The following is a 71,395-nucleotide window of genomic DNA, read 5'->3' as shown; positions in this document are numbered from 1 at the left end:
CCTTGCACACTGGCCATTACAACTAGGTCGACCACTTGTCCAAGCTATGATCTAATATAGCAATGTCTATAGAGTTATAGTATTCACAACCCTTGTGTAATGTGTAATGTAACTTATACATCTTTTTTCAAAGAGAATTTATCTATAAATATGAAATTAACAAGGTGTTTCTTTTCAACTTACAGGATGGACTTTGAATCTACGGAGAAAGTGTATATGGTACTTGATAATGAAATTGTTGGCATTGGTTGTGTGTGTAGAACAGATCCTGATTCCACTTGTGGTGGTACAAAGATAAGGCAAGGAAATGTTGGAAGGATGTGGTCCTCCCTTTTTCTACTATGGATACTACATCTCTCCAAAGCTCATTATGGAGTGTTGTTCGATGGCCTAAGCTTCTTTTGCAGAAATCCATAATGAATGACAATGTAATTGACACAAATGAAAGCTACAGTGTTGATGAACAAGGGGATCATCTTGATCCTATACCTATTACAAGCATAGAGTTTGAAATGTCAATACGTGAATCTTGGAGAAATCAAAGGGTCCTTTTAAAGGACGACACAATGATGCACACTGTGAATGAAGGGACCATCTTGTATGTATTTCCACAAAATTATGTCAATTTTTAGGTACTTGGTGATGACTTTGTGGGCATAGGTATTGAAAGGGAGAATGCAATCAATGAGAATATGCCTGAAGTGGGAAGCATTACTTTGCTAAAGTGGCCCATCCAACAGACAACCATGTTGGATGGGAGCCCACTACAACGCTTTGTTCATGTTGATGGGATGCATACTAGACGTGAGAATGTATCCAATGATAACAATGCTGGGAAAAAACTTGATGGTAGTGTTGATGCCCCTTTGCTAAGGAAGAGACGATACAGTTTCATCAACAGGACTCAAAAAGTGCAAGCAGCACCAGCTTCTACTTTTTATCTTTCAGCTGAGTCAATTTAAAGGGTTTCATGCATTGATTGTTGTGGAAAAAAATGATGTCAGTTTGCAGATCGTGATTTGGTGACAAGATTACGGCAAGAATTTTGGGGAGAGTCTCAAAAAGCACGCACAAATTATGTATATGATGTTCTATCTATATGCTATCAGAAAGATGAGAAGATGCGATACCAATTCAAGATAAATGGCTCTATTGTTTGCTGTAGAGAATGGTATGAGCTACATGGAATACCAAAGACATCATTTTACCGCTACAAGGAAAATTTTGACAACGGTGCGTGCCAATATGTGCATGATAACACATGTACATTGAGAAGAGGACTTCAACATACTAGTTTAGCGAGAGCACTATTAAATGAATTAGTGAATAACAACTTTGAGAAGATGCCACATAGAAGCAGAATACTACTAGATGGCTCAAGAGAGACTCAATTAGTGATTCCATCAATGTACAAACAAGTTGACATTTTAAGCGAAATCAACACAACACTGGACCAAATGGGCTATGAGAAGAAGTTATCTCAATCTTCTTTCGGTAGAATTTGGAACAAAGAGTATCCACATGTCACTTTAACAAAGACAAGTGAGTTCTCTAAGTGCAATGTCTGTAGTTCAATCAAGGCAAGGCTAGAAGCTAAACCTTCTCTTGAAGAGAAGCTCTTCTCTTGAGAGAAAGAGAAGTTCACATGGCACAACAGAAGAGTTGTAGGAACTTATATTATGCATGGCGCACATATTCAGAAACTCAACCACAAAAGTATGTTTGTATAATCCATGATAAGATGGATCAAAAGAAGACTGCTATTCCTAGATTACGCATTGTTCCTAAGGGTGTGGATTTCAGGATACAATTTGCAGGTGGCTTTGATAGGTATGTGTTGGAATTAGGGTTGCACAGAAACGCACACAGCTTGGAGAAGACGAAGGAAGCTCAAGGCACACAATAGAGAGTGTGTTACCTAGTGTGCAATGGAAAGATGGATAGCCCTAGAGTGATGGGCGCATATACAATGCACGGGGGAAAAAACCTCTTAAACAGGGAAAAAATGCCCCGGCAGTCCTAGTGTGTTCACACAAATCACTACCACATGTATATGGTAACAAATCCCCCCTGGAGTGATGCGGTGAACAAGAGCTGCCACATGAGTAAAGGGAAGTGCCATCCTCTAAGGACATGATCAGTCCACAAAGGGAAGTAAGCCCAAAGCTTTGCGGAAAGCTTCAAGCTTCTCACGAGACAATGCCTTTGTGAAAAGATCTGCAAGGTTGTCCTGTGTTGGCACATAAGCCAAGCTGATTTCTCCTGCTGAGAGCCTCTCCCTGACATAGTCGTAATGCACCTCAATGTGCTTTGTGCGAGCATGAAAAACTGGGTTCCTCGCAACTGCCAATGCGCTCTGACTGTCAGTGTAGATAGTGTTGGCAGTGTCGTGTCCAACACCCAAATCAGCCATAAGGCATCTGAGCCATAAACACTCAACCGTAGCTGTGAAGACTGCCCTGTACTCAGCCTCACAACTCAAAGTGGCCACAGTAGGTTTCTTCTTACTCAACCATGATATACATGAACTGGCAAGCATGAAACAAAAACCACTTGTGGACACTCGCGTGTCAAAACAACCAGCCCGATCTGAGTCAGAAAAAGCATGTAAGTATGGCGGCAATGATCCCCCCTTGGGATAAAACAAGCCAAGATGTAAAGTGTCACTAAGGTAGCGGAAAATTCTCTTAACAGCCTGCCAATGCTTAGACCCTAGGCTATGCATAAATCTGCTGACCTGTGAGACTGCAAACTGAATATCCGACCTCGTGTTGCATACATAAATGAGGCAGTCAACAGCAGTTTGATAAAGAGTGACATCAGCAGGATCGCCAGCATCATGTAGACTCAAGTTCAAGCCTGTTTCCATGGGAGTGGCAATAGGTTTACAATCCTCAAGTCCAAACTTACATAGCAATGTCTCTATGTAACTTTTCTGACACAAGGCAATACCACCATCACACTGCTTAAACTGTATACCCAAGTAATGATGCAACAGCCCCAAATCTTTCATCTTAAAAGTAGTATTCAAATCAACCTTAAATTCAGCAATATGTCTCTCATTTGATCCAGTGATCAGCAAATCATCGACATAAAGAACCACAATGAGAAGTACATCACCCTCACGCTTTACATACAATGAGCTTTCTGTTGGACTGTTACGAAAGCCTTGTTTAACCAAATGAGTGTCAGCTTTCTCATACCAAGCACGAGGAGATTGCTTCAACCCATACAAAGCCTTCTTACATATGCACACTTTGTCCTCTTGTCCTTTTATGACAAAACCGCGAGGCTGCGTTACATAAACTTCCTCGAATAGGTCACCATTCAAGAAAGCACTAACAATGTCTGATTGATGTACATCCCAACCAAAAGGAGCTTCCAATGCACATAGAAAATGCACAGTAGTCATGCGACAAGTGGGAGAAAAAGTCTCTTCATAATCTATGCCTTTTTGCTGTGCATAACCCTTTGCAACAAGTCGAGCCTTATGGCGATCGATCTCACCATCCGGCTTGCGTTTCAACTTGTAAACCCACTTCGTACCAATGGCCTTTTTGCCAAGAGGCAAATCACATAAATTCCATGTGTCATTTTCTATAAGTGCATCGTATTCTAATTGCATGGCAACCATCCAAATTTTCTGAATTATGTGCTTCATCAAAAGACAGAGGCTCCTCAACATCATGTAAGCTAGACACAGCCAAAGCATAACAATTTGATGCATAAGATGCATGGCAAGATCGTGAACGAGTACGACTAGACAAAGGTGCATCCAATTTACTGTCACGCAAAGTGTGCACTAGCCATTTTGGCATACCTCTAGCCTGCTCATTTTCAACCCTTTCCTCATCAAGTACATCATGTACATCTGCATCAGTAATAGGTTGATCTATAACATTTTCAGAAACCTCCATAGGCTGTACATTTGCCTCATTGGAACTTACATTTGTATTTCCACCACTGAAAAGAGGCAACAAAGTGTCATAAATGTCTTGTGAGCTAACATTACTGCCTCTAGTACATGACAGCAAGGGCTGAACAGAATCTTCCACAAACACTACATCCCGTGAACCAAAATACGTTTTGTTTGCAGATGATACAACCTGTAACCTTTGCTTTCAGCACTATAACCAACAAAAATACATTTGACAGCCTTATCATCCAATTTTTTGCACTGTGTTTGTGGCACCAAAGCATATGCCAAACAGCCAAAAACACGCATGTGCTCAATAGAAGGCTTTCTATCATGCCATGCTTCATATGGAGTAATAGACTGCAAAGCTTTCGTAGGACACCTGTTTAGTACATAAGTGGCACACATGATGGCCTCAAGCCAAAAAGAATGCGACAAAGCTTGACTTTTGACCATACATTGTGCCATTTTCGTAAGTGACATGTTTTCCTCTCAGCAATACCATTTTGTTGAGGTGTATAAGGCACTGTACATTGGTGTTTTATCCCACGACTAGCCAGAAATGCATTGAATTCATGAGACATATACTCCCCCCCTCGATCGGAATGGAGAGTGCCCATAGTACATTTCAAGATATTTTCAGCCATAGCCAAAAATTGTTTGAAGCACATAAAAACTTCGGAATTTGTTTTAAGCGGAAATACCCATAAATGCCTGGAGTAATCATCAATGAAAGTCACGAAGTACAGGTAATTGCCCAAGGATGGAGTTTACATGGGCCCACAAACATCACTATGCACAAGCTGCAACCTGCACGTGGCCCGAACTGAACCATCCTTTGGAAACTTAGAACGCTGCATCTTACCCAAAATGCAGCCTTCATAAACATGTTTGATAGGTGCTTCAAGAGGTGGCAAAGAAGCAATCATATCAAATTTTTGCAAACGCAGCAAACTGGCAAAAATTCAGATGACAAAAACGGGCATGCCAAAGTTTTGCATCTGAAATAGCCCTTGAATCTGCAACAGCATTTGCAAAATTTTGTCCACACTTGTCATACAAAGTGAGCTTATATAGCCCATGGCACAAAAGGCCAGATGCAACAATTTCTGTTACCATATACATGTGGTAGTGATGTGTGTGAACACACTAGGACCGCCGGGGCATTTTTTCCCTCTTTAGGAGGTTTTTTCCCCCGTGCATTGTATATACGCCCATCACTCTAGGGCTATCTATCTATCTGCTCAGAATTTTGATTTGGGCTCATTTCGGCCTCCGTTTCCACTACAGGCAGTACTGCACAGGCTATTTCGTCATTTTGTGCAAAATTTCTGTCAGTGCCGTTTTCTGCATAACATGTGCCTTATAGTCTTCTATGGTTTGTGCTATATAGCAAAGGTTGTTCCCGCTCCGTTTCTCCTATTTTTGGGCAGTTTTCACATCAGGTACAGCATTTACCATGGCTGACAACAACAACACAGATGTGTTCAAGATGTTTGCTGCTGAGGACAGGTTGGATGGGGACAACTACCCTATGTGGGCTTATATGATGCAACATGTTCTTGTGTCAAAGGGTGTCTGGAACATTGTAGGGCATTGATGTACGTCCTGGTTCTGAGGATGTAGGCGATGTTCAGGATGTTGCAGGTCTTGCTGCAAGGATTGCAGCTGTTAGAGTTGTTTTGCCTACGGCAGAACTGTTAAGAAATAAGACGTAGCTAAATAGATAATTGAGTAGATTACTTAATGGAGAGAGACAGATTTATATACACGAGATTATAGAGTAGAGAGAGAGAGAGAGAGTACACACGATATACGTGGTTCACCCAATGTGGGCTACGTCCACGGGAAAGCAGCCACTCAATGGCTTTAGTACTTCAAAACAAGAAGTAGTTTACAAAGGGATTATACCCTTAATGGAGCTCCCGCCTTGCTTCACTCTCACCACCTCACACTCACCTTGTTGCATTAACTTCACACTATGAAATGTGTGTAGAAACGGCCTCCTTTTATAGGCCAAAAGGGTTGCCCTCTCTTATGAGAGACAGCCATGTGTAGCCGCCCTTGTGCGAATAAGTCCAAATCGGACCCTCCAATCCGCCCATGTGTGGCCGCCCTTGAGAAGACAAGTCCGCTTTTGAATTCGGCCACCGGCCATTGACTACCGGCCACCGGCCAACCGACCGGTTGTTTTCCGACCACTTTCCGGCCGCCGTCCGGCCATAATATTTCGGCCTTTAAAGTTGCCCCTGATTCTTGTCCGTGAAAATTTTGGTTTCCGGTGAGTGATTTTCCTTCACGCACGATGGCTTCTCCTCATAATGGGGGCCTTACAAATGTGCGCTTTTATCACAGAAAATTGCAAGGATAAATCAGGCTCCATACTTAACAATCTCCCACTTGGAGACTGATCTCCAAACCAAACCTATGACTGCTTTCCATTCTGGCTTCTTATCCTTAAATGCCGATTGAAGATGAACAAAAGCTCAACTTCTCCTTATTGACCACCTTTGTAAACATGTCTGCAGGATTTTCACTTGTATGCACCTTTCCTAGCTTTAGTTGTCCCTCTTCCAAAAGAGTGCGTATGAAGTGATATCTCACCTCAATGCGCTTTGTCCTTGCATGAAAGGCTGAGTTCTTCGCAAGATGGATAGCGCTTTGGCTATCACTATACAAGACACAATTGTCTTGTTTGAATCCAAGCTCTTCTAAGAATCTGTGAAGCCACAGAATTTCTTTGCTTGCCTCCGTCATTGCTACATACTCTGCTTCCGTGGTAGAAAGTGAAACCACTTTCTGTAGCTTTGAAGCCCAGCTTACTGCTGTGCCTCCAAGCGTGAACACATAGCCAGTAGTGCTCCTTCGAGTATCTTTGTCACCTGCCATATCTGCATCAGCATACCCTTCTAGAAAAATATCAGTTCCTCCAAAATACAAAGCATTTGTTGTTGTCCCTTTTAGATACCTAAGTATCCACTTCACAACTTGACAATGCTCTTTACCTGGGTTGTCCATGAACCTACTCACAACTCCCACTGCATGTGCAATGTCTGGCCTTGTCCAGACCATAGCATATATTAGAGAACCTACCGCTGCAGCATATGGAACTTTAGACATATAGGCTATCTCCTCTTGTGTCTTTGGACACATATCCTTCGTTAGTTTAAAATGACCAGCCAAAGGTGTAGAAACTGGTTTTGCATTTTGCATTGCAAACCTTTCTAGTACCTTCTTGATGTAATCTTCTTGAGATAGCTTTATTGTCTTCTTCGTCCTGTCCCTTGATATTTTCATACCAAGTATCCTCTTTGCAGCACCTAAATCTTTCATTAAAAAAGATTTGAACGGCTCCTCTTTTAGGTCTTTGATATCCTGCATGTTAGCACTTGCAATCAACATGTCATCAACATACAACATTAGGATGATGAATTTCCCATCTCCCAAATTCTCCGTGTAGACGCAGTGATCCGAGTTGCATCTTGTGAATCCATGATCCAACATCCATCGATCAAACTTCAAGTACCATTGTCTTGATGCTTGCTTTAAACCATACAAGCTCTTCTTTAATCTGCAAACCATTTTCTCCTTACCTTTTACTTCATACCCCTTTGGTTGAAGCATGTAGATTTCCTCCTCTAAGTCACCGTGAGGGAATGCCGTATTTACATCCATTTGCTCGAGATTTAGATCATGAGCAGCCACAAGGCTTAAGACAAGCTTAATTGAGTTCATTTTTACAACAGGAGAAAATATTTCATTGAAGTCAATACCTTTCTTTTGAGAAAAACCTTTTACCACAAGCTTAGACTTGTACCTTTTCTTCCCACCTTCTTCTTTCTTTAGCTTGTACACCCATTTGTTTTGAAGTGCCCGCTTACCTTTAGGCAACTCAACCAACTCCCATGTTTGGTTGCGATGTAGTGAGTCCATCTCCACTTGCATGCTCTTCGTCCATTCTTCTTTGGATTCATGTTGCATAGCTTCTTCATATGATTCCGGATCTCCAGAATCTGAGATCAAGAGATGGTTGAAGGAAGGAACAAACCTTTCTGGAGGTCTACTTGCTCTTGTAGATCTTCGGGCAAAAGTTTGAGGCTCCTCATTTGGTTGACGTTGTTGCACATTGTCACCGTTTGCAGTCCTTGAGTCTTCACCGTCCTCAAGCTCCATGTACTCATCACCTGTTTCTTTTGTTTGTTTTCTTTCCAAGTAATCTTTGTACATATTTTGTTCGTTAAAAATTACATCCCTACTCCTTAAGATTTTACCATCTTCAGGATTCCATAGGCGATACCCAAAGTCTCCTTCTCCATAGCCAATGAAAAAACACTTTTTGGACTTTGCATCTAGCTTTGATCTTAGGCTTCTATCTATGTGCATGAAAGCCTCACACCCAAACACTTTGAGAAATGCATAATTCACCGGTTTACCTGTCCATGCCTCTTCTGGAACTCCCCCATCCAATGCCGTTGAGGGTGACCGATTGATTAAGTACACAGACGTACTTACAGCTTCCGCCCAAAGCTCAAGCGGTAGGCCTGCATGTAGCCGCATGCTTCATGCTCGTTCCATGATTGTCTTGTTCATCCTTTCCGAAATCCCATTTTGTTGAGGTGTCCTTGGGGTTGTCCTTTGCCTCCGAATGCCATTGCTAGCACAAAAGCTTTCAAAAGCTTGGCTGCAATATTCGCCTCCATTGTCGGATCTAAGGCATTTAACCTTGGTACCTGTTTCATTCTCCACAAAGGCTTTCCACCTTTGAAATATGGAAAATACATCGGATTTATTCTTCATGACATAAACCCATGTTTTTCTAGTCGCATCGTCTATGAATGTTACATAGTACAATGAGCCACCAAGTGATGGTGTACTTACAGGACCCCAAACATCAGAATGAACCAACTCAAGTTTTTTATTTTTTCTTTCATTTCCTGATTTTTGAAATTTTACCCTCTTTTGTTTACCATAAACACAATCTTCACAGGATTCTAAGTCCACTTCTTTCAAACCTGGTAGAAGCTTCTTTGTTTGAAGGATTTGCATTCCTTTGGCACTCATATGCCCAAGTCGGTAGTGCCACACCGCATTGTCAACTTCTGTAGTTGCTGCACAAGCTGAAGGTTGCGTGCTAACAGTACACAAGTAAAGTGTACCGACTTTTTCACCCTTGGCAACCACCAAAGATCCCTTTGAGATCTTCCACCGTTTGTTTCCGAATGCAATGTTGTGACCTTCATCGTCCAATTGTCCTGTAGAGATCAATTTTTTGCGAAGAGAAGGAACATGCCTAACATCTTTAAGCTTCCATTCATTTCCGTTAGCAGTTTTGACAGAAACTGTACCTTTGCCGACAATCTCACAAGCTTCATCATCTCCCAAGTATACATACCCAAAATTACCTTTGGTGTAGTCTTGGAAATGTTGCTTGTGTGGTGTCGCATGGAATGAAGCCCCGAAATCTACTATCCAGGAATTAGACACATTGTCTAATGAGAGAATTAGAGCATCTTGCTCTACTTTACCTGCCACATTGGCCTCCGATGTTGGCTTGTTGTCTTGAAACTCTGTCTCCTTCTTCTTCTTAGACCAACAATCCTTCTTGACGTGGCCCTTCTTGCCGCAGTTCTAACATTCAAGAACTGACTTTGTGCGTGACTTGCTCTGCCTTGAGCGATCACGACCCTTTTGGTTTTTGAACCTCTCCTTAAGCCTTCCTCTTGTTTCCACTGATAGTGCAGCACTTGATGATTCTCCTATGCTTCTCCTTCGCATTTCCTCGCTTAGGAGAACACCCACAACATCATCAAACTTAAGAGTATTTGTGCCAGAGATAGAATTACTTACAGCCATCACAAGGCTATCCCAACTATCCGGTAGAGATGATAGTATAAGGAGAGCTCGCACTTCTTCATCAAAATTGATTTTCACTGATTGAAGTTGACTTATGTTTGTGTTAAAGTCATTTAGGTGTTCTGCAACTAAACCATTCTCTGACGTCTTTAGATTGAACAAGCGCTTCATAAGAAATACCTTATTGGATGTTGATGGTTTCTCGTAGAAGTCGTCAAGTAACTTCATCAAGTCCTCCGTGGTCTTCATCTCCAAAACATTGAAGGCCACCGTTGACGCCAAGCTTAACCGGATTGTTCCTGATGCCTTTCGATCAAGGACAATCCATGCTTCATCTGCCATTGTTGCGGGCTTCTTCGCAAGACCGCCTAGTGGCAAATAGAGGTCCTTCTGGTAGAGATATTCTTCAATCTGCATCTTCCAATGTTGGTAGTTTTTGCCATTGAACTTCTCAATCTTGAGCTTCCCTTCCTCCGCCATAACTCCCACTCAATTCAAGGAATCCTTTCCTTGAGATAATTTAGCTACGAGCAAACCTTGCTCTGATACCAGTTGTTAGGAAATAAGACGTAGCTAAATAGATAATTGAGTAGATTACTTAATGGAGAGAGACAGATTTATATACACGAGATTATAGAGTAGAGAGAGAGAGAGAGAGTACACACAATATACGTGGTTCACCCAATGTGGGCTACGTCCACGGGAAAGCAGCCACTCAATGGCTTTAGTACTTCAAAACAAGAAGTAGTTTACAAAGGGATTATACCCTTAATGGAGCTCCGCCTTGCTTCACTCTCACCACCTCACACTCACCTTGTTGCATCAACTTCACACTATGAAATGTGTGTAGAAACGGCCTCCTTTTATAAGCCAAAAGGGCTGCCCTCTCTTATGAGAGACAGCCATGTGTAGCCGCCCTTGTGCGAATAAGTCCAAATCGGACCCTCCAATCCGCCCATGTGTGGCCGCCCTTGAGAAGACAAGTTCGCTTTTGAATTCGACCACCGGCCAACCGACCGGTTGTTTTCCGACCACTTTCCGGCCGCCGTCCGGCCATAATATTCCGGCGAAAAAGAATATTCCAACGAAAAAAAGTCTCGGGGGCCTTTAAAGTTGCCCCTGATTCTTGTCCGTGAAAATTTTGGTTTCCGGTGAGTGATTTTCCTTCACGCACGATGGCTTCTCCTCATAATGGGGGCCTTACAAATGTGCGCTTTTATCATAGAAAATTACAAGGGTAAATCAGGCTCCATACTTAACAAGAACAAGCTCGTTGGGATGTTAAAGATGCGTAGGCTCATGCATTGATTGCGTTGTCTGTGAAGCGCACCATTGTTCCTCACATCCATTCAGCAAAATCTGCAAAACAGGCTTGGGATATTTTAGCAGGTCTTTATGCAAGCCGCAATGAGGCTAAAATTGCTTTGCTGCGTAAAGAGCTGGAGTCGAAGATTATGCATGAGGAAGATGATATGGACACTTTCCTTGCTAGTGTCAAGGATATCAATGAGCAGCTTATTTCTGCAGGTGAAGTCATTTCAGACAGTTCCCTTGTGCAGACTGTTCTTGATGCCTTACCAGATTCCTACTAGACTTTTGCTAGTACTTGGAGACTTATGACCCAAGGAAATCCTGAAGTTGTCAAGTTTGATGCATTCTGCACATAGAAGATGCGTTGCCATTATTGTAAAGCCAATGATCACTTGATCAAGTTGTGTCCTAAGTTGAAGGCCAAAGAGGCTAAGAAAAAAGAGGGTGGTTCCACTACAAATGCAGCCATTGTTGAGTCTTCTGTGGAAGGAGACTGTGTTTCTGATGTTGATGCAGAATGGGCATTTAGCGCAGAGTGCACTTACAATCCTGCTGTCCATGATGCATGCTTGTCAGTTGATGCAGATTCACATGTGTGGTATTTCGATAGTGGTGCTACAAAGCACATTACCTCACATCGTGAATTGTTTACCTCTCTTGAGTCTGTCCCTCATGGAAATTTAGTCACTTGTGCCAACAACGCCTCTTATCCAGTTCATGGAGTTGGAAAGATTGTGCTCACTGCTGCTAATGGCAGTTCCTTTACACTTGTTGATGCACTTTATGTACCTGGGATCAAGAAGAATCTCTTGTCTGTATCCGCACTTGCTAGACTTGGACTTGTAGTCAAATTTGTGGATGACAGATGTACAGTTCATGATCTCAGTTTTGGTGATGAAATTGTTGCATCTGGGCTTTTGTGTCGTGGGCTGTATAAGATCACTTTGTATGACAAGTGTGGACAAAATTTTGCAAATGCTATTGCAGATTCAAGGGCTATTTCAGATGCAAAACTTTGGCATGCATGTTTTGGTCATCTGAATTTTGCCAGTTATCTGCGTTTACAGAAATCTGATATGGTTGCTTCTTTGCAGCCTCTTGAAGCACCTGTCAAACATGTTTGTGAAGGCTATATTCTGGGTAAGATGCAGCGTTCTAAATTTCCAAAGGATGGTTCAGTTCGGGCCACATGCAGGTTGCAGTTTGTGCATAGTGATGTTTGTGGGCCCATGCAAACTCCGTCCTTGGAAAATTACCTGTACTTCGTGACTTTCATTGATGATTACTCCAAGCATGCATGGGTATTTCCGCTTAAAGCGAAGTCAGAAGTTTTTATGTGCTTCAAACAATTTCTAGCTATGGTTGAAAATGTCTCGAAATGTACTATGGGCACCCTCCGTTCTGATCGAGGGGAGGAGTATATGTCTCATGAATTTAATGCATTTCTGGCTAGTCGTGGGATAAAACACCAATGTACAGTGCCTTATACACCTCAACAAAATGGTGTTGCTGAGAGGAAAAACAGGTCACTGACGGAAATGGCACGATGTATGGTCAAAAGTCAAGCTTTGCCGCATTCTTTTTTGGCTTGAGGCCATTATGTGTGCCACTTATGTACTTAACAGGTGTCCTACGAAAGCTTTGCAGTCTATTACTCCATATGAAGCATGGCATGATAGAAAGCCTTCTATTGAGCACATGCGTGTTTTTGGCTGTTTGGCATATGCTTTGGTGCCACAAGTGCAGCGCAAAAAATTAGATGATAAGGCTATCAAATGTATTTTTGTTGGTTATAGTGCTGAAAGCAAAGGTTACAGGTTGTATCATCCGCAAACAAAACGTATTCTGGTTTCACGGGATGTAGTGTTTGTGGAAGATTCTGTTCAGCCCTTGCTGTCATGTACTGAGGCAGTAATGTAAGCTCACAGGACATTTATGACACTTTGTTGCCTCTTTTCAGTGGTGGAAATACGAATGTAAGTTCCAATGAGGTAAATGTACAACCTATGGGGGTTTCTGAAAATGTTCTAGATCAGCCTATTACTGATGCAGATATACATGATATACTTGATGAGGAAAGGGCTGAAAATGAGCAGGCTAGAGGTATGTCAAAATGGCTGGTGCACACTTTGCGTGACAGTAAATTGGATGCACCTTTGTCTAGTCGTACTCGTTCAGGATCTCGCCATGCATCTTATGCATCAGATTGTTATGCTTTGGCTGTGTCTAGCTTACATGATCTTGAGGAGCCTCTGACTTTTGATGAAGCACAAAATTCAGAAAATTGGATGGCTGCCATGCAATCAGAATATGATGCACTTATAGAGAATGACACATGGACTTTATGTGATTTGCCTCCTGGTAAAAAGGCCATTGGTACGAAGTGGGTTTACAAGTTGAAACGCAAGCCGGATGGTGAGATCGATCGCCATAAGGCTCGACTTGTTGCAAAGGGTTATGCATAGCAAAAAGGCATAGATTATGAAGAGACTTTTGCTCCCACTTGTCGTATGACTACTGTGTGTTTTCTATGTGCATTGGCAGCTCATTTTGGTTGGGATGTACATCAATCAGACATTGTTACTGCTTTCTTGAATGGTGACATATTTGAGGAAGTTTATGTAACGCAGCCTCGCGGTTTTGTCATATAAAAAGGACAAGAGGACAAAGTGTGCAAATGTAACAAAGCTTTGTATGGGTTGAAGCAATCTCCTCGTGCTTGGTATGAGAAAGCTGACACTCATTTGTTCAAACAAGGCTTTCGTAACAGTCCAACAGAAAGCACATTGTATGTAAAGCGTGAGGGTGATGTACTTCTCATTGTGGTTCTTTATGTTGATGATTTGTTGATCACTAGACCAAATGAGAGACATATTGCTGAATTTAAGGCTGATTTGAACGCTACTTTCAAGATGAAAGATTTGGGGCTGTTGCATCATTATTTGGGTATACAGTTTAAGCAATGTGATGGTGGTATTGCCTTGTGTCAGAAAAGTTACATAGAGACATTGCTATGTAAGTTTGGACATGAGGATTGCAAACCTATTGCCACTCCCATGGAAACAGGTTTGAAGTTGAGTCTACATGATGCTGGTGATCCTGCTGATGTCACTCTTTACCAAACTGTTGTTGGCTGCCTCATTTATGTATGCAACACGAGGTCGGATATTCAGTTTGCAGTCTCACAGGTCAGCAGATTCATGCATAGCCCAGGGTCTGAGCATTGGCAGGCTATCAAGAGGATTTTCCGCTACCTTAGTGGCACCTTACATCTTGGCTTGTTTTATCCCAAGGGAGGATCATTGTCGCCAGACTTACATGCTTTTTCGGACTCAGATTGGGCTGGTTTTTTTGACACGCGAGTGTCCACAAGTGGTTTTTGTTTCATGCTTGGCAGTTCATGTATATCATGGTTGAGCAAGAAGCAACCTACTGTGGCCACTTCGAGTTGTGAGGCTGAGTACAGGGCAGTCTTCACAGCTACGGTTGAGTGTGTATGGCTCAGACGCCTTATGGCTGATTTGGGTGTTGGACAGGACACTGCCAACACTATCTACACTGACAGTCAGAGCGCATTGGCAGTTGCGAGGAACCCAGTTTTTCATGCTCGCACAAAGCACATTGAGGTGCATTACCACTATGTCAGGGAGAGGCTCTCAGCAGGAGAGTTCAGCTTGGCTTATGTGCCAACACAGGACAACCTTGCACATCTTTTCACAAAGGCTTGTCTCGTGAGAAGCTTGAAGCTTTCCGCAAAGCTTTGGGCTTACTCCCCTTTGTGGACTGATCCTGTCCTCAGGGCATGGCACTTCCCTTTACTCATGTGCCAGCTCTCGTTCACCGCATCACTCCAGGGGGGATTTGTTACCATATACATGTGGTAGTGATGTGTGTGAACACACTAGGACCGCCGGGGCATTTTTTCCCTCTTTAGGAGGTTTTTTCCCCCGTGCATTGTATATACGCCCATCACTCTAGGGATATCTATCTTTCCATTGCACACTAAGTAACACACTCTCTATTGTGTGACTTGAGCTTCCTTCGTCTTCTCCAAGCTGTGTGTGTTTCTCTGCAACCCTAATTCCAACAATGATGTGTGTGAACACACTAGGACCGTCGGGGCATTTTTTCCCTCTTTAGGAGGTTTTTTCCCCCGTGCATTGTATATACGCCCATCACTCTAAGGCTATCTATCTTTCCATTGCACACTAAGTAACACACTCTCTATTGTGTGCCTTGAGCTTCCTTCGTCTTCTCCAAGCTGTGTGTGTTTCTCTGCAACCCTAATTCCAACAATTTCATCACCAAAACTGAGATCATGAACTGTACATCTGTCATCCACAAATTTGACTACAAGTCCAAGTCTAGCAAGTGCGGATACAGACAAGAGAATCTTCTTGATCCCAGGTACATAAAGTGCATCAACAAATGTGAAGGAACTGCCATTTGCAACAGTGAGCACAATCTTTCCTACTCCCTGAACTGGATAAGAGGCATTGTTGGCACAAGTGACTGAATTCCCATGAGGGACAGACTCGAGAGAGGTGAACAATTCACAATGTGAGGTAATGTGCTTTGTAGCACTACTGTCGAAATCCACACATGTGAATCTGCAACAACTGACAAGCATGCATCATGGACAGCAGGATTGTAAGTGCACTCTGCACTAAAAGCCCATTCTGCATCGACATCAACATCACAGTCTCCTTTCACAGAAGAATCAACAATGGCTGCATTTGTAGTGGAACCACCCTCTTTCTTCTTAGCCTCTTTGGCCTTCAACTTAGGACACTGCTTGATCAAGTGATCATTAGATTTACAATAATAACAACGCATCTTCTTTTTGCCAGAATTGCAAGACGAAGTGCTGCCAGCAGAAGCATTAGGAACATAAGTTTTGCCACTCGCAGCAGAACTATAAGAAGTGGTTGCATTGTTGTTACCACCCTTTCTTTGAGAAGCAATAAAAGCCTATTCAACTGCACGCTGTCTAGTCCTGTTTTTTCTGGAAAATGACTCTTGCAACAGCAATGTGCATAATGCATCAAACTTGACAACTTCTGGATTTCCTTGGGTCATAAGTCTCCAAGTACTAGCAAAAGTCTGGTAAGAATCTGGTAAGGCATCAAGAACAGTCTACACAAGGGAACTGTCTGAAATGACTTCACCTGCAGAAATAAGTTGCTCATTGATATCCTTGACGCTAGCAAGGAAAGTGTCCATATCATCTTCCTGATGCATAATCTTTGACTCTAGATCTTTACGCAGCAAAGCAATTTTAGCCTCATTGCGACTTGCATAAAGACCAGCCAATATATCCCAAGCCTGTTTTGCAGATTTTGCTGAACGGATGTGAGGAACAATGGTGCGCTTCACAGACAACACAATCAATGCATGAGCCTGCGCATCCTTTACGTCCCAACGAGATTGTTCTGCCGTAGGCAAAACAACTCTAATAGCAGCGAGACCTGCAACATCGTCAACGTCGCCTACATCCTCAGAACCAGGACGTACATCAATGCCCTACACAATATTCTAGACGCCCTTTGACACAAGAACGTGTTGCATCATATAAGCCCACATAGGGTAATTGTCCCCATCCAACTTGTCCTCAGCAGCAAACATCTTGAACACAGATCTGTGTTGTTGTTGTCAGCCATGGTAAATGCTGCACCTGATGTGAAAACTGCCCGAAAATAGGAGAAACGGAGCGGGAACAACACGTGCTATATAGCACAAACCGTAGAAGACTATAAGGCACCTGTTATGCAGAAAACGGCACTGACAAAAATTCTGCACAAAATGATGAAATTACTTGTGCAGACCTGCCTGTAGTGGAAACGGAGGCCGAAATGAGCCTGAATCAGAAATCTGAGCAAACTGAGCTCTACGAGTTCTCCCAAAATATTTGTCGACCTGCAAACGCTTGCCAAAGCTCAGTAAAATCGAAGAAAGTGAGCAGGCGTGTACTGGAGCTGTTGTGGCGACTGAGCCCTGGAGGACGCAACCTGCTCTGATACCAATTGTTGGAATTAGGGTTGCAGAGAAACGCACACAGCTTGGAGAAGATGAAGGAAGCTCAAGGCACACAATAGACAGTGTGTTACTTAGTGTGCAATGGAAAGATGGATAGCCCTAGAGTAATGGGCGTATATACAATGCATGGGGGGGAAAACCTCCTAAAGAGGGAAAAAATGCCTCAGTGGCTCTAGTGTGTTCACACACATCACTATCACATGTATATGGTAACACTATGATCACTCATGGCCATGGAGAAGGTCATTACGGTCACTTTGTCTTGAATGGTTTGTGGCTAGCTGATCAAAATCTTACAATTGGCTCAATTGCTAATTGTTTACATAACTTAGAGAGGATAGATAAGCATCCTCTTGGTGATCTAGCAACAAATGGACTACCAAAGAGTGGTATCTCTCTACTACATGCTTTGAAGTCAAGGGATGCTTTAGACCACCGCAACTTGAGTGATGGAAAAGAGCCCATCGTGCAACCATCGGAAGCTACAGAAGCAGAATCGAAGACAACATTTTGCAAGTTGCCAGAGAACTTGTTACTACAATCGGATAATTGTGCAGGGGAAAACAAAAATCGATACTTATTTGCCTATTTTTCAATGCTTGTTGCAAGGGGTGTTTTCAAAACCATCCAACTAGGATTTTCTATGGTTGGGCATACACATGAGGACATAGATGCCATGTTCAGTAAGTTTTCAAAAAAATTGAGAGTTACACAAACATATACTTTGCCACACTCGATTGATACATTATGAAATAGTTCATCTTCATCTCCGGCCTCATTTTTGCTTGAAAAGGTCCCCGATTTCAAGCAATATTGTGATGGTTATCTTTGTGATGGACAAGACATTCTTGTTGGACATTTCAAACCACTTCAATTCAGATTTTTTATGCAAGATGAGACACCAATGATGCAGTATAAGGCACATGTTGGTGTATCAAGTTGGAGTGGAAGCATTCGCCTTTGGAAAACTGACATAGAAGGCAATCCAATGTTGCCACATGGAGATCCACCTTTGATGCCAATGGCAGAATATGTCAAGACTCACGAAGAAGTGATTTTAGGGTTGAAGAATTATATTAAGTTTTGGCAAAATCTAGGGAATGGTTCAAATGTGCCACGATATTATAGACCTATGATAGATTACTGGAGTAAGGTGATTGGCGAGCTTGGAAAAGCAACCATATCAGAGAGAGGCTTGTATGAAAATTTTTGGCCAACAACTCAGGACTTTTGTCACCAAAGATCTACAATGAGCTTACAACAAGGAGCAGAAAGATTCCTAGGCCTTGAAGAGTTGAATGATCATTTTTGTGGTCCTCAACGAGATAGACCAAGGGAAGAGTTTGACCCTATGTCTAATGTGCACCAAGGTGACTTTGTTATGCTAGCTCCAAGTGACATGGAAATCTATCCAGTTTGGCTTGCAATGGCTTTATCAGACATTGATAATGAGCCTACATCACCAAACTACAAAAAAAAAATTGATTCAATATTGGGCATCTCGTGCAAGAAAGAGTGGGATGACGGATACTCGAGCTTACACTAATTGTTGGAAGGGTTTTAATTGGGCTATCAACTGCAAGGACCCACAAGTGTGAAAACGGTAGATGCAATTGTTTGGTCATGGAGACCCAGCAAAGAAGGACCATTTTCTAAAATTAAGATTCCAAAAAGACATGCTCTAAAAGCTAAAGCAAGTCTTGCTCATGCACATCAACCATGCTTGGATCAAAATTTGGATACAGCATCAAATTTTGAGTAGATTATGCGGAGCTTCTATTGTGACTATAAGAGTCAATTTTGTAAACAAGATCTCTAGTTGTATCAACCTTTTTTTCTTTTATTTAATTAAGAGATTTTCTTCAAATTCATGCTTTGTTCATCCTCTTGACTTTTGGTGTTTATCAACACCACAATCCAATAAGATTTTCACTCTATCTTATCAACAAGTTTGTCTCCTTTTTTCCCACTTTAAGTTGGAAATTCCCAAATTACATGAATTTGGTCAATTTGGAGATTCCCATAGTGCGGGATTTCTACCATAATACCTAATATGGTCTTTACTGCTAGTGTGTCATCCAAAATGGATTTAAAGTTCTCCCCTCCATCACCTCGTAGGAAGAAAATCACTCTGATGCTCCAAAAGCCAAAAGCTCACGTAATTCTACATAGGTTAACAAAAGCTTGTGCACATGTTGCAAAAGTCTGGATGTATTTTTATGGCGAGCATTCTCTAGCAAGCGCTTTCTTGGATTTGGATGAGCAAATTTCAAAAAAGATTCTTTCTCTCTTAAGGATGAGGATCTGCTCTCTTCTCTCTCTCTCTCTCTCTCTCTCTCTCTCTCTCTCTCTCTCTCACACACACACACACACACAAACAAGGATACACCCGAATCATTCACAACAAAAGAAATTTAAGGATTCTCAAACCAGAATAATCCAAAACCAACTTTGCCATAATAAATCAGTGGATTAACAACATTAAAATATTGGTAAACACATACCCATAAACTAATATTGAATAACTTGAAAGTAGACATCTTAATTGAAACAACAACTGTAAAAGGATAGATATGGAGTAAAACAAAATATTACAGTATTGTCAGATGGACTCACATCATACACAAGACGTGCGAGATATTTTTGTGTCAATGGATACCAAGGTTCCTCACCCTTAAAGTAATATTTTCTTACATCTGCTATCAATTTTTTTATCTTTCTCCGATGACATCACATTGTCCTCGAGCAAATCCTGCCTGGATCCCATTTTCGTGTCTGACACAGAGTTGGTTTGGTTTGTAGAATCATATGTTCCAATTGGCAAGGTATCAAGTACCCTCCTGCTCGAATGACCTCTCGATCCTAGACTACAACAATGACATAAGGACACAAAAGAGTTTAAAAAACCAACACTGACATAATTTTTAGTGAGCTCAAATAATAATAAAATTGGCCATGGTCTCGTTTGTATATAGGACAAAATTTCAAATAGTACAGAAGGATCTTCAGGATCCACCTCACTTGAGGATTTAAAACATTTAGAAAAGCTTGCAAGTATCAGGCACATAATGTCTTCAAGACCAGTAGTCATGCTCCAGTAAGTGCATATAACTATCTTACTTGCAGCTCAAAAGTAAGTCAAGTTCTTCAACTTCGTCAATTTTGCACTTGTTTTTTTGAATTTGGAACTTCTAGCCAGCACATATATAAGTTCTCAACTGACTCAAAATGGAGCCCTTGACCCAACATAGCAAGCAAACACTTAGCCACGATCAACAAAGGGCAAGTTGAGCAGAGAGCAATGCTGCACACAACTTCCTTATCTAGCAATAATTGATCCAACCAACTCTAAAAAAGGGAATGTCTCAACAAGAATATACATGTTAAGACAGCACTGTGAGAAGCATATTTTCAGGGTCAACTGTGCGAGGGCATTTGCATGGACGCAGATCCCCTGGAGACTCGGTTCTCTCTCTCGTGCACCCCACCCGAGCTGTGTTGGTTCTTTCTCTCGTGCGCCAACTTGTGTTGTTGCACTCGTTCTGTCCTCTTTTTTCACGACATGTTCATGGAGTCACAGGCTTTCAACCTACTCCATGGTTGCAATAATAAGCGTGCAGCTATTTCTGCTAGCGGTACTAGTCTGATGTCCGAATGGGGTCAGTAATCATGGCGCTGTGCAAGCAGCTACCGCTTAGCAGAGCATCAGGGCAGCCTCCTGCTTCCCATCGGATGGCCAAGCTCTCGCTTCCTTATTGCTCTAATTTCAAGTACTGCAGGTGAGGTGGCAGCAGCAGCATGTTGTATCTCAATGAGTCATGGAGCGGTGAGCGCGATTGCTGCACATGGGAGGGAGTCACCTACAGTACCACCTCCACCAGCATTGCCAATCACACTAACGTCATTGCAGCTAGCTGTGTCATCGAAGCTGGTGCCTATATTTCCCGTGTGACAGCCCTCTCTCTCTATTTTTACAAGCTGTCTATACTTTCATCAGCAGTTGCAACGTCATCTCTGGAGGCCCTGTTTAATCTGCCTCTCCTCTCCACCCTTCAGCTCCCGCCGATCAAGCTTTTCAAGTTCCTCCATGTTTCGGGGAGCAGCTGCCATTGCTGCACTCCCTCACCCTCCCCAGTCTTGTCCTCACTGGTCCCCTCATCCCAGCCTCTTTCTCTTGCCTCCAACTCCTTCAACACCTTCACCTCACCCCCCTCATTCATCAATAACCCGCCCTCCATCTCCTGCTCCCTCCTCCATGACATTGTAAAATGGCCTTGATTAAGGCTTAACGTTAAGCAACTTACACAGAACTAATCCGAAGGCTTAACATTAAAGCGCGCACACACACATGAATCTCTCTCTCTCTCTCTCTCTCTCTCTCTCTCTCTCTCTAAAACCGGACGGCCCGAGCTCATTAGTAGGGGTGGCGCTGCGAATCCAAGGGGGGAACCAAGCGAGAGAAAGGGTGAGGCTTCTTGCTTAGTAGCTTACACAGAAGCAATCCGAAGGGATCCGCGTCGACGCAAATCCCTTGGACTGTGTGTTTCTACCTGTCTGAGACTGCACTCAACACAAACACGATCTTGCAGTTCTTCATCAATCCACGCTAATGGGCTCAATTTGCCTCTCTGAGACGGGCGTGTACTTAAAGCCACTTACACAGAAGCAATCCGAAGGGATCTGCGTTGACGCGGATCCCTTGGACAATGTGCAAAGGAGCGCCATGAGAGGCATGGCTGTGAGCGGCAGTTACTTAAAGCAACTTACACAGAAGCAATCCGAAGGGATCCCTTGGACTGTGTGCTTCTGCCTGTCTGAGACTGCATTCAACACAAACACAATCCCGCAGTTCTTCATCAGTCCATGCTAACGGGCTCAATTCGCCTCTCTGAGACTGGCGTGTACTTAAATCCACTTACAGAGAAGCAATCCAAAGGGATCCGCGTCGACGTAGATCCCTTGAACTGTGTGCAAAGGAGCGCCATGATAGGCATGGCTGTGAGCGGCAGTTACTTAAAGCAACTTACATAGAAGTAATTTGAAAGGATCCGCGTCGACGTAGATCCCTTGAATTGTGTGCATAGGAGCGCCATGAGAGGCATGGCTATGAGCGGCGTACCTGCCATGTGAGCTCGATGAGATGAGGCCGAAAGATGGGGTGACGATCTGGAGGAGCTCGGGAGCGATCTGACATAGCTTCTCCACTTCTGCAACACTGTCTCTCTCTCCACTTCTACAACTCTCTCTCTCTCTCTCTCTCTCTCTCTCACTGCCATAGACAGTAACAGTAACAGTAACTGCCAGGTCCACCACCACATTATACGTCCACGTTTTTTTGCTTTAATTTGACACATACAAGTGGATGCAAGTAGAGGGGCTACTTTTGACACTGAGTGCAGCTGGTAAATTTCTCGTCAGATCTTTCATAAAAATGGCTGGGTCAAATATGGGCAAGAAGGTTCTCAGGCCGGTTCAAATTATGAAATTTTTAGTTATAATATGAAATTTCTAGTGTGTTTATCCCTCTCAAATTTAGAGTTAGCCAGCTCATATGCGTATGAAAAGGTTCCAAAGATGGGTCAACAAAAAAATGTTTCCCGAGCTGCATAGAAATGTATATTAGAATTTTTAAAATTTCAAGCTATAGTAGAAGATCTTATTTTGGCAATCCAAAAAGATAACATACTAAAACCTCAATAATAAGAGAATCCTCTTCGGAAGATATTTTGCTCTCAAAATTGAAACAAAAACGTTCTTTACTCATCATTTCGAGAAATTTGAGTCTTCAATGCGATACATTAATGAACCGAAAGTATAAATGTTTTTAAAATAATGTAAATTTGTAGTCTTCTTTGAAATATAGCAAAGCATTGGCCGAAGGACTATTATTTTAAGAAGAATATTCTTCACAATGTCTAGACATATTACTATTTTTGGCCCTTCTAAATCACAGAAGCTTGTCATTATATTTGATAAAAACATATTGAACTTTCTACTGCTAATATTATAAGTCATTTTGCATTGGATACATTAATGTTTAGCCTTCATGATCCATTGACCCTATCCGATGAGCAGGTGAAATTAGAGGCGATTGCGACTAGCACTGGAGAAGAAGGGTATTTGCTTGATCATGAGTATTGTCAATTCTACAAAGTTCTTGGTGCCGGTAGCTCTGAGGCTCCTATCCCCTTAGATTTAGATCTAGATGAACCCTCAAAACCTATCACAAGTGTAATAGAAATGATCCGAGCATTGCCTAGACAAAGTCGATTGTTTCACTCCATTAATCATATCATAGGGATTGAGTTGCCTACTTATTATGATGGATGTGTGGCATTTGAGCTTCCAGTTGTAGGTGACTCTTCTGTAATGATAGGGATGGAACAATGACACGATGGGTCATATGTGGACAGAGTATGTCACTTGTAGTTTGGATCGATTCATTTATGGGTGTTGTGCAATTCAGCAGATGTTTTGAACATCTAAGATGTGTTAATGTGGACTGCCCATACTACGCAGGATTCAAGATAAGTAATGAAGTTCATTGGAAAGGCCGATTATTAAAATCTCCACCATGTGGACTAGTATCCCGAGAATACGGCACTTTGAGTTGTATGCATTGCTCTCAGGTACTAGAGTGTGTTGCTATTTGTCCTTTCGGGATCTACTGCCGCTTGCCAAGAGATAAATTGAATTCCACAAGGTGTGTTCTTCATTTAGGAGAGCACAAACATCCTTGTAGAGAAGGGAAATGTAGACCTTCAGTGATTGAAATTGATGCACTAATGAAGAAACGTGCTACTATTGAACCATTCACAACTACAAAGCAATTAGAGCGCATGACAACACGTGACATTATTATGGATAAATTAGTTTTGGAAGGTGAACTTGTCTCAGATGCCATGGGTGATGGTGAGTTTGCTTCCTTCTTGGATACAATTACTCCAATATCGAATAAACAAAGGACGAAAAGGACATTGGAGATTGCAACAAAATCATAGAGAATTATTGCAAAAGGTTTGGAGGCTGTTCTTAAGCTTAAGAGTTAAAGCAAGTATCCTTACATTCAAAGTTTACTATTCCCGGGACAACTTGGGAAAGATCAACAGCCACATGTTTTCAAGATGTCAATGAAAGGTCCTAGAAGTGGGTTTGACTTGGTTAATCGAAGTAGACCAGGTGGCAACCTTGAAAATATGTGGGTCCATTTTGATCACGTTCATCGTGTAAATGGATGGCCAGCAATGTTTGCCCATGTGTACGACCCATTTGTTCATGAATTAATGACCATTGCTACTTGTGAATTTACTGTAGAGAATAAGTTTGCTCAAATTGAATTCTGGAAAATGCTTAATAAATTTGTTGAGGATGTAGGCTTTGACAATCCAGAGTTTAGAGGCTTTATGGCTTATGAATTAGCAAATGCTAACAGGATTGCAATTTGTACATTGTATTTTGGAAGCGCAAAAAAAGTCACACCTGGTAAAGAAAGATATCTTTTCATTGGGCGCAATCCATGATACGACACGCAACCAAGTGTATACGTCCTTCTTCTCAAGAAGAGCACAAAATCTTATGCCGAAAGTGGAGAAATGCCCCTTCAGAGAATCAAGCTGACAATTGCAAAGGGAAACTACGTCGATTTTGGACCGTTGGTCGTGCAATTCATGATGAGATTCCTTGTTTAGAACATGGTTGGCTTGGTGGGATGATAGAGTTTTTCATTGGGGTGGCAGATTTGTGTCCCAAGATGAGTCCGGTATGTTTGTGCCTAATACAAATCTTTCAAAAACAAAGCATGCGAGCATTTATTGGATATAAGGAAAATCTAAACTTGTATGAAGCAACTGGTGTGGACATGGCCATGGCAGTGCTACAAAGTGTAAAGTATAGTGCATGTCTTAAAGGTGTTCGTACCTTTGTGGGTCCAAGCTTGGAAAACTTGGCAGAGTGCTTCATGCAACGCACTTTTGGTGTATCAACCGCAGAAAAACTAGCTGATTATGCTAATGGTTCTATGAAGGAAATGGGTTTCAATAGTCCTAAAATGAATAGAATTCTCACAAGAGAAAAGAGCATCATGAAAAAAAAGACCCGTCTTTGTCGATGCAGAAGTGTAACTTGATGAGGACAGTCACAGGCCATAATGTGTCACAAAAACCGTTGATGTTGGTGGTTCTCGTCAAAAAAGAGATGGAGCTCGTGATGGGACCAAGTCTTGGCTTGAGATGACAGTTGCCAAGAGTATGTGGGCAATCAGACGAACAACTCCAGGGTCCAAGGTCACATGCTTTGGAGTGGTTAGTGGCCAAAGTAATCGATGCAGTCAATTCATAAATGAGGATTCTTTTAATATTAGAAATGGAACACCAGCCCCTTGCTTTTGGAGACAATGACAATATCTCGGCTCCAACTCAAATGTAGGTAGAGTTAGAGAAGGATATATTTGGTTTTGCAATACCAGTAATGTGCACAAATGGAATGTTCATGAGATGGTTGTGGGACCTCAACCAGCTCACGGAGTATGGCATGTGGCGGAGGGAACAACTTTGAGTTTACACAAAGTGAAGCATCAAGTTCAATCTAGTGGATTTGTGCTTCATGACACTACAGAGGGCGTAAAAAATGACAAGTGCGCTTGAGCTCCAGGCCGCATACCAAGTGCTTTTTGCACAAAATACACAGAGGGCAAGGTTGTTAAGTGGAGGTCCAAGTTGACTAAAGAGTTTCAATGCAGGATTCACCTAGGAAGGACCATGTCATCAGAACTAGTCAGAGAAGTAATACTTGTTTGTAATGAGTCACACGTATTCTACATTAATATGGATGGGTCATTGGCTAAAGGGTGTCTTATTCTGTCACGCTCTCTGATTTCCCATGATGTACATGGGAGGATTTTCAAAAGCGAGAGATTAAGAAGCTTGGATATACCATGCAAGCATATATATTATGTGTTTCTTCAGGTGTGCTAGGGTTAGATGCAATGGCCCATGAGTTTATCCATCAGGCACCTTTGACCAAAGTAGAACTCTTTCAGGCTTTGGGGGCTGCACGAGTAAATATCCAGAACTAAGAAATAAGAAGGGTGCTGCAATCTTGATGTTTGTCAGTGCAAGCAATTTTATGATACTTTTAATAGTTGTTATTTTTGTCAAGGGATCACAAGGTAATACTATGTACGAATGGTTGGTTTTGTGTTATATCTTCTTTTCAATGTTTTGAGGCACCTCTGTCAAATTTTCATTAATATTTTTTTGTGAGATGGACCAAATTATTGCTGATTTCAGGTGGTTTCTCTCTTTCAACATTTTGGGGTGATCGTATATGTAAATGTGCTCAACATTGCCTGGCTCAAGACATTTAGTACAATAATAACAGAGTGTAGTTGAATTCGTTGTAAAATAAATTTATCCAAGGGTGTTGCTTCCATACTTTTGGTGTTTCGGGGCACCTTTATATGTCAATGTGCTCATAGTTGCCTTAGTCAACTCATTTCATCTTATATCAGCAGAACATAGTGAAAATATCCATCAACATTTTTGTATGGGGAAGCTCAAGTTATTGTTGATTTTGAGTAGTTCCTTGTTTTTTATGTTTTGGGGTGATCAAAGAAGTGAAATTGCTCAACAGTCTCTAAGTCAACTCATTTAATATGCCAAATTGTATAGAAATGATTTTCGTCTGAGCTCGCTCGAAAATTAGATTGCTCGGAGATCTTTGCTCATATTTTGGGATTTCTCTCATATATGCCTAGAGTGCAACAGGGTCGAGCCTTCAATTTCATAGGCTATGGCTTGCCCTTCTTGGAGCAAAACAGCTCCAAGGCAATCACCACAAGCGTCACATTGGACCTCAAATAGCTTTGAGAGATCCGACAGTGTAAGCACAGGTTGAGAGATAAGCTTTTCGAAAGCATTGTTCTCCTTGGCAGACCATGTATACCTAACGTTTTTCTTTGTTAGGTCATGTAATGGTCTCGCAATTTGTGAGAACTTTTCTATGAAGCGTCTATAGTATGCACACATACCTATAAAGCTTCTTAGTTCATGTAGATTCCTTGGATTAGGCCATCCTTTTATTACCTCTAGCTTTGATGGATCCATTTGGATGCCATCTTGAGAGATAATGTGACCTAAATACTAAATCTCTCGAAAGGAAAACTCACTTGTCTTTTGATTAATATAAATTTTATTCTCTCGTAAGACTTGAAATATTACATGGAGGTGTTGCTTGTGTTCGTCTAGTGAATTAGAGTAGATGATTATATCATCAAAGAACACTCCAGTAAAGGTTCGGTGAGGCCTCTCCATCAAACGATTAAATGTGGTTGGTACATTGGTCGAGCCAAAAGGCATGACAATGTCTTTGTAAAGACCAAACGTAGTGCGAAATGCGGTCTTTACAATGTCTTGATCAACTATTATTATTTGATGGTAGCCACGTTTTAGGTCAATCCTACTAAAGTAGGTCGACCCTTGTAGCTTAACAAATAGGTCTTCTACCCGTGGAACGGGAAGCCTATTCTTAATAGTGATCCCATTTAGTGCTCTATAGTCGACACACATACATTATGTGCCGTCTTTCTTTTGCACTAATAACACGGGTGAACAAAATGGAGATGAGCTAGGCCTAACCATGCCCTTCTCAACTAACCCATGCACTTGCCGCATAATCTCCTCTTGTTGAGCTTGAGAAACTCTATAAGGAGGTTTATTAGGTGGTGAACTTCCTGGAAGGTTCAATTGCATGGTCATCATTGCCTCGTTTAGGAGGTAGTTCACAAGGGATGTTGTCAATAAAAACATCTTGAAATCCCTTGAGAAAATTGGATAACTCTAATTCCTTGTGATTGTTTATATTTTCTTTTGCTAAAGCATTAGGTTCATTTTGAGGATCTTTAACAAAAGTCATGTACACGAAAATACAGCTCTTTATTGACTTATTGAAAGCTTGCGTATGTACAATGGGTATGTACCCAACTCCTTAGCATCTACGTACATATCTTTTTCCCTGAACTTAAGTAGATTAGCCTTTCAAGGAGTTTAATATTGGCAGCCATGCGATCGAACCATGGTGCCACTAGGATTACATCCTCGTGCTTGAGAGGAGAGATAAAGAAGTCCTCCTTGTCCACATAGCTTTGGACATGGAGCCTCAATTTCCCAATTAAGGGAGTGATTGAGGCTTCTTGCCCCTTGAAAGCACAATCGACGGGAAGGACGTCTCCCATCTCCTAGGCTTGGATGCCTAGCTTGGTGGCCAACTCTGTGGATATGAAATTGTGAGTAGAACTAGGGTCAAAGAGAATAAAAGCATCATGTTCTCTTACCTTTCCCCAAGCATGGCATAGAGGAGATCCTTTGTGGTGAGCATCCTCTTCTTGGATTTCGACCAAGGTAGCTCTAGGAGGCTCATTTCGTGTATTCTTGTGGGGACAAGCACGATAGGCATGCCCTTGCTCCCCGCACTTGAAACAACGGTTATCTTTACGATAATTCTCAAGCTCTTCAGGAGAGAGTTTATTTTTGCCTTTATAAACTCCCTTCTCCTTAGCTTTGTTGTTGTTGACGTTGCCTTTAGGAGACTTTTGGACATTGTCCTTCCCCTTGGGCTCATTATTACGGTCCTTGTTCCGTGTGGGCTTAAGATTTCTCTTAGCCCCTTGTTGGAAATTGATTCGTGAAGCCACCATGGTATGGTGTATGACCGCATATATGGTGCGTGGCCTTTGGGAGTTGACATAATCCGCCATATCTTCAGTTAAACTTGCACAAAATTGTTGTTTTTGCTCTCCAAAATCCATCTTTTTGAAGACAGTGGCTTTGAGATGTAAGTCCCAAAACTTGTCTCCATATTTGTGGATAGATTCGTAGGGAGAGAGCTTCAAGCTTCGCCATTCGGTGAGTACTTTGTCTTTGGCATCGGTAGCCAAAAATTGCTTCATGATGGAAGCTCTTAAGCTTTCCATGTTCGTCGAGCTTCACCGTTTGCTCATAGGCTAGACCACCATTGCCTGGCAGACTTTTGAAAATGCATAGCTACATGGCGTAGCTTAGAGGACTCCGTAAAGCCCTCATCTTCAAACGCCGCATCGAAATGTTGGTCCGTAGCACCAAAGGTGCCATCGTAGGTAAGGAAAGAGATGTTCTTTTCTCCCTCTTTGAACTTTTTGAGCTTGAGCGACCTCTTCCATGCGGCATAGGATTTCCTATGGCCTCTTCTTTTTGGTGGTTCGAAAGCTGCACCATGACTTTCTTCATAAGAGGAAGAATTTGAGGAGGATGGAGAAGAGGGTGACCTCTTTCTCGCCTTTTTCTTCCCTTGTTCCTCCTTGTCTGCACCATCACTTTCTTCATAAAAGGAAGAGGATGAAGAAGATGGTGACCTCTTTCTCGCCTTTTTCTTCTCTTTTTTTCTGTCATCTCTCTTTGAATTATGGTGTGGAGAAGTGTGCGATGGTCTTCTCCGTTTAAGGGGTGTTGGCCGTCTTTGTGGAGCCATCTCCACCGAGGTGGCAAGAGACTCACTTCTTTCTTGTTCTTCGGTGGGGGCTCTACCATTGAAACTTGAGTTCTCCTTTGGGAAGGAGATGCGTCGTCAAGTAGTAGATTTTTGAGCCCTTCGTACGGATCTTCTTCTTCTTCCCTTATTGGAGAGAGGCCTCTTTTGGAAGTCTCACAAGAAGGCTTCCTAGGTACTCTCTCTTCTTGGTAGGGAGTTTGGAGAATCCCATGAGCACGTAACTGCTATTGCACTTCACTTTGGACTAATAGATTGCCCATGGCTTGTTGAAGCCAAGGTGATTAACAAGCATAGGGGCATCATTAGTAGCCTGTTCATTAGCAAAATCAAAGCTATCAACATTAATTTCACTCTCTTTACTATTGTCATCCATTCTAACACTTCAGGCCCTAGCTGCTACTCCTCTTAACCCCTTTGGAAAAGTACTCAAGCTCCTGTACCCGTGGCTTCAATATCATTAATTGCAAGGAATAGAAGAGAGGGTCGTTCACTACCAAAACAATACCGGCTCATGCCAAGCTTCTAATAGTTCAATAGTGGTTAAGCCGTAGGCAAGCCCCATAGGACTCTACTATTAGGACCATAGCTCTCGACGGTGATGCACCGTTATCTGCACAAAGTGGGCGCACTGCAAGGCTGAAAAATCCCTATTCTACTTACTCAATTGCAATTAATAATAACAACCATTCATAGTTAGCTTGAGGGCCTCTCTTCTTGAGCAAGAAACTTGTGCTCTGATACCAATGTAACATTTAATGGTCTAGTAACTTGTGTGTAGCCAAAATAACATAGACATAATGAGCATTTCATTAAGAATAGCTTCCTAATGAGCATAGCAAGAGTGCTTGGATGGAGAGAGCAACAAAAGCATAACACCTAGTTAGATAGGCATGAACAATACTTCAAAAAGAGAGAGAGATTAAGCTATTGACAATAGTTGAGGACCAGATTTACATGGAGCTGGTCCCCCCTCCAAAAGGCTTTGTATTATGGGTTTCCCCCATCAAGGGAGACATTTTACAATACAGTACTTTGTGTTCCTTCAATAACTTGTTGGTGCAATGAAGATGGAAGCTTCAAGCACCAAGCTTACACTTGAAAACACAACATCAATTCCCTCATGGTCTCAGACCCAAGACCTCACACACCTTCAAAGATGGTGAGAGCTAGCGGGGTATGAGAGTAGGTCAAGAGGAAGAAGGAGTATTCTTACGAGAAAGAAGTATGTCTCCTCACGTAATCACTCTTAATAGTCTAGCATAGCTTAGTAATTAGCATGGTAGAGGAGATGAGCATGCATTGGAGCTTGGCTCTTGGTTGGATTTGCATCACAAAGCCAAGAGTTGTTGGTGTAGGCCTCCCTTCTCACAAGCTTGGAGTAGATGACAAGCTTTCCATTAAATCTTGAGAAGGAGATAGTCTTCTTTCCTTCACACATGAGCTTGTGTGTGTGTGTGTGTGTGTGTGCGTGATAATGCCTTGCAAAAATCAGCCCCCTCTCTCTCTTCGTCGACCCCTCTTGCTATTTGCTCATGTTGGCATCCTAGTGGCCCCTGCAAAGCTTAACCAATGATAATTAAGAAGCATAAGTGATAGCCTTGTGACATGTGTCTCCCTTTCCCCTTTTATGAGAGCTTTAGCTATTTAAATAATGCAATTAAACTCTCGTTGGACCTCTTAGTCTTCTAGCCAATAGGAATCAGGCAAGCCATTTGGCTGATGATGCTCATTGGACCCCTTGGGAGACTGTCCAATAGTCTTCTAGAGAGCTTAATTTCTATTGGTTCTTTTATCAAGTGTTTTTAAATGGACTCAACTAAATGTACTCTACCCTAATTCTCGTTGGTCCACCTCTATGGCCATCCAATAGGATTTGAATGCACCTTGGGGGAAACTGGGCTAGTAAGCTGACATGTGTCCACTATGCCCTTTGTGTAAAGGGAGCTTGGAAGAGTGTGTGTGTGTTTCTCTCTCATCCCCTACAAATATGGCTCGCCCCCTCCTTGATAGGGATGTGGGAAGACTTTTGAGCCTTCCCACAAGCATCCTAATTTACCTAGAGTTTGACCATTGAACGTTTGATTTAATTTTGGAACCTTAGCATTTTGAAAGTCTTAATGGGCTGAACCTTAGGGTCTTTGAAGCCCATTGATACACATTGCTCTTTTGCAGATGGCCCCCCTTTGGATCCCTATTGTGACGGTATGCCAACCTAACCAATATTCTAGCTTTTTCTCCCCTGGTTCTTTCCCATATTAAATGATCAGTTTCACATGAGAAAATCATTTAGAAGAATTAGATATTAGTTATTATGACAGATCTTATTGTAAAGGTAATAGAGATTCGCAAGAGTTACAATGGCGACGCCACTTTTAAATTCCCAATGACCAAGGGAAAAGTGCACGCAATGGACTCAATGGAACATCGATATTCCCCTCATCTTTGGACAAAGCCACAAACCTCGAACATAGTTTTCTGCGAGGTTGCACACGGGACAATGCATTGGTTCTTTGAAGTACATCAATGAGGTTTGCCCCAAACTTCTAAACTATGTGTATTCTCATTGTGAATACTTTTGTGGTAGTTTGTTGAGGGCACCAATACCCGGCGAGGTGTGTGACAACACTTCATCAAGCAAAGTAGTATGTCACTTTGGTTCGAATGTTGCACTATGCATTGGAACTTGTGAATGTTTCGTCTACTATGTGATGCTATTGGATGAGACATGCAATAGATTGTAATTCATCAAGGCATGCACTCCCACAACATTCGTGATGGCACATCAAAATCTCTCATGAAAAAACCCAAAGAAATGGTGAAAAGGGTACTTGCTATTGGTCATCAAGCGGGCGATAAGAAAGTTTAGATGTGTGTGGCAAAAGAAATAGTGTCGGGGACTATTATTTGAGCCAATGGTACAAGATAGAAAATCGATGAGCAACAACTATACGCTGTGGTAGAGAAGATGGGTCCCTTGGTGCAAGACAACTGGTAACAACCCCTTTTTACATAGTATATTTATCCATTAGCTTTCGACAATATGCTTCTTCCATGTGAAGTGGGCCAACCGAAGAATCATTTGGTATCGACTCGCTTCTCAAGTTGAAAGGAGATTGCACTTATGACTTCTTCCAAGGTATTCAATTTTTGAGGCAAGGTAAGGAGGGGAGAAGTGCTTTGTTCTCAAAATGTCCACAATGGGTCCATCATTTGGCGTCGACCGAGTGAACCACATGAGGCGCCATCAATGAAGGTTTTTTGAATATATATATTTTGTTTGGCCCCCTTGTACAGAGCATTGACTAGAAATATTTCTTCTGCATAGTGTCATAAGGAAAGAGACTGTTGAGGTGCCAAATAAGTCATCTATTCAATTGAAAATTAATTTAATAGCCTCTCAAATGTTATAAAATAGCTTTGAGTTCATATTTTCTTTTGTTTGCCACTTAAAAACTAACGTTGTGCACTACTCTCTCTAACCACAATGTCTGATAATCTTGAGATATCCACAAATTTACTTGAGATGCCCTAAACCGGCCTTTATCGAATGTGCACCGGACTCAAAATCCGCTTGTTGCAAAGCTTGAACGAAAAGGGTAAATTAGCCATCACTTGCTAAAAGAGACATAGGATCATCACAGAGGCGGATGAAGAGAAACTAAAGGAGTAGCTAGGGCGCGTGGTGAATAATCTCTTACCTGCACAGGAGAGCAACATATAAAATGATGCCATATGTACTACAAGTGATGTGAACTGTAATGGTTTCTATGAATAATGAATGTTTATCTTTTTGATGTTCTGATCAAATTGTACAATGGGTACAAAATGGAGCGCTATGAGTTCTTTTGAAAAGAATGTGTATGTCTCATAAGATCTATTTTTATTCTATCCAAGATGTGTCCACATGCCTCTTTGTCCATAGATTAGAACGGCCTTTGTAAAATGCATTCCCTCTCCTCTCATCCTCCTTGGTTACATGTCCTCTCTCTCTCTCTCTCTCTCTCTCTCTGCATTCTTTCTCTAGAATCTTGTAAGAATCTGCTTGTTGGATTCCAAAAAAGTGCTCGTCGTGAAATGCTCGTTAAATCCCCCTTCCCCCCCAAAAAAGTCCCACTCGTACTACGTGGGATGGGCTCTAAGGCCCCTATCACACTTCAGCTGCCCCACTCAGTTTTACTAGTGCCAGTTGTGAGCCTGCCACGTAGGATTTGACAAACACCCGTGCATCTCATGCAACAAATCGAACTGGCCAAGTGGTGGCTTCACACTGGTAATGCCCGTCCACCTGACAAGCGATTGAGCCCAACCTTCCCTTTTCGCTCAGCCAATACGTGCATGGCCCCCTCTTACCTGCCTCTGTGTGACAGGGCCTTGGCCCGCAATGATAGGATTTGACGTCCATCTGCCCTTCTTAAGGCATTTTGCCAGTCGTATGAAGGCCAAAGTGTTTTTGAGTCTGTCATTGGAAGGGCTTGTTGAAAAGTTATCCTTCTATAGAGAAGGGTGAAAAAATAGAATACATGTCAATGGAAGGTCTAATTAAAAAACATTTTCTATATATTAATTCTCATTTACAATATCTATATGTATATTGGTTATACTCATTGACTGAATATAGTATCTTGCCTTGTAAATTATGCGAAATTTTCTCATTGAAAGGGCAAACTGAAAATAGACCCTTCTATAGGGAAGAGTGCATTTTTCTACAACCTATCTTTTGAAAGAATAGGTTGCCCTTCAAATCCTAACACTGGGGCCCCTTGGGAATTGTTGGGTGCAGGCAGCTTTTTTAAACAGCTTGTTATGAAATGTAAAAGAGAGTAAAAGCTGACCGGCCTAGTGTGGTGCGGGTCATTGCTGTCTCTGCAACCCCCCAGCTACTAACACACTCTCTCTAGGCCTACCAGGCCATCGCCATTTCTGCTCAAGGTTGCTTACATTGTTCTTCCCATGGGATTTTCCGACCACGGTGAACCAGATCCTCTGGTAATTTTTCCGTAACTGCATTCTCTCTCTCTCTCTCTCTCACACACACACACACGCACGCACAAACGGAGAGATGGCTACAAAAGTCACACGTGCACTTGCGCCTATGCACGAACGCTCACACGCACCAGAGAGAGAGAGAGAGAGAGAGAGAGAGAGAGAGAGAGAGAGAGAGAGAGAGAGAGCATTGTCGTCCTTGTGGAAACGCTGTTGTATGGTTATCCTTCTGGTGGCTGCATTGCCTTAATTTGTAGCTTCGGCCAAAACATACAACACATTTGTGGTTCTGCAACATTTATCATCTCTCTGATTTGTGTACAGTTTTATTTAATTTGCAGACTTCCATGGAGACAGGCTTCCTTAACGGGTGAGAGCAGTTGTAAATAACATCAATTTGTACCAGCTACAACATGGTTCTTTTTTCAATATAAAGCTTCAAGCTTATATGTTATAAAGTAGGAGTTTTTGCTCGGGTGAGAGCAGTTGTAAATAACATCAATTTGTACCAGCTACAACATGGTTCTTTTTTCAATATAAAGCTTCAAGCTTATATGTTATAAAGTAGGAGTTTTTGCTCTGCTAGCAAACTTTTGCTTGATAGTAGTCGGAACCGCTTTGATACTTTAAAGCCATACTCACCGTGGAGACTTTTGCCCACTCATGGCATTTGGAACATAAGCGCGCGAGAGAGAGATAGATAGATAGATAGATAGTTCTATTATTGTCCTCGGAGGTCAAATATGACCTATGGGACCAAATGAACGTGTCACGTGGTGTGAGTGGAGGTCATAAGTGACTCTCTATGCTCAAAAATGGTTGAAATGAGCGTCACAATAGAGTGTCCACATCGGGGTTGGGAGAGGAAGGTATGTAGGGAGAGCTCATGGAGAGAGAGAGAGAGAGAGAGAGAGAGAGAGAGAGAGAGAGAGAGAGAGAGAACAAGGGCTCAACAATACTCAATCTACAAATAAAAAATGTGTGATATAAGGGGGTTGGGACACTAATAGGCCTAAGATACCCTTTTGTAGTGAAGCCCCCATGGCGAAACAATATCTTGGAATGACTTGTCGGTTTTAGTCGTATCAAAGCTCAAACGATTGTTTTAATGCAATTGATCATGAAAGCAACATCTTTTCATGATTGGGAAGAAGAAGAGGAATCTAGAAGGAGAATTTGGGGTAGCCGAAGACTTTGCGGAAATCAAGGAAATAGAAGAATTGGAAGAGGCTCAAGAAGTGGAAGAGAAATGTTGAGAAACATCAATTTGAGATTCAACAAGATTTGCCATTAGAATTTTTGTGCACGCTTTTGGATTGTTTCCATGTTTATTCCAAGGATCTCAATTTAGCTAAGTAGATTCAAGAGGAAAGCATGAATTTGATTTTCGAGTCGTAGAAGGAAGTGAAGGCAGGGTACCCTCAATTCCACCAACAAAGAGGAAGTGCTAGCAATAGAGATCCTATCGATTTGACACTACCTCAACCATCTTTGGTTAGAAAAGCAGTTAAATCCTCGATTGTAAAGAAGAAAGCGAAGGTTGGAATGGTAAAGAAGGCCAAGAATTCTTCAAGTAAGGAAGTTATATGGATAACTCCTTTTTGATTTGTTTTTGGAATCCCTGGATTTAGATCGGGCTAGGGGTTTTCAATGGATTTGGCGACTCTAGGTTTTAGGGATAGTCAGAAGGACCTATGTATGATGGTATTCAGGAGTCGAGAAAGAATCAAACAGAGAAGAAGATCAAACATTTCTAAAGTGCTAGGTAGAAATGGTTCGAGGAAGAGAAGTGTTCCACTTTTGGAAGGTAGGGACATGTTTGTGAGCAGTGTCTTCTCTAGAGGAGAAACAAGGTTGCAGAAGAACGACAAGCGGAGAATGTGAAGGCACGAGCAGGATTGGTGATTGTAAAGACACAATTTTAGGGATTTGTGGAATCTCTTTGTAACTCTTTTTAGTGATCGAAAGACAAGGTTTTGAAAGTTTGAGACTTTTGGTTTGTATAAGTAGAAAAGTTATAGCATGCAAGAACTTTTTGAACGAGGTATAGAACAGAATTGGATAAATAGCGTCTTGAGTATTGAATGTGTACTAAGATGTGTGCTGAGTGGAGGTCTACTTGGACCCTAGGGAGTTTGGATTTTAGAGGGACGACTTTGCAGACAGTCCTCGATGGGAAAAGATATTGTCTTTGAATCTATAGATGTGAGGAGCTTCTCTTAGTAGAGCTTAACCCTGGTATTCAGTCCTCAAGTCTGGTGCAATGCATGCTGCATCAAGAGAGCCACTCTATTCTTTATTATAGATAAACATGATCGGTATTTATTAAAGTATCATCTTCTGTCTGATGGTGGCTCGAGTATCTCCCAGGAGCAGTTTAGGGAGTGGGATCTTTTGTGGTTGTGTCTGGCTGTATTTGAGATAAACGTACCTTTTCCTTTGGTGCGAGCCATGTATTTGCCAACCTAGTAGGTTGGTAGGATGTAGGACCCCTATTCTTGGGGTTGAGTCTTAATTTCCGTGGTTTTTCCTTAGGTTTGGCCGAAATATGGTCCCAACCAGTTTATCACCATTTTAAGGTGATGTATCATGTGGCATTTTATAATGAGGGCGTCCTGTCCATTTATGGGTCATGGGGTTTTGTACAGTGAGTCGGAGTAGATGGAGGGGCTTCCTATATATGGTCCCTTGGCCCCTTGTGTCATTCATCTATTAAAGTGTATACAAAGTCCCTTGGCCCCTTGTATCATTCATCCATTATAGTGTATACAAAGTAATAGCCGTCGTTGTGGATCTCGTATTCTCTCTCTAGCGTTTTTTCCCTCTCTGGCTTTTTTTTGCAGATTAGAGCCGTGTACTCTCTCTCCTAGTGATCGCCCTTCACCCTCTCTAGTTGTTTGTGCATTGTGCAGGTGATTGACAACAAGGCTAGAGGTTGCCCTTTGCTCGTGTTGTGGGTTGCCCTTGATTGGAGACTTGTTTGTTGGAGTTCTATTGCGGCGGATTGGAGATCTGGTGGCTATGTGTGTTCGAGAGGAGGTTTGCTCACAATTGCAGATCAATTGCTTCCGATTCACCTTTTACACAACACCTTAACATGGTATCAGAGCCAATGCGTGCTCTCGAGTCGGATCGGTGATTTATTCGTGTGGTGCTGATTTTTCACAACAAAGAGGAGCGTATCACCGGTTTGTGCTGTTTTTCATTCTCTTGGGGCCGATTTGAAAAATCTTTTTTAACTAAACGCGTCCTAGCCTTTTCACACGCCCAATTTTCCTCAACCATGGAGTGGGGTGAAGGATATGATATAAACTCGGTCCATGATGACGAAGTACGAGAAGAGGTTGCCAATGATGGAGCATCTCATGATGAGGAGTGGGGAGATTGGTCCTAGTTCTACTCCGGCGTTGATGATCAACCAACCAAGATCCCTACTGTTCCCACCGTTCCTATTGATTGACCATTGAATGGTGAGAACTATGGCATTTGGAGAGTGACTATGACAACAATCTTTGACTCATTTGAGCTTGGAGGCTTTGTCAATAGCAACTTTTAGAAGCCAAAGGATTGGTAGCGTGTCAATGTTCGGATTCTATTATTTATTATCCTCAATAGTCGACCATCTGTGATGAGTCACATTCGATGGATGGAGGAGGCTAAGATAATGTGGGATCGACATTTTGGCCATTGCAGGGTTGATTCGCAACTGTCACCGATTTGGCCCATGGCCATGGACATGGCTGAATATGTGCAAGTATTGAATGCATTTGACATGCTTGTTGATTATGTAGGAGATTTTGCTGCTTGCGAAGCTCTAGGTGCTTGACATGTGCAGGGTGCCAGGAGAAGGGAAACTGGCAGAGCATGCAAGGCGAACCACAGATTGACAAAGAATGCAGAAAAAGGTCGATACTATTGACGCCTAGCAACTAGCTTAGCATGCAGGGCAAGTGGACACACAGAATGTAACAGACTTGGACACTCCAAGTCAAGAATCAACCGTGACAGCACCAAATAACCACTTCAAAACAATTCACAGATCACAATAGATTTGCACTGGCCCGGCGGAGTTCCGTGCCTAGAGATATTGGCCCCAAAGATTGGCGCCCCTTGCGGTATTTCTTTTTGTATTAATCAATCATCAAAGTACAAGAGAGCGGTTAGGGTTTCACTCTCAAACTTTGCGTCCAAATGCTCTGAGAAGTGAGGCCCTCACCACTAATTTAAAGGTTACAAGGGATGCCCAAAAGCAGAGCCCCAAAAGCTTTCAAAATCAAAAGCATCAGTTCTCTCTCTCTCTTAGAGAGTCTTTTCTCTTTTTTTTTATAAAAAAAAGCAAAAGCGAAATTCGCGTCCCTCATCATTTTCCAAAAAAAAAATAAAAATATATATTTTTAATAATCCGCCTCCGCGATTTCCGGAATTTAGGATTTCTAGCAAAAATTAGGGTTTGCAAGAATTTTAGGGTTTTTGGCAGAAATTAGGGTTTCTGCCGGCCGCCACGTCATCACTTTGTGACATACCCCCCTCTTGAAAGCATTGTAATCGACCGCGATTACGCTTGCAAAACCGACAAAAGCCATAAACCGTCTTAGCAGACACTGACTGTTAGTACCTACGTACTAGGAACACACATCTAGCACATGTACAAAATCGACAGTCACATCACACGACATCACAGGACATCACCAGACATCACAAGACATCACATGACATTCAACATTCATTCGGATCTTAGACCATGATTTATCGGCAATGTAGCTAGCAATCACATCTAGGTCCAATCGGGACCTCATCGATGTCCGATTGACTAACCCCTATTGCAACCATGTCTATTCAAGATCAAGTAGACCAAAATGCTGCAGTCATTTCGTCTATCAGTTCCTGCACTCACAAGAAGTCAAGAACAAATCAGTATCATAATCAGGAATTCCATTTCATAAAGTCATCCAGCAGAATACTGTTAGCTCTTAGTATCCCTGAAGCTCAAAGAGACATCAGTGACTTTAGTATCAAAATCGAGGCATCTGTTGACAAAGGAGTGGAGTGACTCCCCTCTTGTGCATCCCACTGCACCAGATCTCCGGCCAAGCCTAATTCTGGGTTCCGTTTGGAGTAGACTATGCTAAACCAAAACATCGAGCTAAAGTTTCACAATCCGAGGAGTATCTGCTAGGTCCTCCTCCTCCATCCACTTCGCATCAAATGCAGGAAAGTTCTTGAACTTAACCAAGAACCGCCTTTGGACTTTACCTTTCTTCGTATCATTATGTGCCAAAATCTGTTCAGGAACAAGGATCTCCTCGTTTTCTTTCACTTTGGGTTGCTCATCAGGCTCCCCATCATCAGGCACATCACCCTTAACAGGTTTCAAGAGACTCACATGCAATGCATTGTGAATCCTCCAAGTATCTGGCAGTTTCAATCGGAAGGAGACATCATTTCTCTTGTCAGTAATCTGGAAAGGTCCGTAGTATCACATACTAAGCTTTGGAAAAAGCCTCTCCTTTCCCTTTTTCTTTCTTAGGCGTGCCTTCTCAAAAGTAAGAGCACCCAATCATCCTCCTTCAGTTTCCAGTCGCGACGATGGCGATCCGCTGCCTTTTTCTGTCGTGCTTGAGACTCCTGCAAGGTCTTGCAAACCTTGGCAAAAGCCGTATCCAAGTCTCGCGAATATTCATCCGCTTCAAATTTCTAATCTTTCGTGCTCAGGAAGGATGGAACCTTCGCAACAGTTTCAACAATCTCACATGGCGTCTTCCCCGTCGAAGAGTGTATCGTGTTATTGTAGGCAAATTCCACCAAAGGTAAGTTCTTTTCCCATTGAGTCTTCTGATGCGAGATACAAGACTTCAATAAATCTAAAATCACTGAATTGGCAATCTCAGATTGCCCGTCAGTCTGCAAGTGGAACGATGACGAGAACTGCAACCGCGTGCCAATGTTCTCCCAAATTGCCTTCCAAAACAAACTCATAAATCTGGGGTCTCTGTCGGAGACAATTGTCTCAGGCGTGCCATGTAATCGGAAAATCATCGTGATCATTCTGTATTCTCGGGAGATCAAAAAAATGAAATCCATTTCAATATTTTCCCAGGGGCGGGTGGGTATGGGTAAAGGCTGTAACAATCCCTGTGCCTTATGCCTGTCAAACTTGACCTTCTGGCATACCAAGCAACTGCGCACAAACTCTTCCATATCCTTCTTCAGTCTCCGCCAAAAGAAATCTCTCTCTACCCCTTTCATGGTGGTAGCAATGCCGCGGTGACCCGTAAAAGGTGGACAGTGGCAATCAGTCATAACCTTTTCCCTCAACGGCTGTGTAACGCACAACATAGTCTTTTTCATCAAGTAGCCTTCCCGAAGGGAGTATCCAGCTACTGTCTCCCCATCCCGTATCCGTGTGAAAATATCTGCAAAATCTGTATCTGTGGCACACTGATCGACCATATCCTCGAAGCTCCTATGATGTATTGCGGAAATAGCCAGAACCAACGGTTTCCGAGACAAAGCATTTGCCACCACATTCTTCTGTCCCTGCACATGGACAATCTGGAAGTGGGAACTGTGACAAGATGTTCACCCACCGCATCTGCTTTTCCGAAAGCTGCTTCTGTGACAAGAAGTAGCGCAAACTCTGATAGTCTGTAAAGACAGTAAAATCCGCTCCGAGTAGGTAATGCCGCCACTGAGTAAGAGCGTGGATAACCGCCAAAAGCTCTTTCCCATAGATCTGTGCTGTCATCTCCGGCCTAGAGAACAAACGGCTCTTGTAAGCTATGACATGGCCTTCTTGCATCAAGACCGTACCCAGACTACGACCACAAGCATCACAAAATACTTCAAATGACTTCTGCAAGTCCGGCAAAGTCAAATCTGGTCCTGTAGTGAATTTCTCTTTCAATGTCTGAAAGGCAGTCACCTCTGTGGGTCCCCACGAAAAAGGTACTCCTTTCTGTGTCAAGGTATGCAAAGGGGAAGCAACCTCTGCAAACTTTCGTATGAACCGCCTGTAGTACGAACACAGTCCCAAGAAGCTTCTAGCTTCATGGAAATTCCTCAAATCGGGCCAATCACGGATAGTCTCTATCTTGGCCGGGTTCATTTGCACTCCTGCTGTTGACACAATGTGTCCCAAAAAGTGTATCTCTGGTAGGAAAAATTCACTTTTCTTAGCATTAATCACTAATGTGTGATCTCGTAATGCTTGAAAGACTTGAAGCAGATGTTCTCTGTGTTCTGCCTCATTCTTCGAGAAAACAATGATGTCGTCAAAGAAAGTGCCAACAAATGGCCTGTACTCTCGAAAAATCCTATCCATCATCCGGTTAAATGTCGCAGGAGCATTGGTTAAGCCAAAAGGCATCACCAAAAACTCAAATAACCCAAAAGTCGTCCGAAAAACTGTCTTGTAGACATCTCCTGGCGCTATCCTGATCTGATGATATCCACTCTTCAAGTCAATCCTGCTAAAGCACAAGGATCCCTGTAACCTGTCGAGTATATCATCGATCCTAGGAATCGGAAATCTGTTCTTGATGGTGATTTCGTTGAGAGTGCTATAATCGATGCACATTCTCCAAGATCCGTCTTTCTTCAAAACCAACAACACTGGAGAGCAATACGGTGAAGTACTAGGCTGGACAAGACCCTTTTCCAAGAGGTCTTTCACTGAGTTCATAATCTTTTCATTCTGTACTCGGCTCACACGATAAGGTGGCCGATTCGGTGGCGTGCTTCCAGATTTCAGATCAATGGTATGATCTTCAGGCCCTCTCAAAAGCAATCGGCATGAGCGTGGAGAAAAAAAATCTTGGCGTTCTTTTCTTCAGGTCAAAACATTTTCAACTTTTATCCATCGTTCAGTTCTCCCAAAAGAATGAGTAAGAAAACTGAAGTTCATCAAGTACAATCTCTAAGCCCTTCATTTATCAAAGTCGCTTTCTCGGCCCGATAGTCAACCACGGCGTAGTTCTTGTGGTACCAAGGGATCCCGAGTAGAACGTCACTCGCGTGCCCTGAACACCCCTGTCATTGCAAACGAAGTTTGCCAATGCTCGGTGTAATGGCAACATCCCATCCGGGTGCCAGTCGAACTACCTCCGCCTGTGGCGTCAGTCTGTCGGGCGTAGTTCCAAATCGAGCCGCCAATTCCAAGTGAAAAGAAGTTGGCCTTGGCTCCTTCAAAAGAGCTTCCTGATCCTTCACTTTGCCCCAAAGAAAAGCGGCAAAGTTTGTACTTTCATTCATTTGATTCGGTGCAAGTCCCACGCCATGTGGTACCAGTTCTACTTTTCTATCTGCCTTTTTTGCCACATTCCTCAGCTGCTCTCAAACTCTTAGGCCTGTCGTCGTCTTTATCATTCTGTTCTTTCTGTGCCTTATCAGGGCACTCTGCGGAGATATGTCGATGTTCCCCGCATCCATAGCACTTCCCCTCTCTGATGAAGCGAGCTCTCTCCTCAGGAGTAAGCTTGGGTCGTGTATCCTTTTTTTTCTCTAGGTTGCTCTTTTTCATTCTACTTTCATTTCCAGAAGTCTGTTTGGCTCGTTGTGTCATGGCCTTATCTGTGGGGTAGGTCAAACTGCCAGAGTGAATGGCAAACCCCCGCTTCGCATGACTCATCAACTCCTGAATAGAAGCTGACTTCTGTTCCAAGCAGTGATCTCGGATCTCTGTAGGTAGACTCAAGGTAAACCGCTCAATCTGTTCTCTGAACGAGATCTTCTTGAATGAAAAGGCGGGTAGAAAAGAGCTCCAGAATCTTTCACAATAAGCATTGATTGTATCTTTCTTGGTCATCCGAAGATGGTTCCAAGCAGCTCGTACATCTCGTTCATATTCTTGCGTCAACCAAGAAGAAATAAAAAGCTTCTTAAATTTCAGCCATTTAACTGGCGCACTCTTGTTAAAAGAAGCGTGGACCACCAAGTACGAGCATTCCCCTTAAGGTAAGAGGTAGCTCTCTGAATCTTGGAGTGCTCTGAATAGCGTCCTCTCCCGAAAGCGATGTCAAACTGCTGAATAAAAGACAAAGCCTTCGAAGCATCTGAGTATCTTGAAAAGTATCAAACTTGATCGAGTGGCCCTCTTCCTTAAACTCTCGGACTTTCTTGCTTTTATCTTCGAGAAAGTCATACTGGTTGGCTTTGTAAAAATTCTTCTTGTTCGCATAAAACTTTCCGTCATCGGAATCTGAGCTGTTTGTAGACGAGTCCTCAGTAGAACTGTGAGTCTCTGGGCGAGATTTAGCCTTCTTTGCCTTTCTCTTGCCCTTTCCAGAGCGTTGCTTCTTGCTTCGCTTTTTACCTTTTTTGTCTTCTTCGCTCGAATCCGAGGAGCTAGAAGAACTGTCAGAAGAAGAAGAAGAAGAACTGGGTAGGTCTTCAAACTTGACGCGCTTCTTCAATTTCTTTGCCTTGTCAAATGTCGACCGACGACCTAAATATCCCGGGAAGTCAGTGCCTTTCTTCTGCTTTTTGCCGTGCTTTTTGGCTTTCTTTTGCACGTCGAAAAGCTGAGCAATCCGTGCATCAACCACGTTCTCCAGTTCCTTCTCCGTATATTTCTTGGAGGCAGAAGGTTTCTTGAGAGCGGGTTTCGGGAGTGGTGTTGTGGTTCTCTGCCACTCCATCTGTACCTCTTCCAAAGAGGTCTGGTTCATATATTTTGCCATCTTCTGGTCCTTAGCAAAATTGAGCATCATCTTTGTTGCATCGCCGATCAACTGGCGATGCTCTATCTCTCGCTGCTTCGCCTAAGTAGGCCAAGGCGGGCCATACTCTCTGCCTGAATCTTCGTTGTGATCCCAACCCGCATCTCCAGATGCCGAGGGAGTCGACTGATCATTGCCTGAAGCCATAGGTGCCGCGGAAAAAAAAAAAATTCGGGGATCGGATTTCCCGTAGAAGAGAAATCGGCCGTGCTCTGATACCACTGTAACAGACTTGGACACTCCAAGTCAAGAATCAACCGCGACAGCCCCAAATAACCACTTCAAAACAATTCACAGATCACAATAGATTTGCATTGGCCCGGCGGAGTTCCGTGCCTAGAGATATTGGCCCCAAAGACTGGCGCCCCTTTCGGTATTTCTTTTTGTATTAATCAATCATCAAAGTACAAGAGAGCGGTTAGGGTTTCACTCTCAGACTCTACGTCCAGATGCTCTGAGAAGTGAGGCCCTCACTACTAATTTAAAGGTTACAAGGGATGCCCAAAAGCAGAGCCCCAAAAGCTTTCAAAATCAAAAGCATCAGTTCTCTCTCTCTCTTAGAGAGTCTCTTCTCTTTTTTTTTATAAAAAAAAGCAAAAGCAAAATTCGCGTCGCTCATCATTTTCCAAAAAAAAAATAATAATTTTTTTTTAATAATCCGCCTCCGCGATTTCCGGAATTTAGGGTTTCTAGCAAAAATTAGGGTTTGCAGGAATTTTAGGGTTTCTGGCAGAAATTAGGGTTTCTGCCGTCCACCACGTCATCAATTTGTGACATAGAAGGCCCATGCATGGCACATGCAAGGCAGGTGGACACTTGGGAATCAGGATGGCCCATGCATGGCCCATGCAAGTCAATTGGAGTCTGCAAGTTAACTAGAGTCCATGCATGGTAGGTAGCAATCCTTGCAAGTCAACTAGAGTCCATGCATGACTTGTGGCAGTTCATGCAAAGCAAGTGAAATCCTTGCATGGAAGCTTGTAGTTCAAGCATAGCAAGTACTAGAAGACCCTAATGAGGAGTAATCCTTGCAATTCGTGGAGGCACATAGAGAGGCTATACCAAAGCACTCTACATGTGGAGCTATTGCGGCTTTGGAGTTGGTTCTCACTGATGTTGACCTATGCAATCGACGTCTTGAGGCGAAGCTCTTCATTTTATGTTGTTGGTGGATGATTTTAGTTGCGTTAGTTGGGTATACTTTCTCAAGCACTAGGATGAGGCTTTTGAGATCTTCAAGAGGTGGCATTCACTCGGGGAGAAGGAATCCAGCTAAGAGTTGAAGACTATTCGTGCGGACAAGGGGGCATAGTTTACCTCCAATGCTTTTGTGCAATTTTGTGTAGACAACAACATCCAAGTGAGAGCTTGCAAATATTGGATCGCCCTCGGAAAATGGAGTTGTGGAGGTGAAGAATAGGATAGTGGTGGACATGGTGCAAACAATGCTCGAGCATAGAGATCTGCCGAACACCTCATGGAGGGAGGCAGTTGTGACAATAATCCATACTCTCAACTGGTCTCTTACAACTTCGCTTCCTCGATTGACGCCATTTGAGGCTTACTTTGGTTGAAAGCCTAATGTCTCCCATGTTCAGATTTTTGGGAGCGATGCCTACGTCCGTGCTTAGATGAAGCAGTGGGGAAAGTTTGATCCCATATCCAACCGAATGATTTTTGTTGGCTACGATACTCTTTCCAATGGATATCGACTTTATATTCTAGATGGAAAGGAGATTGTGATGACTCGAGATGTGGTCTTTGATGAGTATATTCCTTCAGAGGGGGCTTCCACTCACAAGTCTTTCACATTATCCCTAGATTTGCTGCTTCTTGGAGATGCTGGTGATGATTCCTTTCCTACGGTCGATGAACCCTCTCACCATAGTGTAGATGATGAGGAGGAGCCATGAGTGGAGTTGGTTCCATGGCCGCCAAAGTGGTAGGTCATTGGTTTCTAGTGGTTCTAGACTCTACAAGGCGAAATGCTAATCTTTGGATAAGCACAAGGCATGCGTCGTTGCCAAGGGCTTTTCTCAAAGATCGGGAGTGGACTATGATGAGACCTTTGCATTGACCTTGAGGATGGCTACTATTCATACGATTTTTGCTCTACCAACCCATCATCTACGGCCCATGTATCAAATGGATGTTAAGGCGGCCTTTCTTAAGGGCGACTTAGAGGAAATGTATGTGGAGCAACCTCCACGATTCTCAGTTCTAGGATCAAGCAACAAAGTTTATAGGTTGTGGAAGGCTCTCAATGCCCTGATGCAAGCTCCTCGAGCACGGTACCAAATCAATCTTTCTATGACGTTCTTTTCAGGCTCTTAGTGGCTTGAAGCAAGCTCCTCGAGCAGGGTACCAAATCAATCTTTCTACGACGTTCTTTTCACGCTCTCAGTGGCCTGAAGCAAGCTCCTCGAGCACGGTACCAAATCAATCTTTCTGCAATGCTCTTTTCAGGCTCTCAGTGGCCTGAAGCAAGCTCCTCGAGCACGGTACCAAATCAATCTTTCTACAAAGCAAGCTCCTTGAGCACGATACCAAATAAAATAATTTCTTCCTAGGACGTTCCTTTCATTGTTCTTTTGTAGATCTAGATTAATATCTTTTCATAGAGAGAGGATTGTTGACACTTTTCATCCTCTATGTGGGCGATCTTGTGATTATAGGTTGCCATGGTTTGCATATTTGCAGTACTATGGAGACCTTGACAAAGGAGTTTGAGTTGTCAGATTTTGGCTTGCTTCATTACTTTATTGGACCGGAGATATGGGAGACAGAGGGGGGCATCTTTCTCTCTCACTAGTGCTATGTCCAACAGTTGTCGGAAGCATTTGGGATGACCAAATGCAGACCAATCTCTTCTCTGAGGGATTCCAACTAGAAATTGTCCGTGTATGACCCCTCAAACGTAGCTGATACTACGAAGTATCGAAAGTTAGTCAGTTCTCTTATTTGGTTGTTGAACACCTGTTTTGACATCAGTTTCTCGATGGGGCTTCTCAGTTCATTTATGCAGAAGGCTAGAAGCGCGTCAAGTCACATAAGGAGCAAAATCTTTAGATCTTGTGGTATTTGAAACATTCTTTGTCGTCAGGCATTTGGTATGCTGTTGGAGGCGTAGACTGTAGGATTATTGTTTGAGGATGGAGTGATTCCGATTGCTCTTCAAGGATGGTTATATTGTCTTGTGGGTGACTACCATGGGTATATACCTTGCACTTTCTGGGCTTATCCTGGATTCATCTAGGTATATAGATTACTCTTCGAGGATGGAGTGATTTCGATTGGGGTGGAGATCCAGATGAACAAGGTTACCCTTTTTTATTTGGTACATGAGCAATTTCATGGAGTAGCAAGAAGCAGCCTACAATTCTTGCCTATAATTGCCTTATCATTCACAGAGGCAGAGTATTTGGCTGTTTGCAGTTCTACATGTGAGTCAGTGTGGTTACATAGGTTGCTTATGGAGATTGGTTTTCTGCAGCAGACGCACGATTTATGTAGACAATTAGACTTGTATAGTCATCGCGAGGAACCTGGTGTTCCATGCTACGACGAAGCTTGTAGAGATACAATATCATTTTGTTCGTGAAAAGACTTCCTTTTTTCTCGAGAAAAAGATCCTTCTATTAGTTAATGAAACTGCCCATAGGGCTACAACCTCCTCTACAAGAGAGGGCTACAACAATCATGATGGGGAGACTCTCCCAATGAAAAAACAACATATGTACGATGAGGCTAAATCAAGAGATGGGAGGAGGGAAAAGCCACATAGGTGGACGATAGTGCCATCTGAGCACACCCTGGACCATGGTGAAAAAAGGCCCAGGACGCCAGAGTCGAAGGAAAGCCTCTGTGCGCTCCCGTATGCGGTCGGAACTGCCCTTGAGTCTCTCGAATTGTCCTCTGAGAGTATGGATTAGCTCTAGCCAAAGATCTCGAACAGTCTCTGCTGGTGGTACAGGGCGAGACTCGAAAATGCAGAAGCAGCGGACCCGCCAGATGAACCAGAGTGTCAGGCCACTGATGAGCTCCCAACACTCCTCTCTCTCACTGCACCACTCCTGTGGAGTAAGCTCTGTAGCAGGCTGGAGTGTAGGTCGACCCCCTGCATCACTATCATCCTGTTGGTGGAAGACAGCTCAAACTGAAGTGTCCGGCCCGTGAGAGTGGACCAAGCAGCCATCGCCCAAGTGTATTGTCGAGCTGTGGAAAGAGTTGGCATCAGGCGAAGGACACAAAGCTACACCTGATGTGCCAAAGGACAGTCCCAAAGACAGTGACACTGACTCTCCACAAGAGGGTCACAAGCTGCACATGCGGCCGAGAGACCACTATGTACAAGCCAACTCCCAACTGCTGTAGCTTTGTGTGCAACCAGCCACTGGAACGAAGTGACTCGTCTCGGCTGTCTGGAGTCCCACAACCTCTCCCAAAAAGCTGCCAAGAACTCAGCTGTGAGACCCTCCTCCTGCCAATGAGGTGCTGTAGCAGGACGAGCCTCTCTATGCGCTGCCAGTCTGTGACGTCCTAGTCGAACAGTGTAATGAAAGAAAGGGACACCTGGGTGGTCTGCAGAGGAGAAAGGGTCCCTCCAAAGCCACTCCCCAGGATCCCACAGTACTCGTGCCAGTGGACAACTATCCGAAGCCCACAGTCTCCAGTGGCCAGTCTCAAGAGTTGCTGGGTCGGGATCTATGACACAAGTCCTCCCACAGATGCCCACCACCCAGATCCTTTAAAAACAGCACTCTGCCACCTCTATTGCAACTCGGTGTAGGCGTCCCTCACCTTGTAGCTCGAAAAACAGAGAGGGTATAGTCTCTGAGCAAGCCCGAACTGAGATGAGAACCTCCAGTCGCGTGAAGGCTCCCATCCATCTGGGCGCTACTGACTCGAGAGGTGTGAGCCACTGAGCTGGTATTGCCTCTGAGATGTCCTGACACATGCTTTGTACCCCTCTCATGCCCTGTAAGCTGAATGCCCTGAAGCTCCACTGACAAGCGTGAAAATTGTAACGAGTCACCTAGAGAGCGTGCTGGACTCTCTGCCATGGGACCCCAGGAAACATGAGGCCGACTACCAACCAAGTGACCTCTCTGAGTGCTAACCATGGGGTTCCAAACAAGGGGCTGTCTCAGGCGCTCCTTTGTGCAAGTAGGCTGACGCTGCTCCAGGCCTCGTCGCAGTTGCTCCCAAGATTGGAGGAGACTCACACCGAAGCAGTCCTCCAATCTCCTGCTCAAACCAACTCTGCGCATCTCTGTGAAAATTCATTGAGTCGAGGGTCGCCAGGGGCCTCCAGCCTGAGGGACCCTAGCACTAAGCCGTGAATCAAGAACTCCTTCCATGGCTCCTCACCTGGAAGAAGTCCTCTGACGATGAACTTCTCAAGAAGGGCTCTGCTCTGTTGTGCTGGGTCTATGATCCCCAACCCTCCCTGAGAACAAGGAAGAGTGATGACCTGCCAGGCCACTTTGGCCCAGGGCCCTGACCAAAGGAAGTTCCTGATCAGCCTCTCAACCTGGCTGATACAAGAACTCGAGAAGATCCAACAAGAAGTGATGTACTACATAGTAGCCAACAACACCTGGTTGACCACTACTACTCTGCCTGCCAAAGAAAGTCGCGCGGAGCTCCAATGTAACAACTTCCTCCTGATAGACAGGAGGAGTGGAGCAATCTGCTGCTCGGGCGACAAGTCCAAACCAACCTGATAGCCCAAGTATCGAACTGCAGTCCCTGAGGGAATCCACCTGAAACCCTCACGTAGCATCCGATCACGCGTAGGAGCACTACCAACTGAGAAAGCCACTGTCTTTCTCCAGGTGATCAGTGCGCCAGAGGCACAACAAAAAGTCTCAAGAGCCTGCTCACACCTGTGAAGGTTGGCCTCTTGGCCATCCAAGTACAAGGCCGAGTCATTTGCAAACTCAACGTCCAGTAGCTCATCTCCCCGGATAGGGAGCGCTAAGCCACGTAAGCCAACCTGCGGTGAAACCAAAAACCTGCTCATCGCCTCAGCATAGAATAGTCTCAAGAGCCTGCTCACACTTGTGAAGGTTGGCCTCCTGGCCATCCAAGTACAAGGCTGAGTCGTTTGCAAACTCAGCGTCCAGTAGCTCATCTCCCCGGATAGGGAGCGCTAAGCCACGTAAGCCAACCTGCTGTGAAACCAAAAACCTGCTCATCACTTCAGCATAGAACAGAAAGAGGAAGGGGGCAAGAGGGCAGCTCTGTTTGACCGAAAGTGTGAGCATGAAACGATCACCTCTACCTCCTGAAAAAAGCACCTGACTGTGTGCCCGTCTGTACAAAGCTGACACCCCTCTGATCCAAGCATCTGAGAAGCCCATCTTGCGTAGAGTGCCCTCCAAAAAATCCCAGTCAACTCTGTCGTAGGCCTTCTCAAAATCAAGAAGAACCACCAAATCTTCACCACGGAGCCGCGCGAGGGCAGAAGCCTCCCAAAAAGTAAAGACGTTGTCAAGGATACTACGCTCCTTGACAAAACCTGTCTAAGTCCCATGTATAAGGCTCTCTAGAAGTGGTTGAATCCTCAAACTCAGAGCCTTGGCAAGAATTTTGTAGGTTGAGTTGAGGATGGTGATAGGGCGTGAGTGTCGAATCTCATCCAAGGAGCCATCCTCCTTGGGAATGAGGTAAATCAAGCCCTCACTCATGCTGTCAGGCATCTCACCTGTGTGCAGGATGTATTGGAAAGCACTACAAAGATCTGAGCCAAGCAAGTCCCAGTACTCCAAGAAAAAGTTGGGAGTCAAGCCATCCTCACCAGGACAGCTACCTCGAGGGAGTGCACTAAGAGCCGTGTGCAGCTCCTCTAGCTGTAGAGGCAGCTCAAGCCTCTGACGCATCTCCTCAGTCACAAGACAAGGCATCTGTGCTCACACTTGCTCTCTACATGCATCCTGACGCTCTGACTGAGGTTCTGCAGACAGTAACTCACGGTAAAAGTCAGTATCAACTGCACGCATGTTCTCTGGCTCTGAAGCAACTGACCCGTCCGGCCTCCTCAACTGACTGACCTTGGCATGCGTATGCCGAGGTCCCACTGTCTCAAAGAAAGCGCCGGTCACTCTGTCACCCACCTGGGTCCAGTGAGATGCCTGTCGATGGAAAGCAAACTCATGGCGCCTCTCCTCTATGCTGACGAGCTCCTGGCGAGCCTGTTGTAACTGCTCCTCCAACCAAGGACTGTTTGGATGTTGCCCTTGCATCCTCTGCAAGGAAGCAATACCAATCGAAGATGTTGCTCCTCCTCTCTCGCTGCAGCTAGGCGAGCCGAAGACTCCTGAAGAAAGAAACGACTAAGCTGTGCAAGTCTTGAGGCCACTCTGTTAGCGGGAGAATCCTGCATGTCCAAGCTCTCTGTCCAAAGAGCCTCCACTCGCTCTCTGAGCGTTGAGTCCAGCAAGACCCTCTCAGGGATGCGTAGCAATGTGCTTCCCCTCCTTTGCCTATCAATCATTGTAAGGATCACTGGTGCATGGTCCGAAAAGGAAGTCCCTCCCAGGATGCCAACTGTCCCACCCAAGTTACAGAAGTGGTCACTAGTGTAGAAGCGATCTATCCGAGATAGGTTCATGCCTCCCACTTTGCAGTCCGAACGAGAGAAGGCCAGGTTGTCTGGAGGCCTCCCAAAGCTAGAGTGCTGCTACACATCTGAAACCCGCAGTCATACAAAACCTCTCCCAAGCTCCCATCTCAACTTCATGCATAGTAGTATGGCTACCACCAATCTTGTCAGAGGGGTCCTCCAACATGTTGAAGTCCCTCCCTATGCACCATTGCTTTGCCTGCGGCAGAGACTCAACAATCTGAGACCAAAACTCTACACGAGTACTCGCCACATTGGGCCCATAGATGTTCAGGAAGCCCATGAGACACCCCGAACCTGCATAGTGATCCATTGAACCCTGCCTGGCACAAAAATCCCTCTGCCCACAATGGCTTGCTGCAAAGAATCCGCAATAGTCATACATATCCCGCCCTGGATGCCTCCAGGTCCAAATGCAGCTAACCAAAAAGTCTCATATCGTCCATGCAAAAGCTGACCACAATGTCTAATGCGGCTCTCACACAGATGATGCTCGTGTAGCTTAAGAAGGTCAATCTCTCCTCCCACAAGGCATCGCTGAAGCTCCTGACGCAGTCGGCCCCTTTGATGCTGAAACTGGGGCCCACCTAATCCTTGTACGTTCCGTGAGACGATCCTCATGGGGAGCGAGAGAGAACTGATGCTGTCGCAGCTAAACGTGCTATCTTCGAGGCAAGCTTGGATGGGGAGTAATCCGCATCCGAGCGTCCTTGAGATAGGCGTGACTGCAAAGAGTGTCTAGCCCAAGCCCAAGTAGACTGAGCCGTGCGTAAAGCAACCTCCTCTGTCCAGGAGTCCTCATGTATGTGTACATAGCATGGCGGGCTCTGCGTGTCAGTAAAAAATTAAACCACAATGTGTCTACATCCTGATGCGTCTGGAGGTGTCACAACAAACTTGGCCAATGGCCACAGAGTTTGAAGCAAGTCTGTAACCCCTAGGTCTACCTTGTGATGAAAGAACTCAAGGGCCTGTGTCTGCAGCCACTCTAACATTGAGTCTATAGTCCACTTAGCTTGGTCCCTGCCACATAGGGGAAAAGAGAAGCCAACTGCTGAGTCCAAGGCCTCTATCCCCCTAGCTGCAAGGAACATCACATGAACTCTGAAGCAGGCTTCCTCAAGGTCTGGTGAGGGGTTGTCGAGCAACTGTGTAAAGTCGTAGGCAAAGAAATCCCAACGACGCCGAATGTCGAAGCTCGTCAGACCACGAGGAACTGCTGCGAAGGGAGACGTCTGCACCTAAAGAGGGGGTCTCAAGAAAGGTTGTCCCTCTCTCGCCAAGCGACTCATGGCAAAGGCGCTGCCAAAAGATCTCCTAGTAGCCGAGGATGGCCGTGCCCCGTGGGACGATTGCGGGACTGGAGCGGAAGGAGGCGAGGGAGCAGGGGGGCGGCAAAGGTAGGAGGGCGAGATGGAGAGGCAGAGGGAGAAGGAGATGGGAGAGGGGGGGGGGGGGGGGGGGGGGGGGGGGGGGCAGTGAGGAGGGGGGGGGAGGGGTTGTCGAGGGTGAGGTTGAGGTGGAGGTTGAAGCAGGGACCTCGTCCTGTTGAAGAGGGTCGAATCGATTTCTTGAGGAACCCAATGCTGTTGGGCAGGGTCCCGAGGACCACTCTGAGTGCCAGGCTGGCGCGGTGGCCCTTGCCGACGTCGACCACGAACGTGCTGCCAACCCTCTTCTGCTAGAGCCCTAGGCTCAGAGGGTGGCTCTGCTTGCGTACTCTGTCTCTGCCTGCTGCTGCTGCTACTGACCAGCCCTTGAGGGCTGGGCCTGGGCTTGTGGTGTAGGTTGGGGCCTCCTCCGTGGACATGCCTTCGCAAGATGGCCCATCTGTCGACAAATGAAACACTGGTTCGAGAGGCCCAAATGCTCCACTCTCTGTCGGAACCAACCCCCACTCACCCGAGGAAGAAAGATGACCTTCGTAAGAGTGTGGGTGTCCCTAACCAAAACACGTACTGAGGGAAGCCGGCTGCCTTGCAAGGTGTCTCCAGGACAGTCCCAATCTGTGAGCCTATCCTGGCCAAAAGTGGTAGGTACTCCCTCCTCAAACCAGGAAAGCAGACGGAGATGGGAAGGTCGGCCTCCTCTACCAGAACATCTGAAGCTGGGTCAAAACCATGTCTCCACTGTCGAAAGTGGGCTCGAACTGCTCGGATGGTCAAGGGGCTCATCGCGATGACCTTGGACCATAGTTACCCGGAACGCGGAACGGGAACGGCGACGGGATCCCTGCGGAACGGGGGAACGGCTAGGGGTCCGGAACGGGAACGGCGCGGAACGGGAGGTATAAAAAACACCCAAATAGTGCATTTTTAAGCTCCTTGTGTTTAAATACAAGGAGTATTAGAGTGCTTTGACTGTAATACTCACAAAAAACTCGTTTTGAAGACCATTCAACCTTGCTATGACTAGATGATGATGGAGAGAGAGAGAGAGAGAGAGAGAGAGAGAGAGAGAGAGAGAGAGAGAGATTTGAGAGAGTGGGAGGGAGAGGAAGAGAGCTTGAAGGCGTGAAGCCTTGAGCCTTGAGAGAGTGAGTCTTGAGAGGGAGAGATCTTGAGAGTGTGAGAGGGAGAGAGCTTGAGCCTTGAGGATTAGCTTGTGGAGAGAAAGGGGGAGGGGGGTGCATTTTATGAGTCCTTGAGACATTGCACATTTTTTCAATTTTTGCCAAATTTGTTTGTAGCCGTTGGCCGTTCCGTGGGCATTCCGGAACGGCCGTTCCGGTTTGCACTAGCCACCCGAAACGTCAAACGTTCCGGGACGCTTCGGAACGTTCGGGAAGGGAACTGTCCCTCGGAACGCCGGAACGGGGGCTAGGGGGCGTTCCCCGGTAACTCTGCCTTGGACACCATCTCGGAAGTCTCAAACTCTATCTGATAGTAGCCGCGTCCGAGGAACTGAACATCCAAGATCTTGCCCACCTCTGCGAGAAGGCGGGCCTGGAGAAGATCACACAACTCTCCTCTGCTGGGTCTGGTGCCGAGAATCTTGCAGATGATGGAGGTCGCCTGGAGGCACTCCACCTCTGGTGCGAGGCTCACTCGCTTTGTAAGTGAAAGAGCAAGTCTGATGGTGGGCTCTGCAGGGTCGGGCGAGGGGGCTTCTGAGGAGTCCCTTTGGGATGGAGCATGAGCCTCCATTTTTGTCTGCTGCTGTGTAGGAAAGGGGGGGCGTGAAGACTAACACAGGCGTGTGGAGATGGAGGGCTGCGGCAGGCGGTCTGAGGGGAGGCGGGCAGTGGCGGCAGCGGGATGGGGGGGGGGGGGGGGGCGGGCTGGCGCGCGAGGGCAAAGGAGCCGGGGGGGGGGGGGGGAGAGGGTCAGCGATGGCGAGGGGGGAAGCGCACAGCAGTAGCGAGCCTTCGTATCCTCTGTTTGTGAAAAGACTTTGGATGATACTATTCAACTTGACTACTGCTTTATGTTAGATAACCTTGTTGATAATCTTCACCAAATGTCTACCACAGGCAACATTATTTTTTCATGCAAGCTCCCTTGGATTCGTTCAGGAGCTGAGAAGGGGTGTGAGAGTTTCATCTTTTGTCCTGTGGTGGTTCCAGTATCTCCAAGGAGTACTTTAGGGAGTGAGGCTGTTTTGTGGCTATGCCCAGCTGTGTTTGAGGTAGATGTTCCTTTTCCGGCGGTATGAGTCATGCATTTGTCCATTTGGTAGGCTGGCATGAGGCAGGATCCCTGTTCCTAGGGTTTCCCTGGGTAAAAGTATTAGCTTCTGTGGTTTTCCATGCTAATGGAGAGAACAATTTTCAATATAGATGGGTAGATCTTGGTGAAGAGATGGAGTTTTGCTAAAGAGAACGACAGATCTGAGCATGTAGAGTCAGAGATTTGGATTCGGAGATGGTAGAAGGATACCATTCATTATTATGGTAGAGATTTGATGGGATCGATTTGTTTGGACATTGCCTTCTTCTAGAACTGTTTTGAGTTGAAAAGGATTTCATGGGTCGAGTTTTTGTCCTTTAGCCAGCAGCCACCAACATATGCTTTTACATTTATACTTTCTTTGCAGTGATATCACCTTTGCAGATTCCAACAATCTGGATCATTGCATCAAATATCTCAACCAGTCTCTGGTTACATTCGGATTCCCTGCAGCACTTGATTTGCTCTCAAACAGCCCTGTAGGTTTCCCTGTTCTGTCTTTCTTGTCATTTTCTGTGCTTTGTTCAAGTGAAGATTCTTTTGCCAAGGCTGGAAAATCTTACATCGGAAGTTTCTGAATTATGCATTCTTCTGTGGCTTGTAAACTTATCCAAATCTTTTCCTATATTGCTACCTTTTCTAATTCAAGTAATGGCTTTGTTGTTGTGGTTCTCAGTTTGTCATCAGGATTCTAGGTTAAAGTTTGTGTGGGTGCTGGGTTATGTGTTTCAGGCATCTGTTGTGCGTAGCTGCAATTGTATCTATGCTCTGTTGCAACAACGCCAAAGAGATATTGAGTTCAGGGACTCTTCCAATGATCAAAGGCAAAGGTCAGTTTTTTGCTTGTCTGTTTTCTGTTATTGCTATACAAGTGGTTCAAAGAAATTTTACTCACGACTGTGTAAGTCAATGATATGTTTATGTGCACTTCATGGTGCATGAGTGTCATCTGTAGTGCATTTATTCAACAATGTGGGGCTTTGACAAGCTAGATAGAAGAACTTGGAAATGGTAATGAGGCCTCCACTAGACTTTAGCTGTCAGACTTGTTGAAAAAAGGGTATTTTCTATGTTTGGTAATCTTCATGTTTGAGAAACTCAGGGTCATGTAATGTAAAAACTTTTTGTCTATTCTTTCTTTTCAAAATTACGGTCATGCAGGCGATATTTTTCGATCAAAAACCTATTTTTATCAGAAGCAACCTGAGTTTGGTGCTTGCTAGCAACATACAATTCCTTTGAAGTTTCATCTTTTCTATTTAGGGCAGCGTTTGCCAAGTTGGCTTCTTGTTGCAACGTTGGAAAAGGTCTTTTGGATGATTTTGGTTTGTTTCAATCTCTCTTGAGGCATGGAAGGTATTGTGGCTGTCAGTATTTGCATACACTTCTAGTGTGGCTGTTAGTACGCTCAACATTTTGTGTTGCAGAAGGTGGCCTCTTTGTAGGGCAGGTGTTTGAAGTTAAGAGGATGAAGGTTGGTAGAGCTATCCTTGACGTTTTCGGCTCGGTATTGTTACTTTGTGTTATGAATTACCTTTGACACACTTTTTTCTGTTAGAAGCTTCTTGCACGATTTGGGGTGGCGATCTTGACTGGGAAAAAAATTCTATGACTTGGTGCACATGGTATTTATGTTTCCAGAAGGATAAGGTCAAGAATGACATTTCAATGGACTCCTGATTTTGGTCAAGTATTGATACCTTCCCGAGGCATGCAAGAAACACAGATATAATGCAGCTGATTTTACTTATTTGAATCCATAGTGATGTGATTAAGGTAGTCTGTTTTTAAATGAAGCCGTTCTCCCTATAGATGTTGATGGGCAAAGATTGCTATTATTAGGTAACTTGTGATTGGATTCCCTTCGACATGATACTTCTTGTTGATCGTTGGCTACTTGTCATAATATGTAAAATATTGGTGGACTTGGTATTAATGTAGGGTAAAAGGCCAATCTCAAGGTAATACGTGGTTGCTTGCATGCATTTCATGTTTGTGAAAGTAAGCTTACACAGTTAAATTGTTGAACTATACTTATCGTTGAATCCATAGTGATGTGATTAAGGTAGTCTGTTTTTAAATGAAGCCGTTCTCCCTATAGATGTTGATGGGCAAAGATTGCTATTATTAGGTAACTTGTGATTGGATTCCCTTCAACATGATACTTCTTGTTGATCGTTGGCTACTTATCATAATATGTAAAATATTGGTGGACTTGGTATTAATGTAGGGTAAAAGGCCAATCTCAAGGTAATACGTGGTTGTTTGCATGCATTTCATGTTTGTGAAAGTAAGCTTACACAGTTAAATTGTTGAACATATAGCATCTTTTTCTTTGATTGTATGGAGAAGCAGTGGAAGTAAACAGAGCACGGTGGTAAGTGTTGAAGATGTAGGATTTAAATTGTTATTTATGTCATTGTTTCAAGATCTGTAGTGTTTATCAAATATATTAAATAAATTTGTCAAGCTCCCTTAATGTGTATCTATGTTTGTTGGATGGTATTATGGTGGCCTATTTGGTTTGATTCCTTCATATCATAGTGGACAAGTGTCATGGTGCATTAGCACTTGATGTCTGCTAAATTTATTCCTTCCAGCGTTTCTTTTTGTTTTTGTACGATGAAAGTATCTTTTAAATAGTTATGAACTCTCTTTTGTTCTGAATTAAAACTTTGGTTGTTGGGAACTCTTATGTACCACAAATTCTTATGCAGTGGCTGTTTATTTTTCGTACTTTGATGTGTGACTGATGAGCAGTAGTCACTTTACAGGCTGCTTTCTGATATGGCTCGGCTGGAGGCAAAGGTTGAGCGGTTAGAAGCTCAACTTTCTGCAAAGGAGCGCGAATTGTCTGCTCTCACTCGGGCGGTATGCTTCTGTGCATACAATAGATTATCTGTTCTGAAATGTCTTTCGAACTCTGACAATCACCCTGATTTATCTAAATTAGGAGCAAAAAGCAGCAGCCGCAACCAAAGCGCAGATTGAAAAGCTACAACAGGAACGGGATGAGTTTCAACGCATGGCCATTGGAAATCAGGTGCGTTGTATCTTCTGACGGAAGAGGTTGCTTTAAACAAGTTCCGTGTTTTCTGTTTGGAACCTTTTTTGTTTCTCTTCAGCAAGTACGGACACAGCAAATCCATGAAATGAAGAAAAAGGAGAAGGATTACATGAAGCTGCAGGTATTTCGTGCTACTCATTGTTTTTGTTGATGTTTAGTTATAAATTGGGTCGAAACTTATGAAGGGCACACAAGTTTTTTCTCTTGGGCACAATGTTTCTTTACTTGGCATGTCATTGGTTATGCCTTCTTTTCCACTGCTTAAACGAAACAATTGTTGTTCCACTCTGGTTTGTAGAGCTGGTTGTTTCTTGTTAAGGGATGTTCTGGCTGAGAATAGTTGTATTTGCAGACCATATCTTACTTGTTGTGGTTTGGTTAATTTGGTTTCAACATGTGTCCTATTTGGAAAGTGATGCAAATATAATCTATCAAACTTTATGTTGTGTTGATCTACTAGAGAAGAACAACCTAGTTTGGATATTGATTACATCAATCCAATCTTTACACATCAAGTGCTAAACTGATTTTAAGAAGATCTTGCCCTTCAATTGTGCAAGTATCCTTCTGAGTTAACAGCGAAGACTAGTGTTGTAATTGGACATTCAAGTGTGCAGAAATGTAAAAGTCAGGTTTTTCTATTAGCTTTTGCCCTTTTGTTTGGGTGAAGCTAACATATATTTTTTGAGGTGTTGCTATAATGCAATGAGGTTATGTGAACAACAAACAGAGTAAACATTTGACTAATGTTTACCAGCAGTACGATGATGATTCAGGTTTCAAAGGCTTCTTTACATAAGTGGACGGTAGATTCTCCATCTTGAATTCCAGCAGATCAAAAGGCCTGCAAGCTCTCCAACTTGCTTGTCACAGCCCTATTTTACTTCTAACTCCTCCTTGATGCTGCGTGTTTCGAGTAAAAGCCCACTTGATTGACTCGTTGATTGAAGGCTTTCCTTGAGCTAGTTGTGTAACCTCAAGCTAGGTTTGTCCACCTCTCTACTTTTCTCTCACTGCCTAGTATAAGACATCCGTGACCTGTGGACAAGTGTGGCTGCAGTAAAATGGAGGATGCCTTGAGCTAGTTGTGTAAGCTGCACCCTGAAGCGTGGTTTTGTCCACCTCTCTATTTTTCTCTCGTGTCTCATTGCACTGTGCGCCATTCTAACGTAGTATAATACATCCATTAACTGTGGAAAAGTTTGGCTGTAGTAAGATGGAAACCAAGATGCGTGGATTCAAATTTTCTTTTTTCTTTTGGCAAAGAAAAGATTCTTGTATTAAGGTTTTAGTCTCTCCAGCAGGCTGCATCTCCCCTATCAAGAGGGTTCACGGGGGCCACACAGGTGGCCTGCAGTGCAAGTGGATGCCGTGGTCCACTATAAAGAAAGATCAAGGCTGCCACAGCTGAATAAATTCTCGGCATCATCTCTCAGCCCTTATCGAAGCTGCTCTGCATGCCAGCATGCTGTCCTTGGAGAGTGTGAATCAACTCCGGCCAGAAAGCACGCACTGTCACTGTGGGAGGCTCTGGTCGGCCCTTAAAGATGAAGCATTGGGCCAGCCATACAAATCATACGCCAAGGCTACTGATAGTCTCTCCCCTGTGTCCAAACTGCTGTTGAGAAATCAGGTCTCAGGAACTCTTGTCCCGCCTTGATCGCAAGGCTACCCTGCTCTGTCTCATATCCCAGGGCTTGTTAACTGTATTTGGCGATTGAACAAGGTGCCCTATGGCAATGACAAAAAAAAGGGATAAGTGCTCGTCTGAAACGTCTTTGGGATATTCCTAGAAAGAAAGTAGATAGAACATGGAAAATGTTTCCTCATTCATCCCAGTAACCCTTTGTAAATGGGGTATGCCTGCTGTCGAGTAACTTTTATGGCTAGGTGGACCGTGGTTCTGTGACTTTGTGGGAAAATCCCTGTTAAATATTCTGGTTTACATGCGGAATTCTTGGATGGACAGGAGAAGCTGAATCAGGTGTTGATGGAGAAGAAAAAAGAATCGAAGGCAAGCATGGAAATTCTGAACTTGCTGCAGGTAAACATAGTTATGCTTTCTTGTTGTAGGGGACGTTGTAGTCGGCAGGGAAGGGGCCTTAGAGGCTAGAAGGGAAGGTGAGGGAAGACAATCAAAAGCCTGGTTATAAAGGCTTGGTTTTGGCTAATCTGTGGACTGGGATGTCCAAGATGAAGGAATAACTTATGGTGGTTGTAACGTTGATTTCAGAAAGAAGGGCGGCAGCGTGGGACTTGGAATGGGAAGAAAGCTGATGGTGATTTCTACAAAATGATAGTAAGCCAGGATGTTTCACAAAACTCAGCCTTTTCTTCGTAAGATCGTGCTCAGCACTTGAAAGCTTCACCTAATTAAACAGGTAGATGCATATGAGGCAAAAAAGCAAGAGCTGATGACAGAGAATGCTGAACTTCGGGCTGTGCTACGTACTACACAGGTATATATTCCAAGTCAGTATCACGGAAACCTGTCAAGAAATTCCATTGATAGGTGGGTACTTGCTAGTTTGGAGGTTTCAAGAGACTGAACCATCTTTTCACTGGTGTTATTTTGTGTGTATAAACTCTATGATTATCAAATTTCCTTGATAGTATGATGTGTCAGTGTCCAAGCTTGTAGTGTTGCGTGAAAAAATGTTGTACATGTTATAGGTAACGTACTATAATCTGGTCAGCTTATGGTTTCAAGATTTGTTGAAGATCGAGGGAAGCTTTACTATGTATCATTTGATGGTTTCGTTTGAGTCATTTTCATTGCAGATTGAAATTTAAGGTCTTTTGATATTGCAGATGGAAATGCGTGATTTTCTGAATGCATCAAGCTGTGCATCGAAAAATGGTGGTTCTAATGGTATCTCTGACATTGAGCCTCCACCTACTCCGCTTGGAGGGCGCACGGTAAATCATAGGTCTTTCAAATCAATCGCATTTAAATTGTTTGCAATTGCCTTCACCAAAAGTTTAGAGTAAATCGTCTTTGTTTGTTACTGCAAACAGGATATCTTTGATCTTCCATTTCATATGGCTCGAGATCAAATTGAGCAAAGTTTACGAGTAAAGATGGCATCGATAAAGGTAAAACTTGTCAACCAACAGAAAACAATGCCATCAGTCCAACAGTTCAGATCCTTCACAGAAGCAATCTAGCTGTGTTGGGTATTCAACTGTAAAGTAGTAGTCAATCTTTCTGGAAAAGGGGTGAATGCTTATCTGAAGATAACATCTCTCTGAACAGGAGCGTATACTAGAGCTTCAAGACACTCAGAAAAGCTCAGAGATGGCTTGTGAAGCAAGTGAACGGGAACTTGAGCTTGAGGCTCAGCTTGTGGAGGCCCGCAGTATTATTCAAGAGCAGGTGTTCTTTGACACTTGTGTTCAGTCCCTATGGACACTCTTTATAAGAGTTTGAAGAGGGCAGACTGTGCTAGAAGACTGATAGCTTTTGGTTCCTTTAATTAAATTACCAGGCATCTATTATGAGCAAACATGCTATAAAGAAAGATAATTCAAGGTATTCGTTGTTCCTATACGATTTTCAGTAGCATCTTTCTGTTGGATGATGTCATAATGCTTGTCTTTGTCATTGTTAAGAGGGGTTGTAGGGCATCTAGGTGTTGAACGCGAGGGGATTCTTTCCTCAGCTGAGGAGGTAGATTATCTTGTCTTTATGGGCTATAATTGCATAATTCATTATTTTTGCTTTGCCTCTAATAAGTAAGCCTTCCGTTGGTTTCATTAGAATAGGGCAGTGCTGCAAGAGAGAACGAAGGAGTTGGCTGCAGAGAGATCAGCTCTGCGGAAGATGGCCATAGAGCTTGACAAGGAGCGGTCTGAGATGGATAAAGCTAAGCTCAAATATGAGGTTTACAATAGTTTCAACTCTTTATTTTTATCCCTGGCTTTAAGCTCACTAATAGTCAGTGACTTTGATTCAAGACGTGTTTAGAGGCCGTTTCTTTGCAGGAAGAGCAAGCATCATGGGCAAGCACATTGAAATCCTGGGCTCCTGGCAGGGTTAATGGGGTGGTCTTCAATGTAAATGATTTTGAGAGAGTGCGATTAGATGCCTGCTTGTGAGTAGGTTCCTTATGGATGTTATGTTTCTTGACAGAGCTCTGAGGATTTGCGACAAGATGCTCAAGTTCTGTAATTGAGGTGGTTAAAAGATCAGCGCGTTCTTGGCAGAACAAGGTGACAATCAGATGGGGTCAATGGCGTGTTTTGCATTTTGTGGAAGGTTAAGTTGGGCGCCATACAGGGTCCTGATTCTTTTACTGCACATTGAACAGCGGCCCTTGTACAGGGTTCCTGAGGGCTGTGTGTGGTTTTTCTATGGCTAACATGATCCTATACGAGCTTTGTGCTATGGCGGAAGAGCTGATGCCGTGCTCTGTCACTGAGCTTTTCCTCCCTCCTCAGCCATGTTTGTAATGCTGAATTGCATGTAACTGTTCTTCGAAGGAAGCGACCATGTTGACTTTTGTAAAACTCCACCCATATCAAAATGGGCCACATTAAGTTGTAACATCTGAACTTTTCCGAGGGCGTATCGCTCTGGACATTAAGTCAAATCTTGTTGACTTTGTAAACCTATAGTAGCATTGCTGTTTAGTTGGGTGTGTCAACCCTTTATGATCCTCCTATAGCAAAACATTAGCATAAGCAGCATACGAGCTGAACATGGCTCAAGTTTTATGGAGTGTGGGTGCTTGTGCATCAACATTATGTCCACCTGCAAAGCTCTCATATGTAAGGTGTAAGTCTGCATTTGCAACGACAGCAACAGTTCTCCTGGATCTTCATACCGTTGGCTGTTGTGACAATCATATCTGAGGGATAAGTGGTAGCAAGTGGAGTTGTCTCGACTGCTGCCTTTGTTGCTTTGAGCCTAGAAATAGTGACTGTGTACTAAGGCAGGCTCAAACTCTTTTTGTACTCAGCTTGTACTTATCTATTCAGTTTGAAGGTGTGGCCATTGATAGTCTTTTCTTCTTCCTTCGTACAAGTTCTTTGCTTGTCTTTTCCTTTTCTGTGGCTTTCTTTGTTCTCCATGAACTGAGAACCTTTGAACTTGAGCAATCAATCATTATTTACCTCTTTGTGTTACATCGAGCCGTGTGTAACGACCTAGAGTGGATGAGGAGTGCTGGTGCTGGCTTCAACTGATATCTCTTTTTTCTTTTGTGTTTTCTAATATACATTTCCAAGACCTATGGGGATGAGCTTGTAATTTCTTGTTAGTCGAAGCTGAGATCATACTTCACTTGAGCTTCACTTTCTACTCCTCATCTTTCAGATTTTGTATGGGGCTAATTTTGAGCTAGTGTCCGCCCTGACATTTGTTGGAGATTACCCTAGTGATGTGAAATAGCTATTTGCCCTACCTCCAACCTACACCTTCTTGGTAACAAGCTCAAGCTTTGATTGCACCCATGCTTGGAGTGTAGCTTAGTGTAGTGGTAATTAAACTTTTTTTCTTCTCTATTCGCATGAATTTTCTATCGAATGCTTGCATTCCTTTTCTTCCACGTGTAGGAGTGTGTGAGACTTGACATGTTTGTATGTACGATTGAAGAGGCAAATTTTTCGTTCGCCTCTCCATTGTATGTATGTGTGTTTTCTCTTGATTGTATGTGTGCTTTCCATGATTGATTGACAAATTTGTGCACATACTTTGTTGAATGTAGGTCAGAAAATGCGTTTTTGATTTGAGTGTGGAATTGAGAAGTCACCTTTGTCATAGATGCATGCTTCATGCTTATATCTAGGTAGAGGTAGATTGAGCATGTGACCACATGGGTGCGTTAGGATTCCCATGTTTTGACATGTTTGCGTCCATGTTTGAGCTCACCAGATTGAACAATATTGTGCTGGTCATGTGTGGGTGTGTCGGTATTAGTAATAAGAATTGTGTTTTAGACACAAGATTAACACTAATCACATTAGAACATAGATACAACTAAGAGACTTCTACGTTCTTGGACACAAAAACGTGCAGAACTATTTCTTGAGATGCCAAGGAGGTTTTCAAGTGCTCCATATCCACAAAGCCATTGATTCCACCTTCACATTTGGGTTTTAATAACATTTAAACCTACCTCAAGCGCCCCCCCCCCCCCCCCCCCCCCCCAAATCAAACCAAAAAAAAAGGTGTGCTTTTTGGCCAATTTTGATGAAATTGGCATTAGATTACCCTAAAGCACAACTTAGTGACCTCTAAGCTGCTACATATAGCTAGCATACATAGTTCTAAAGGTGTTTTTATTCTTCTAAAAAATGGAAAGCCAATGTATTGGAAGCTATGAGCCATTTATGGAAAGTTCTCTATATGCTCATTTTGCTCATAGAATTCACCTATTGATGAATAGTTTCGAAGTGTCTTTGTAATAAAAAGGCAACTTTAAGTGTGTTTATGGGTTTCGCACTATGTAACTCTTTTGTTACCATACATGAGGTGGTGATGTGTGAACATACTTTGGATCGTTGGGGCATTTTTCCCCTCACTAGGAGGTTTTTTCTTTGTGCATTGTTTATACGCCCATCATTCTAGGGCCGACTTATCTTTCCATTATGTACTAATAAGCAATACACTCTCTATTGTGTTCCTTGAGCTTCTTAATCTTCTCCAAGCTGTGTGTGTTTCCCTGCAACCCTAATTCTAATAATTGGTATTAGAGTAGGTTGTGTTCTCTTGAGCATAGTCGCTAGAATTGCCAGTACCTGCTTGCTCACTTTTTTTTTGATTTGGGTGAGCTTTGGTGAGTGTCACTAGGTAAAAAAATACTTCAGGCAATCTCAAAGAGCTTAGTCTGCTCAAAATTTTGATTCGGGCTTTTTTCGGCTTACAATTTCACTACAGGTAGTAATGTGCATGCAATTTCGTCCTTTTGTGTGGAATTTTTGTTAGTACAATTTTTGCAGAACAGGTTCCTTATAGTCATCTTTGGGTTGTGCTATATAGCACGAGTTGGTCCTACTTTGTTTTTCCTCTTTCCCGGCAGTTTTTACATCACGTGCAGTCACTGGCTATGCTTGACAACAACACATGTTTTTATGATATTGTCGTTGAGGCTAAATTGGACGGGGACAACTACTTAATGTGGGCTTACATGATGACACATGTTCTTGTGTCAAAGAGCGTTTGGAATGTTGTGCAGGGCATTGATGTACGTCCAACTTTTGTGGATACATGCTTTGTTGAGGATGTTGCAGGTTCGAGTGGCAGGTATGTTGCTGCTAGACTTGTTTTGCCTATGGTTGAGCAGTCTCATTGGGATGCTAGACATGTGTAGGCTCATGCATTGATTGAATTATTTGTGAAGCGCACTATTACTCCTTATATTTTCTCTGCTAAATCAACAAAATAGGCTTAGGATATTCTGGATGGTTTTTGTGCAAGTTGCAATGAGGCTAAAATTGCATTGTTGTGTAAAGATCTGGAGTCAAAGATTATGCAAGAGAAAGATGACATGGACACTTTTCTTGCTAGTATCAAGGATATTAATACTCATTTATGCAGGCAAAGTCATTTCTTACAGTTCACTTGTGCTGATGCATTGCCAGATTCTTACCAGACTTTTGCTAGTACCTGGAGTTTAATGCATTATACACATTGCTATTGCAAGTCACTTTCAAGAAAGAACAAGGCTAAACATCGTGGAGTTGAACATGCTTTTGTTGCTGCTCAAAGAAAAGGCGGTAACAACAAGGTAGCCACTTGTCATGGTTCTTTCGTGAGTAGCAAATCACCTGTTCCTAATGCTTCTGGTGAGTAGTACCTTGTTAGGTAATTCTGTTGAAAAAGAAAAAAAGAAGATGCGTTGCCATTATTGCAAGGCTAATGATCACTTGATAAAGTAGTCTACTAAATTGAAGGCAAAAGAGGCCAAGAAGAAAGAACCGATTCCACTACAAGTGTAGCTATTGTAGAAACTTTTGTGAAAGGAGATTGTGATGGTGATGTAGATTCAGAGTGGGAATTTAGTGTAGAGTACACTTATGATCCTTCTGTCCATGATGCATGTATGTCAGTTGTTGCTGTAAATTCACATGTGTGATACTTTGATAATGGTGCTACAAAGCATATTACTTCACATCGTGATTTGTTTATCTCTCTCGAGTCTATCCCTCATGGGAACACAGTCACTTGTGCCAACAATGCCTCTTATCTAGTCAAAGGAGTTAGAAATACTGATCGCTGTAAATGACAGTTCTTTCATACGTGTTGATGCACTTTATGTATGTAGGATAAAAACAAACCTTTCGTCTGTATCTCCACTTGCTCTTGTTGTCAAATTTGTGGATGACAGATGTACTGTTCATGATCTCAATTTTGGTGATGAAATTATTGTACCTGGCATTTTTTGTTGTGGGTTGTATAGGTTCACTCTATATGACAAGTGTGGGCAGAATTTTGCAAATGCAATTGTAGATTCAAAGGTTGTTTCACATACAAAACTTTGGCATGCATGTTTTGGGCATCCGAATTTTGCCAGTTTGTTGCGTTTATAAAAATATGATATGGTTACTTCTTTGCTACCTCTTGAAGCACCTTTGAAACATGTTTGTGGAGGCTGTATTTTGGGTAAGACGCAACGTTCTAAGTTTCCAAAGGATGGTAGTAAGGGCTACATGCAGATTGCAACTTGTGCATAAGGATGTTTGTAAGCCTATGCAAACTCCGTCCTTAGGCAATTACTTATACTTCGTGACATCATTGATGATTACTCCAAGCATGCATGGACGTATCCGCTTAAAGCTAAGTCATGTGCTTCAAGCATTTCCTGGCTATGGTTGCAAACATCTCTAGATGTACTAAGAACACCCTTCGTTCAAATCGAGGGGGGGAGTATATGTCTCATGAGTTTAATGAATTTTTGGCTAATCGTGGGATAAAACATCAATGTACACTGCCGTATACACCTCATCAAAATAGTGTTGGTGAAAGGAAAAATAGGTCGCTTACGGAGATGGCACGATATATGGTTAAGTGTCAAGCTTTGCCACATTCATTTTGGCTCGAGGCTATCATGTGTGCTACTTATGTACTTAATAGATGTCCTACAAAAGCTTTGCAATCTATGACTCCTTATGAAGCATGTCATGATAAGAAGCCCTCTATTGTACGTTTTTGGTTGTTTAGCTGATGCTTTGGTGCCACAAGCACAACGCAAAAAATTGGATGATAAGACTGTTAATTGTATTTTTGTTGGTTACAGTAATGAAAGCAAAGGTTACTTGTTATACCATTCACAAACAAAACATATCTTGGTTTCAAGAGATGTTTTGTTTGTGGAAGATTCTATTTAGTCTTTGTTATCATGTACCAAAGACAGTATTGTAAGCTCACTGGACATTTATGACACTTTTTTCCCTCTTTGTAAGATTCTATTCAGCCTTTGTTATCATGTACCAAAGACAATAATGTAATCTCACAGGAGAGTTATGACACTTTGTTGCCTCTTTTTAATGGTGAAAACTTGAATGTAAGTTCCAATGAGGCAAATATATACCCTATGGGGGTTTCTGAAAATGCTACGGATCAGCCTATTATTGATGCAAATGTACATAATGTATTTGATGTGCGAAGGGTTGAGAATGAGGAGGCTAGAGGTATGCCAAAATGGCTGATGCATACTCTACATGATAGTAAATTGGATGCACCTATGTCTAATCGAACTTGTTCAAGCTCTCGCCATGCATCTTATGTGTCAGATTGTTATGCTTTGGCTGTTTCTAGTTTATGTGATGTTGAGGAACCTTTGTCTTTTGATGAAGCACAAAATTCAAAAAATTGGATGGCTGCTGCCATGCAATCAAAATATTATGCACTAACAAAAAATGAAATGCGGAATTTATGTGATTTCCCTCATGGAAAAAAGGCCACAAGTACAAAGTGGGTTTAAAAGTTGAAATGTAAGAAAGATGGTGAGATTGATCGCTACAAGGCTCGACTTGTTACAAAAGGTTATGCACAATAGAAAGTCATAATTACGAAGAGACTTTTGCTCCCACTCGTTGTATGACTATTGCTGGTTTTCTATGTGCATTTGGGTAGCTCACTTTGCATGGATGTACATCAATCATACATTGTTACTGCCTTCTTGAATGGTGATATATTTGAGGAAGTTTATGTAACGCGGCCTTGCAGTTTGGCCAATAGTTGATGTAATAATGTTTGATTATGACATGGATAACAACTCTTAGGTTTTAACACCTATAAAACATATCCTAAGCTAATAGAATCTATTGTCTTGTTTATATGGATGTGTACAAGAATTCTATCCTTGCTTAAAGAGGTCTAGTTTAGTTGCAATCCCACCTTGAAGATGAAGACCTAGTTCATCCATAGACTCTTTCTCTATTCTCTATCCGCATTTTGACCATATTGTCTTTAATTATTTGAATATAGAAATGATTTTGTGAAAATATTTTCCTTTTTCTTGAGCCAAATGTCTTTTGAACACGGTTTTTTTTGTGTTTAAGTATTGTAATAAATACAACAACATGAGTGCACCTGCGTGCCTGCGCGCGCACACACACACACACACAAAATAACCTCATGTTATCAATAATATTTCATGGCAAAGAAGTGGATCAGTTTGACTGTACACTTACTGAAGCATGCATTATTGACTAGTAGAAGCTAAAGGCACTCAAACAAGAGTAGCCTCTACATATAGTCATGCACAACCTAGCCAATGATAAATAAGCATGTGATTTTCATAGTCTTGAAGGAAGAACAACCTAGACCCTCTTTACAATATTTTCATAGTCTTGAAGGAGGAAGAACCTAAACCCTCTTTGCAAGATGTATTCAATTTAACTTTTAAAGAAAAGAGCAAGTCAAGAAAGCATATGCCACTATGGCAAAAGAAGTGTCCATGTCAAATATCACATTGAGTCCAATGCAACCTCATCATTATCTAGCAACTGTAATGGACTTCTCCTAACCCTTACTCTTAACCAACACATCTAAACCATCTACTAAAAGAAATATAAAAATATTAGGGCTTTTAACAACAAAAACGCAAGACGTGTGAAAGTTTCAAAAGAACTTAAGGAAGAGTAAGTGTGGAGGAAAAATAATATGGAATAGAGTAGATTGTATTAGGCTAAGTGCGAACACGTTTCAACCATGTCAAGGTCTCATCAGGGCAAAGAAATACAATCTACATTCTAGGTTTTTATAGGGATGTATGGGTGGTTTGGAGTGAAGTAGGTTAGGTAGAGTTTAAACATCTATGTAAGGAGCAAAAGGTATTGAGGGTTGCTTTCAAGGGGTAGGTAAATTTTGAATATCTATGTAAGGAGGCTAGGTATTGAGGGTTGCTTTCATTGGTTTATGATAAAGAGACTCTAGAATTACCTTTCAAAATTCAATGTTTGAACAATTAGAGTTTGAAATGAGATCTCAAGGCTAGATGTGACCTTTGCCCACTTATAGTGGCCATTAAGCATGTTTTCAAAATTTTGTAAGGGGAGGAAAGGGTTAGAAATCAAAAGAAGCTTGCAAGCGGTTATTTTTCATAGGGATTTGAGACGTTGGTTTTAGGTGGGGCAAAGAATGATGACGCCAAGTATGAAGTCCAAATATAAGAATGGAGGGTAAGAAAGCATGGATATGTAGGAAATAGTTTGTATAAGAAGGTTAAGGTCAAAGAGTGAAAGGCTAGACAAGAATTTAAGGAAGGTTGCTAGAGTTGGGTAATACTTGAGCAAGGATAAAGAGCTTGTCAAAGGGATTTAGGTACTTGCAACTTGATTTTCAAGAGGTATGGTTTGGAGATTAAAGGAAGGCAAGGAGACATTAGTTAGGAAAAGTGTGAGGATTCACAACTAAAGCGATATGATGATGTGTTTTGATATACATCCCATCCTATTCAAGATCTTAAGCCATTAAGGGAGAAAAAGGAGAGAGGAGCGGCGGCCGCCCCCGGGGGGGGGGGGGGGGGCAGCAATAGTGGTAAGGGCTAGGGGAAGTATAAAGGTCTTTTGGTAAGGCTCTATGAAAAACAAGCTATGGCATCAAATCTATACAATGAATTATCATAATGAGAAGATTAGAAGCAGTAAAGGCCATTAAGCAAGGAAAATTAGACCATTTTTGAGGTAACGGTTTAAAGTAGCTTCACTAGAAAGAATTGATTGGATTTCTGCTTTGAAGGGTGTACTTTTATGGTTTGTTCAAGAGATTCATAGTTCCTTGTACTCCAACTTCAATGTTCTAGCTATGGCCACAAAAGAAAAAGGAACATGAGTGTAAATGTTGTTGTAATGGGTTCTTCAAGAGGAAGCCCAAGGAAGAGGTGATTTTGAGAGGGTTATAAAGTGAAATAGCCTAATAGATTTGTGTGTGATGAGGGATAGGTTGAGGGCCAAGAATGTGAAGAGTAAGGGCAACGAAGAGTTTGCCAGGTACGAAAAAAGCCCAAACAAAGTTTACAAAGGGGGGGGGGGGGTATAGGGTTTCAAGTAATTTGTGATTACTCTCAAGGATCTGTAGAAGGAAGCAAGCTAATGGTAGAAGGGAGTGAGGGCTATGCAATGAATGATTGGAGATGCTATAGCAAGACAAAACATTGGATGGTAGTATAGAAGGTTCAAAATCTAAGAGCAACGATTGACATGGCAAGGAACCCAAGCCTCCAACCCAGGTTTACTAGGCAGCACATC

General features: G+C 43.1%; 2 protein-coding genes and 1 pseudogene across 8 annotated transcripts; 2 read left to right on the top strand and 1 right to left on the bottom strand.

Annotated features, from left to right (window-relative positions):
• Positions 1 to 19,617: 19,617 nt before the first annotated feature.
• LOC147466162 (uncharacterized) lies at positions 19,618 to 22,575 on the bottom strand. Of its 2 annotated transcripts, none has more exons than XM_086524494.1 (2): positions 22,236 to 22,420; positions 19,618 to 19,978 (listed from the first exon to the last, which is right to left on the bottom strand). In XM_086524494.1, the coding sequence occupies exons 1-2, from the start codon at positions 22,308 to 22,310 to the stop codon at positions 19,847 to 19,849; spliced, it is 207 nt and encodes a 68-aa protein (XP_086380620.1). In that variant the 5' UTR covers positions 22,311 to 22,420; the 3' UTR covers positions 19,618 to 19,846. The 2 variants fall into 2 exon arrangements, 1 of the variants encoding a protein (XP_086380620.1); XR_015189741.1 differs by having other exon boundaries at positions 19,846 to 19,983; positions 22,236 to 22,575.
• LOC147466163 (uncharacterized) lies at positions 19,990 to 22,229 on the top strand (annotated as a pseudogene).
• An 11,879-nt stretch (positions 22,576 to 34,454) lies between the features above and the next one.
• Positions 34,455 to 63,704, top strand: LOC147466161 (uncharacterized). 6 transcript variants are annotated; one of them, XM_086524484.1, is made up of 20 exons: positions 34,456 to 34,624; positions 34,963 to 34,991; positions 56,000 to 56,111; positions 56,365 to 56,462; positions 58,407 to 58,503; positions 58,586 to 58,675; positions 58,758 to 58,820; positions 60,669 to 60,743; positions 60,933 to 60,998; positions 61,081 to 61,158; positions 61,511 to 61,618; positions 61,718 to 61,795; positions 61,956 to 62,075; positions 62,188 to 62,231; positions 62,312 to 62,369; positions 62,460 to 62,582; positions 62,684 to 62,755; positions 62,832 to 62,861; positions 62,906 to 62,911; positions 63,010 to 63,704. In XM_086524484.1, the coding sequence occupies exons 1-20, from the start codon at positions 34,589 to 34,591 to the stop codon at positions 63,058 to 63,060; spliced, it is 1,434 nt and encodes a 477-aa protein (XP_086380610.1). In that variant the 5' UTR covers positions 34,456 to 34,588; the 3' UTR covers positions 63,061 to 63,704. The 6 variants fall into 6 exon arrangements, 5 of the variants coding, with proteins under 5 accessions (XP_086380607.1, XP_086380610.1, XP_086380595.1 ...); XR_015189737.1 differs by having other exon boundaries at positions 34,455 to 34,624; positions 62,667 to 62,755; positions 62,832 to 62,911; positions 63,010 to 63,068; XM_086524481.1 differs by lacking the exon at positions 62,684 to 62,755 and having other exon boundaries at positions 34,455 to 34,624; positions 62,832 to 62,911.
• The last annotated feature ends 7,691 nt before the right edge of the window (positions 63,705 to 71,395 follow it).

The sequence above is a fragment of the Adiantum capillus-veneris genome, chromosome 1, assembly GCF_014529385.1.
Source record: "Adiantum capillus-veneris isolate H3 chromosome 1, ASM1452938v2, whole genome shotgun sequence".
NCBI classification, from domain to species: Eukaryota; Viridiplantae; Streptophyta; class Polypodiopsida; order Polypodiales; family Pteridaceae; genus Adiantum; species Adiantum capillus-veneris.
The sequence above is the reverse complement of the archived record's forward strand: the minus strand, read 5'-3'. Positions and strand labels throughout refer to the sequence as shown.

Coding starts and splice junctions, on each gene's coding strand:
- LOC147466161 (XM_086524484.1), top strand. CDS start 34,589: ATGGGATTTTCCGACCACGGTGAACCAGATCCTCTG. Junction 56,112..56,364: donor ATTTGCTCTCAAACAGCCCT/GTAGGTTTCCCT, acceptor TATGTGTTTCAG/GCATCTGTTGTGCGTAGCTG. Junction 61,796..61,955: donor TAAAGATGGCATCGATAAAG/GTAAAACTTGTC, acceptor CTCTCTGAACAG/GAGCGTATACTAGAGCTTCA.
- LOC147466162 (XM_086524494.1), bottom strand. CDS start 22,310: ATGTCAGATCGCTCCCGAGCTCCTCCAGATCGTCACCCCATCTTTCGG. Junction 19,979..22,235: donor TCATCGAGCTCACATGGCAG/GTACGCCGCTCA, acceptor GTTGTAGTCTAG/GATCGAGAGGTCATTCGAGC.